Source organism: Sciurus carolinensis, chromosome 1, assembly GCF_902686445.1.
Source record: "Sciurus carolinensis chromosome 1, mSciCar1.2, whole genome shotgun sequence".
NCBI lineage: Eukaryota > Metazoa > Chordata > Mammalia > Rodentia > Sciuridae > Sciurus > Sciurus carolinensis.
Genome location: NC_062213.1, coordinates 93,068,403 through 93,139,275, shown reverse-complemented (window position 1 = coordinate 93,139,275; position 70,873 = coordinate 93,068,403). Strand labels below are relative to the sequence as shown.

General features: G+C 46.1%; 2 protein-coding genes and 1 pseudogene across 5 annotated transcripts in view; 2 read left to right on the top strand and 1 right to left on the bottom strand.

The window, feature by feature from the left end:
- Positions 1-18,832: 18,832 nt before the first annotated feature.
- On the bottom strand, positions 18,833-34,036 carry Etv3 (ETS variant transcription factor 3). 4 transcript variants are annotated; one of them, XM_047515908.1, is made up of 5 exons: positions 33,856-34,031; positions 31,870-31,925; positions 31,027-31,264; positions 29,673-29,788; positions 18,833-23,621 (listed from the first exon to the last, which is right to left on the bottom strand). In XM_047515908.1, the coding sequence occupies exons 2-5, from the start codon at positions 31,913-31,915 to the stop codon at positions 22,483-22,485; spliced, it is 1,539 nt and encodes a 512-aa protein (XP_047371864.1). In that variant the 5' UTR covers positions 31,916-31,925; positions 33,856-34,031; the 3' UTR covers positions 18,833-22,482. The 4 variants fall into 4 exon arrangements, with proteins under 4 accessions (XP_047371864.1, XP_047371853.1, XP_047371879.1 ...); XM_047515897.1 differs by having other exon boundaries at positions 31,870-31,928; positions 33,856-34,030; XM_047515923.1 differs by lacking the exon at positions 18,833-23,621 and adding an exon at positions 23,642-23,858 and having other exon boundaries at positions 31,870-31,928; positions 33,856-34,033.
- A 31,677-nt stretch (positions 34,037-65,713) lies between these two features.
- Positions 65,714-66,754, top strand: LOC124987856 (uracil-DNA glycosylase-like; annotated as a pseudogene).
- A 2,383-nt stretch (positions 66,755-69,137) lies between these two features.
- LOC124977219 (CD48 antigen-like) overlaps positions 69,138-70,873 on the top strand; it is a 24,041-nt gene continuing 22,305 nt past the window's right edge. The window contains exon 1 of the mRNA XM_047540672.1: positions 69,138-69,259. The gene's annotated coding sequence lies outside the window, so the exon portion shown is untranslated. The remainder of the gene's footprint in view (positions 69,260-70,873) is intronic.

Sequence of the window (70,873 nt, the reverse complement as noted above, 5' to 3'; positions counted from 1 at the left end):
TGTGATACTGGGGATTGAACCACCCAGGGGAGCTCTAACACTGAGTTACTTCCCAGCCCTTTAATTAATTAATTTATTTGTTCATTTATTTATTTTAAATTTTGAGACAGGGTCTCCTTAAGTTGCTGAGGCTGGCCTCAAACTTGTGAGCCTTCTGAATCAACCTCCTTGGTCTCTGGGATTACAAGTGTGTGCTACTGCATCCAGTCCTTTAATTTACTCCCAAAGGCTGGGGAGGTGGTCCCATTCTGTCCCCTCCTCCTGGTCCTTTAGGCCCTTGGCCTCCTTCCCCCTTGTGCTGTGGGTTAATCACACAAAGCTTGGTGATCCTTTGACCACTAACTCTGCACAGCTTCTTCAGTCCCTGTAACCCCCACGGCAAGATCACTGCAATGCCTGAGAGGAGGACGAGTATTAAGAACTATAAATCAAAAAGGACCATAACCCAATCTTGAATGACCAATGTGGTTTGTCTAAAGCACTTTGTGTTCCTGGAAGGGTTATAGAAGCAAGCAATTATTGTCATATCATCGTCATCATCATCATCATCATCATCATTCTGATTACTAACAATAAGGTTAATAATCCTCTTGGCTAATATAAATGTTCATTACAACACAAGTAAGTTTTAGGTCATTATTTAATAAAAACAATATAAATAATGAAGATAACATTGGAGACTAAGTCTTAAGTTTAGAGCAAAAGGAAACATCCAAAGCAGATTTTACCTTTTCCAGATTGTCATTAATATGAATTGGGCCTCTATCATGCACTTAGCTTTGCTTTGGGCTTGACCTTTTTTTTTCATATGTAACTTCATTGATTCTTCACAATAACCCTTGGAGGTGGATATTAGCTACATTTTGCAAGCTGAGGAAATTAAGGCTCAAAAAGATTAAAAGACTTGCATAAGATCCTGGCTAAGTGGTGGAGCTGGATGGGAACAGGTCTGTCTGACTCTGAGCTGAGCTGTAATCAGTCAATCAAGGCTGAAAAGTTGAGCATGAAACTTTGGGAGCAGAGAGGCGAGGTTGGCAGGAGGCCCTGGGCCCCTAAGGAGGCACTCCAGTCTAAACCTAAGACGTAAGTTTACAAAATCAAAGTGGTGTGAGTAGGTGAAGTGGAATCTCCCCATTTCCTGAATGCTGATTCTTTTTTCCTTGCCTGAAAAATATTTCACAGAGGTCCGAAGAAGTCAGAGAACAGCCAACCAGGTGAATGGAGAGTAATACAGAGAAGACAGGAACACACACAAATACATATGTCTAAAAAGCCAGAGTGTTTAAGTCCAATGCTACACGTATGCAAAATAAAAACTTGCATGGAAAGTCATTTTGTGGTAGGGGCCTTCTAAGCAGCTGGAGTGAATCGACTGGATAATCTGATCGATTGGACAAAACCAAGTCTTTCCAGGGACTGCTTGATTGATTCAGTGGGAAAATGGAACTGTTTATAAATACAAAGGCAGGCTGTGAGAATCAGTGAGAAGGACAGTGAATCAGAGAGGAGACAAATAGTGATACAGAAATCAAAGTCCTGGCACAGATGAGGTCGAGTCTGGCCCGGATGGTGGGCGGGTGGGTGAAAGATCAGAGTGGAAAGCCAGCCCCGGGGAGCAACAGCGGGAGAGAAACCCCTCAGAGACAGCGATGGCAGTCTCCAGGGGATATTTTATGCTTGTTAGCTTTGAACAAACTGCACAACCCCCTCCCGTCCACCAAATCCCCAATCTGATTAGGAGCCTCTGGTCTCTCCCCTTGATCTCAGCCCCAAGTGGAGGGTGGTTAGTCCTGAGACCTGCTTAATGCTATTAAGTAAAGCTGCTTAGGTAGGAGAGCAAGAAGGAACGGGGGCTGGGGAAGGGCAAAGCCAGCCACCTTTTCTCTTGGGGAGTTTAGGGAAGGAGCAGGTTAGATGCCCTTCTTTTTGTCACCTCTCAGTCTCCTTTCCCTTTTCCCCTGACCACAGGACATGCAGGCAGAGACCCCATCTTGAATCTCTCTGCCTAGGGTGATGCTCTGGATGCCGATGTTGGGAACCCAGCTCACTCCTGCAGCCTCAGCTCCTCCTTTCCCTTCCCAGCCCTGAGCCACCTCCAGCCCTGCAGCCCCTTGCCTAGACTCAGATCTCCGTGCAGTCCCTCCTCCCAACCTGTCCCTTGCTGCTCTTGTCCCTGGTGTCCCTGGGGACGGTGAGATTTAAAAGGTTTGTGTAACACCCGGGAAGAGAAATCCAAACCCAGATGCCCCCCACCCCGAGCCTAACCTTCAGAGCAGTCGCACTGAAGTGGTCTTCGACTTCAGAGTGGTCGAAGGTCAGGGGAGTGTCACTGCCATCACGCACACCATAAGGGACCTCGGGTTTGGGGGAGCGGGACATGGGGTTTCCAGCAACAGCCTTCCAGGTTGGGTGGGACACATCCCTCTGTCTCACCCTGCCCGTCTCTGTTTCACTCTGGTCTTTTGTCTTCTGTTCATTTGCTCCCACATGACTCCTCGCTCTTCTTCCTTCTATTTCCCATCCTCCAGCCTTCCTTGGTCTTTCTCCCCTGCTACCATTCATTTTGTGGCATGTTCCCTCCTCCCAGTACTGGTGATCGAACCAGAGACACTCCCACTGAGCTACATCCCCAGCCCTTTTTATTTTTTTATTTTGGGACAGGGTCTTGCTAAGTTGCTGAGGCTGGCCTCAAACTTACAATCCTCCTGCCTCAGCCTCCCAGAAAATCACTGGGATTGGAGTCTGCCACTATAACTGGCATGCTGCCCCTTTCCCCCTCTTTTCTCTCTTCCCTGTGGTCTTTTTTCTCTCTTCCTTGGTTGCCTTCTCAGTCTGACCTCCCCTGGGATGACTGTTTCCCTCTTCTCCAGTGTGATCTCTGTTGTACCACGTCTTAGTCTCACTCAGCCCTGCTTCCCTGCCTGTGTCATGGCCTCTCACTTTCTGTTTTCTCACCTCTCTGTCTTTCCTCTCCTGCCCCCTGACTCTCACCCAGGCTTCAGAACTAGAAGCTGAAGTGTAGGCCCCCAGCTTGTGGGCCCTTGACTCCTACAGCCTCACCTCCCCACTTCCCTCCTTCCTCCCCAAATCCCTCCAGGGTCCCATCCCTTCCCCAGGGGCACCTAGGCATGGGTTCCCTTCATAGCTTTCCTGTCAGCCTGCCTGGGGGAGCCCCCTGGATAAACCCTCCCTCTAGTCGCCCCACCCAAGGACAAGAAATCCCCTGCAGCAGGAGTTGAGGTGGCAAGGAACCAGGCCAGAAGGAGAGGAAGTGAAAGTGCCTAGCAAATAGGGGCTGGGTGAGCTGGCCCACTGGCCTGGGGCTGAGAGTCAGGGACCAGGAAAACAGGGCAGCAATGTCAGCAGTGGGCAGCAGAGGTGGCCTGGCTAGCTGGGAGCCTCTGACACCTCTGACTCAATCCCTAATCCTCAACCCCCAGACTCTCCCCACACGCCAGGCCTAACCATGGCTCCATCCACATTCCTGGTCCCTGTGCCCTCTGGTGCCCCACTGCCCGTGGGCAGGGCCAGAAAAGGGAGCGGCAGTGGCACCCACAGTCTTGCCAGCCATCACCCTCTCGTTTCTGTTGGGAAACGGGTGGGGAGATGGCAGGACTTCCCTCTGCCATCACAGCATCCTCTCCCAGGGCCTCCCCAGCCTGCCTCTGCGCTCGCCACCTCAGGAGCTCTTGGGACAAGGGAGGACTCACGCTCTCAGACTTCAGGCTTCTTGGTCCTAGTTCTTGGGGAAGAATCCAGGAGTCTGAGGAAGGGAGGGAGGCAGTGGAGGGGCAGCACCCCCTCACCCCATCTGAGGTTTTCACCTGATCTACCCCTGTCTGGCTCAGGAAGAAACATAACCCTAAAGCCCTCATCCTCGCAGCGCTCTGCCTATCCCTGCTTCTCAGGTCCCCACGTTGTGATGTCCACAGATTCACCTGCCTCCCTCTGTCCAGTAGAAACCACCAACTGATTGTCAGCCCTGTTCTTCAGACTCAGTCACTGGGGTAGCAGCGCTGCGTGCTGAGGCGCAGAGCCCCAGCACGCACAGACCAGAGCAGGGAGATGGCCAAGAGCATCATTCGTTCAGCCCCCAAGATCCAACTCGACCATTCGGACCAGGAGTGGATCTGTCCCAGAGAGCTGTGCCCCATCTGGGAAGAAGAGCCTGCTGGATCTGCTCTCCTAAAGATATTCTCCTGCAGGTGCCAAGGTGCTACCTGGCACTGTGGCTGTCCCGCACCTGGATGGGAAAATCCCTGCTTCCTCTCAGGGGGCTTCAACGTGACTCTAGACCTCCTGACGTTTCCCTTTCCCAGTGGCCCCACAACTGGCTCCACAGTGGGGGAGGAGGTGAGAGCAGGGAAGAGCCTGTCCCTCTGTGCCAGTCCCTTGCCGCAGACCTAACAGAGTCCCTTACCGAGGTGCAGCAGCCAAGTCCCCGCGCTCAGTCCAGCTCCTTCTGGCGCACTCCTCGCCCAGCGACGACCCTTCGCTCATCACAAGCGTTAGGGTTACTTAAAATGAGAGCGGGATCTCCAAGCTCCCAGGGGAGCTGCTGTGGTTTTCAGACAATAGCATTAACCCTTCGGGGGCCAGCGGCACCACAGTCCTGCGCCCCCTCCCACGTGCCCTCACCCCTGTGGGGGTGGGGTGGGAGGAGCCTCTTCCTCTGGATCCTTTGCATCCAGAGCAGTTGGCTCCTAAAATGTTTGACCAAGAGGAAGACTGGTAAGGGAGACACCTCTTCTTCAACTCTGTAGGATGCCGACCTACTGGGAAGTCCTTCCAGCTGTCTACCTTTCACTCTCTGTCAGCCCTTCTCTCATGGAGCTTTCTGTGGAGATAGAGGCCAGACCTGGAAAACAATTAGCCTTCACAACCTTTGACTTCAGCCCACCACATTCTTGTTTCTCCCTCTGAGTCCCACACCCTATGCTCTGTTCGCATACTGGTTCTGGATCTTTACAATTTATAACTTTTATTCTTGTTTTAAACAAAATAGTACCAACAGTTTACTCAATCTCTTTTTCTGAGGATTTTTTATGCACTTATTATGTCTATTCTCTTAGTGTTCTAGGAAATAATTTTCCTTTTTCTTTTTTTTTTTTTTTTTTCCTTAGTGGTACTGGGAATTGAAACCTGGGCCTTGCACATGCTAGGCAAGTCCTCCACTAAGCTACACACCAACCCTTTTTAAATTTTTATTTTGAGACAGGGTTTTGCTAAAATTGCTGGGGCTGGCTGGCCTCGAACTTGCCATCCTCCTGCCTCAGCCTGTTGAGTTGCTGGGATTACAGGTGTGTGTCACCACGCTGGGTATGCTTTCATTTTTCTTATTAATTCAACTTGAAGTTAGACAGCAGGAAGAACTTCCAACTAAGGGATAAGCCAGCTAGGAGAATGTGGCTACAGGGGCATCAGATAGTCTGCTAAAGAACAAGATAAGGGGTAGGATTCCGGGATATCCTGGACAGGGAATGGAGGACTTAAGTAACTGAACTCAGGACAGGTTTTTCAGGAGTAACTGGAGGAGGGTGGATGCCAAAGACAGAGCCTCTCTCTTTAAAGTCCTGGGGACGAAGTCACCCTGGAGCCTGCCAGGCCTCTGTCCAATCTTCCAGCCACTAGCAGGGAGGAGAAGATTGATGGATGTCATTGGGGGAATCAATATGATTTTCTTTTTTTTCCCCCTGACTCTGAGAGGCCAAGTTTCCCAGTGCTCCCCCCTCCTGCCTCATTACACAGCCCCTCCCAGCCCTGAGCTGATCGAGATGGGAATGGAGGGCCATGGAATTAAATTCTGGGGGTTGTTTTCTGGTTAAATCAACCGAAGCTAACATGATGGAAAGGTGAGAGAGAGGCTGATTGATGGAAGAGACAGAAGCTGGGGGCCATGGAGAGGGTCCTCGCGGCAGGGGGGTGTGGGGGCTGGGGCTCTGTGGGCAAAGAGGAAAGGGGCTGCAAATGGAGGGTTGGCATGGAACACAGTGCCAGGGAGCTGGATGCAGGGAGAGGGGATGTTAGCAAGGACTAGGCAAACCTGGTTTCCACAGAGGAAAGCCAAGTGCAGCAAGAGAATCCAAGATGAGAGGCCAGATTGCAGAATTCAGGTGCTTCTCTTAGGTGTCTTGGTATTTCCTCATCTGGGGAGCTTGTCCTGCCACTTGCTCACTGTCATCCTGTTCCATCTTGTTCATTTAAGAGTTTCAGAGCTGGTGCCAAGGTGCCCAGCCTCCCAGTGACTCGGGAAGCTAAGGCAGGAGGATTGCAGGTTCGAAGCCAGCCTCAGCAATTTAGCGAGGCTGTAAGCAACCTAGCGAGACCCTGCTTCTATATAAAAAAAATAAAAAGGGCTGGGGATGTGGCTCAGTAGTTAAGTGCCCCTGGGTTCAGTCCTTGGAACCAAAAAAAAAAAAAAAAAAAAAAGAGTTTCAGGACCATTGGGTTAGGAGCAGGAGGGTGCCAGGGTTAGGGAAGATTCAGGAAGAATTGTGCTCTCCTTGGTTGAGGGGGTCTATTGGCAGGAGGGGTCTGTAGGCCCTGGTCTCCCTGGGGTCCTCCAGAACACCTCCCACCTCCAGGCTTTCTTGGGAGCACCATATTCAGAAGACCTCCAGATAAGGAGGCTCTGGCTCTGCTGTCCCACCTCCTGCTACCCTCCTGGCTCCATGGAGTCCCTTGCGTGACTCCCTCTGAGTCCCGGCAGGAGGAGAGGAGCTGCTTCTGGCTAGAGCTTTCACCTTCTTTCTGGGGCTACACACGGTCCTGACCTACTTCCTCTTATCTTTCAGGGAAACCTGACAAAAGCTGTTAGTCTTCCCAGAGGCCCAACTCACACTTCAGTTTCTGGCGCTTGTTGACTAAGCTGGGTGTGAGATGAGGAAGTCAGACACTTGGCTCAGACATTGGGATGGCCAGCTAACCTTCTGTTTCTTCTATAAGATAAAAGCAAAATTGCCAGGCATGGTGGTTTGTGTCTATAATCCTAGCAACTCTGGAGGCTGAGAAAGGAGGATCACAAGTTCAAAGCTAGCCTCAGCAACTAAGTGAGGCCCTAAGCAACTTAGCGAGACCCTGTCTCAAAATAAAAAGTAAAAAGGGCTGGGGATGTGGCTTAGTGGTAAAGCCCCTCTAGGTTCAATTCTGGATACCAAAAACAAAACAAAATAAAAGGAAAAAGCTGTGGATGTGGCTCAGTGGTAAAGTACTTGACTATCATGCACAAAGTCCTGGGTTTGATCCCCAGCACTGCAAAAGACAATAAATAAATGAAGAATAAATAAATAAATAAAAAGCAAATGCCCTAGCACCCCTGGGGTGGGGGGGGGGATGGGATCTACAGACCCCTTCCAAATGAGGAGCAGCTCTGTGTGCATCCCCACCTTATAGGGTGCCCACCACCATCTCTAAGTAAGGAAACCAGAAGGTCCCCTAGCCTCAGACAGCTCCTATGCCCCAGCCAATTCAGCTCAGCATGGGCAGACTCAAACTGCCTTCAAAACCCCAGTGAAGCCGGCATGGTGGTTCATGCTATAATCCCAGCAACGTGGGAGGCAGAGGCAGGAGGATTGCAAGTTGGTACTGCAAAAACAGGACAAAACAAATGAACAAAACTTGACCTCATTCCCACTAGCTGCCCCAGTGAAGGTTCCTTAACTGCTCTAACACAGTAGCACAAGAATGGGATCAGGTCAAGAGAGGTGGCAATGGAGACCCCATTTTTGTCCGAGCAGCAGCCAGTCTTTACTACTTTGGGGATGTTTTCCAGCACCCACTTGGGTCAAGGAGGGACCAGAAGATTGGGAACAGCCTCTTCTTATCAGCTCTGCTATGGTCCCCAGGGCTTAGGAAACAAGAGGCCAAGGCAAGCAGAGGGCTTTTCACAGGAGAAACCAAAGCGTGCTCTATTTGAGCCTTGCTAGTATCCAGTTAGTGACTTTCCCCATACTTGAGGGAAGAGCAGGAGAGGCTAGTCAGAGCCTACTGGCTTTGCATCGAGGCCTCACCACCCTGAATGGGTCCTCTCAGGATTCACTTATAGTGGCCGACATTAAAATGGGCAGGGCCCGAAGGGCATGGGAGAAAACGCCTGTAATCCCAGAGACTCAGGAGGCTGAGGCAGGAAGAGGGCAAGTTCAAGGCCAGCCTCAGCAACTTAGTGAGACCCTGCCTGCCCCCCATGCAACTAAAAAACAAAACTGGACATTGAATCCTCTGTACACACACGGTAGGACTTGAAGTTTAGGGTGGACTCGGATCTTAGGGAGGGCTGCATGGGGGGAGGGTAGAGATGAGTGGTGATGCCATCTTTTCCCCTGAGGAATAGAATAGAAAGGAGCCAGGAAAACAAGGCTCATCTCTCCTTCTCTAGCTGGTCAGGGGTCATGGCAACCAGTTTTGGGGACCTGAGTGGTTCCAGGAAGGCCTGTCTGGCCAGTCCAATTGTGACAGAAGACCTGTTTGTTTATTTAATTTTTTTGCTGTACTGGGAATTGAACCCAGGGGCACTTTGCCACTGAGCTACATCCCCAACCCTTTTTATTTTTCATGTTGAGACAGGGCCTCACTAAGTTGATGAATCTGGCCTCAAACTTCTGATCCTCCTGCCTCAGCCTCCTGAATTACTGGGATTACAGCTATATACCACTGGGCCTGACCAAAAGACCACTCCTCACCAACTGCTAGACAAAAAGCGACCCTTGTATCCAAGACAGGATGGGACTTGATATAACGCTTCCCCTTTGGAGTGAGGAGGGGAGTGGAGATGGCCCTACTGGATTCAGAGGGACAGGCAGAAGGGGTGCTCCTGAATAGAGGAATAAGGTCTTTAGGTGGCCTGAGGGGGAAAATGGGAAGGAGGTGCCAGGCAAACATTGGGAGGAAGAGGAAATCTAACTTGAGACAAAGAACAGGGAGAAGGAGTTGAGGAGGCCACCCAGAGAGGAGGAGGATGGGGAGGATGCGCAGCCATGGCCAAGGCCGCCCTGGAATGCCGCCTCCGGAAGCAGGTCGGGGGTGGCTGGGGGAGGGGAGGCTATGTGCTTGTGGAGCCTGTGGCTGTGGTGTCGGTGGAGACTCTTCATGTCCCATTAGCGGCAATGGAAGGTGACATGCGGGGATCGATACCAATCGAGGCAACAGACTCCTAGTAATAAACCCATTTCGCTCACACTTCTCCACCCCCGCCCACCCGACCCACGACTGGGAGCGAGGGCCTCCCGCCCCGACCGCCTCTCCTGGGAGGCCGCTCTCAGGACAGTCCCAGGCACCGGCACCTGGGTAGTCGCCCCGTGTGTGGGAGGAGCAACCAGCAGGGTGGGTGGAGGGTCTCCCCTCTGGCTCTCTGAAGCCAGCGACCAGAGTCTGCTGCCTGTGGTCTGAGATCTTCAACCCTTTGTCCTCTCCCCAAACCCTAAGGGTGTTTCCAAGTCCCAAGTCGCAACAGGGAAAAGCCCTGGAGTTTTGATCAACTCACACCTGGGTGCGGGAGAAAGCATCTTTGTCCTCCTGATCTCTAGGATAACATTGTCTGTGTGGGTGTCTGAATGTGTGTCTGTCTCCGCTTGTAGGTGTGCATCTGATCGTCTCTGAGGATTCGTGAAGCCAGTGCACATTTTTCTGGGACTGTGTTTTTCTGTGTAGGAGTTTGTGTCAGTTTTTGTGTTTCCAGTGCGTGATGTTAGCGTACTGTGTGTGCCTATCTGTCCACGTGTACCTATCTCTGGGGACGTGGGTGTGTGAGCCTGGGTGTGAATGTGAGTGTGAGGGTCCACGTTTCTGTGGGTGTCTGCTCTGGGTGTGTGGGCTGTGCTTTTTTTGGGAGAGTGCTTGTGGGTGTGTCTGTGTGTGCGACTGTGCCTGACCTTGTCTCCCTCTTCACCTGAGAGAGCGCTGCTGGCTTCTTAATACAAACCCTGCCCAGACCTGGCCCCTGGGTGTCCTACCTCACAGGTACGGTGCTCCATGGTTCTGTTTGCTGGAACTGAGAGGTTCCCCAGATGCAGAATTTTCAGTACTAAAATTGGGACAGTCTCAGGAAAATGGGACAGTTGGACGTGCTGCTTCCTGGCCTGGACACAAGGGCCAAAGTGAACAGGCAGTCTAAGTGTCAGGGAAGAAATGATGGAGAAAGATGGGGAGGGGAGTTGAAGAAGAAGATGGAAAGGTCAAGGCATTTGAATGGAAGAGGACCTGGGGATCCTCCCTTGGTAAGACCAAGGGAGCAGCAGGAGGGATGCCAGTTAAATTAGAGGAGGAATTCACCTAGAGCACGGAGGGAGGACTCTGGAAGCTAATAAAGAAAGAAAAAGGAATGGGTTGTTCTCTGTTCTGGAAAATCCTAGAGACTTCTGCTGGGTCCTGTTTGGAACAAGGGTAGAGAGACATGATGCCTGCTTGCTCATGACTGATGGGTGCACACACATAGAGGACGCAGAGGGGGCTCTCACTCTCCTGCTCACCCTGTGCCTCCTTTCAGGATGGGGACTCCTTTAGTACCAACTGTGTGATGCTGGCTTTAAGTCCTTCCCTCTCTCACCTGGTAGACTCCATTCCTTAAGGGAGACAGGGCCAATCCTGGATGCTCCTGGGTAATGAGCATGGGGTTGGGGCAGGTCAGGAGGCGTTGGGAAGGGAGAGCTGGGTTATAATCTCCTGGAGTGTGCCTCCCCTAGAGGAGGCCAGGCTCAGTGGCCTGCATCTGTAATCCCAGCTACTTGGGAGGCTGAGGCAGGAGGATCACAAGTTTGAGGCCAGCCTAGGCAACTTCGTGTCTCAAAAACTAGACAGGACTGGGGAATGTGGCTCAGTGGTAAATCTTCACTGGGTTCAATCCCCAGTACAGGGGGAGTTGGGGAGAAAGAAAAGAAAATAGAGCTCCAATGCTAAAAATCTTTGCATCCTGGCCTACTCTTGACATTTGCAGATGCCGGGGCGAGAGTACAGACTGACAGCCACTCTTGTGGCCCAGCTTGGCAGGGATCCCTTTGTTTGGGCAGGGGATGATAGGGTACCAGGGACCCAGAGTGTGGGCTAGAAGGAAGGTCATGGCTCTTGGTGGGTATGTGCTCTTCACTCCCCCTGGGCTGGGCCCTGGTTATCCTGGTGTCAGGGTGGTTCTCTCTGGGAATTACCATTTCAGAATGTATCCTCTAGCCTTCAGAGCTATGGCCAGTGAGCTCTCCCAGGGCTGAGCTCTTGAAGATGAAAAGAGGATCTTGAAGATGTCCAGGATCCCTGCTGCTCACTTTCCCTTTGGGCTTGGGCTGTTTGTCTTTTGTTTGTCTGGGTACTGCAGATGGAACTTGAAGGTGCTTTACCCCAATGCTAGCCCTTTAAAAAAAAAAAATATTTTGAGACACAGTCTCACTAAGTTGCTGAGGCTGGCCTCAAACTTGCCATCTTCCTGCCTTAGCCTCCTGAGTAGCTGGGTTTATAAGCACACGCCACTGTGACTGGCATCTTTTTTTATCTTTTGTGTGAGGTTCTTGCCTGATCCTCAGATGGGTCTTTTCCCTCACACTGGGCGCTTCAGGGAGCCAGGAGCTATTACTTCTCAGATTAGGGGTTCCTTTGAACTGAGGGCTCTGTTGGGAGGGGCTGAGTCTCCTTCCTTAGTTCCCATTTCTCTACCTGGAGCCCAGGTGTGCTGCCTCAGCACCAGGGGTGGGAATTCAGCCACTAGGACTTGTGGGGAGTGGCAGGGAAGGGGGAACATGAGGAAGGTGGGCAGGAAGGACACACATACAAGGAGCTAGAGCGGGCCAACTGGCCTTGCACTGAAAAGAGCAGTAAGAGGGAGCATCGCAAGACTCTGAAGGCCTAAAAGAGGGACATCCAGGCCGGGAGCAGTGGTGTATGCCTGTAATCCCAGGGACTCAGGAGGATGAGGCAGGAGGATCTCAAAGCCAGTCTCAGCAATTTAGTGAGGCCCTGTCTCAAACAAAATATATATAAAGGGCTGGGGATGTGGTCAGTGGTTAAGTACTCCTGGATTTAATCTCTGGTAAGAAAGAGGGAAGGAAGGAAGGACGGAAGGAAGAGTGGAAAGGAAGGAGGAAAGGAGGGAGGAAGGAAAGAAAGAAAGGAAGAAAGAAAGAGAAAGAAAGAAGGAGGGAGGGAGGGAGGAAAAACAAAAATAAAAACCAAAACATAAAAAAAGGAGGGACATCCAGAGCCTGGTGTAGGAACTGGGGGACCCAAGGCTTGCAGCAGGAAGCAGGATGGGTGAGATGGTGCGCAGAGGCAGACTGAGGCAGAGGCTCTAGATCTCTGGAGTTTGGGGTCACCCAGAGGCTTTCGTACCCCTCCTTTTATTTATTTATTTTTTACCTTTGAGAATCTGGAATGGGCGGGCATTTCAACCACCTGGAGCCAGGAAGGATTTCTCAGAAGAGGAGAATTCAGAGGCTCTGAATTAAGGTTAGTGCCCCTCTCCCTCCATTCCACCCCTTCCTCTGCCCCAAACACCCAGGGCAGCCTAACCAAACTTTATATACAGATTCTGTGTTAAGGAGGCCTGTGTCGGGTTGACAGGAAAAAACAAGAGGGAGAGAGAAGGGGAAGCCAGAAGAATGCAGAGCTCAAATGAGAACCGAGATAAAGCAATTACCTGATCAATACGGGTGAAATTGAGTAATCTAGCAGATCAATACCATGGGCAGGAGGCTGGGGGGTGCTCCCTGCTCAGCCCTGCTCCCCTGCCACCCAGCTCCCCTTCCAACTGCTCACACCCCTCCCTTGGGGATACATCTCAGAGTCTGCCTCCCACCTCAGCCTGTGCACTCTGGCCCCGAAAAGTATCCCTCCTGTCCCTGCCAGGCCCCAACCTGTGCTTATGGGGCCACCCCACCCAGACTTCCTGTCTACCTCCTCTACCCCACTCACTCCCTCTCCTTCCTTCGAAGACTGATCCCACTCTCAACCACCCTTCTGGGTTGATGCCTCCGCCCCTTGAGTCCCCCATGTCCATCATACTAGGGGTAAAGCTCAACCCAGCTGGGTAGCAAGAACTAGGTTTGGGGGTCTAGTCTGCTCCTATCAGACAGGACTTACTGGAGGGGGAGCTGTACTCCACATGTCCCTCTCTAATTGATAATACAACAATTATTCCATTTATGGTGCACTGGTCAATGTGAGCACTGGCTAACCTGGGGTCTGAGGACAGGGAGGTGGGAGGAGGCTCCTGATTCCTGCTGATCCAGAGGTGGCCATGAGATGCTGGTGCCAGGGGTGAAGGGCATAGTCCATCTGGGCACTGCCTGCATGTTGGAGATGACCTGAGGGTTGTATTATTTTTAGAAGGGAGCAACTGAGGAGAACTTCCTCAGGTGTGTGGGAAACCCTGAGTTCCTGCAGGCCCAAGGCCCAAGTCAGCATTGACAGTTCTTTTCTGTACTGGGAATTGAACCCAAAGGCACTCTACCACTAAGCTACAGCCTCAGCCCTGTTTTTATTTTGAAATGGGACTTGCTGAACTGCCCAGGTCTCAAACTTGCCATCCCCCTGCCTTAACCTCCCTAGTCGCTGGGACTACAGATGTGTGCCACCACCTGGCTAACACTGAAAATTCTATGGCACCCTGAAAAGTTACAGCCTCCTTGAGGATAGAAAGAAGGAATGGCACTGTGGAAAGAGCACTGGGCCGGGTGAAATGGCGCACGCCTATAATCCCAGCGGCTGGGGAGCCACGCAGGAGGATCATGAGTTCAAAGCCAGCCTCAGCAATTTAGGAAGGCACTTAGCAACTCAGCGAGACCCTGTCTCTAGATAAGATATTAACAAAGGGCTGGGGAAGTGGCTCAGTGGTTAAGTGCCCCTGGGTTCAATCCCCAGGACAAAAAAAAAGAAGCACCGGACTGGGAGTCAGGAGTCAGAGCCTCCTGGTTTGCCCTGTCTGCTGTACTGGAAGTGCCTGACTAGTCAAGAATATTCATTTGACTTTGTAATTACAAGGCAGGGCCTGGTTGAATAAAAGTGCGGCTATTGTCACCTTGTATTTCAGTTCATTATGTCAGTTTGTTCCCCATAAAACTGAGCCCTTGAACAACAGGGTCTCCCAGCACATGGCCCACATCAGTCAATGTCTGTTTCATGACCAGCTGACTGAATGGATGACTGTTCTTCTCTGGCCCTGAGGTTGTTCCAAGGGAGCTCAAACTGGCAACGAACCCACAAGTTTCCCTTTGAGAAATCTGGGGTCTCTTTAAAAGCAACTGAATCTCCACCCTTCCTTTCCAGGCCATATGCGTCACCAGAGAGGCAGGGAGGTATTTGAGGAAAAACATGGACTTTGGAATCAGAAGCTCAGGGTGAGTTCTGACTGGGTTTCTCACTGTGTTGACCTTGGGCAATTCACTTAATTTCACTGACCTCTGTTTTCTTCATCTGCAAAATGGGGATAATAATAGCATCTTCTGCAGAGGATGACGTGTGAATCAAGGAAGTTAATGCAAATTATGTGAGAAGAAGCTACAAAAATTCTTTTTCTTTTTAGCATGGGGAGACTGGTCAGCAGAGGGGCAAATGAAGATTTCTTTCAGCTGGGCCACGAGTGGGAAAATATGAACAAGCTTCCTCTGTCTGTAATGTTCTGTAGCTAGATAGACAACTCCATACTTATTTCCCCCTCCCTTTCCTTGCCAAGTTGGTTACTAAGGAGGCAAAAGTAATACAAAGAAGATACGTAAATCTCAAAACACTTTCCGGATTGTGACTGGGCCCCCTCTCCCCTCACCTGTTTGTGCTTCTCTCCAGGATTCCTGGGAAAAAGCAGATGGTCTTTTTTTGCAGGTGGGGGTACCAGGGAATTCAACCAAGGAGCACTGTATCACTGAGCTACATCCCCAGAGCTTTTAATTTTTTGAGACAAGTTCTTGCTAAGTTGCTAACTTAGCAGTACTCCTGCCTCACCGCCCGAGTTACTGGGATTACAGGCATGTGCCACCACACCAGGTCAGAAGTCTTGATGACACACTGGAACAAAGGGTCCCTCTCCTGCAGCTAGAATCTGGCCAAGGTTTACCTCTTCCCCTGCAGAGTATCTATCCTCTTGCTCTCCCTTTCCTAGTGATGCCCTGCAGGACTCTAGGGGAGAGACTTCCTCCTTCATGGACCTTGCCCACTCTTCTAGACTAGTCTTTGGGGCTGAAGGTGGATGAGGGACAGAGACCTGTTACTGCTTAAGCCTCAGACCTTTGCGTCTCCTTATTGGGGCTGCATCCTCTGGAGTTATGGCTCCCTCTCCATTGTCTGCCAAACCTGATCCACAGATCCTGGATCTGGGAGGGAGATAACAGATAACAGGGTAGGGCTCCCCTCCCCCTCCCTTCGATCCTGCCCCCCACAGCCTCAGCCAGGGTGGGGTGGCTCGCCTGAGGGAAGCTCATCTGCTTTCTGGGAATGCTTTGATCTTTGATCTTTCTTTCTCATGCAGCCCAGCCTCTGGAGCCTGTCGGACCAGAGCTAAGGGCTCCCCCACAGGTGCTTGCTTCCCCCTTCTGCTTGGTTCTTGCCAAGGTCTCCATTGTGGCATGACACCTGGGAAAACACTTCAGGCTGGTCTCCCCTCAACCCCCATTTTGTATGTCTGATTCTTGGGTCCCAAGAGGAAAGCATGTCTTCGGTGAGGAAAATTTGCCATCTGGAGTCAGGAGGCCTTGGTTGGAATCTCTGGGTTGTCACCCTCTCTGGGCCTCGCTTTTGTAAAACAGCTCTAGTAGTATCTACTTCCTCTTGAGAGGGCAGTAAAAAATTGTGCAAGGCATGGACGGAGTCACGGAGAGGACAGGAACCATGATGATAGGGCAGGATCTCACATAAGCATCTTGGCCCCGTCCATTAAAGAAGGATTTGGAATACTGCTTTATGTGCATTCATTTAATCCTCACAACAACCCTATCAAATAGGGAAATTGAAGCACAGAGAAGTTCCTTAAACTGCCCAAGGTCTTGGAGTCAGTACACTGGCAGGGGTGGAACCTGGGAGTAATTATCTCCTGATCTTTCGCAGGGAGTCAACAGAAGGAGACTCTCAGAAGGGGAGGCAAACCAGAACCTGACAGGAGGGGCTTGTCTGAAATCATAGGCTTTCCTGGGGGCTCCTGCCCACTTTTTTTTTTTTTTTTTTTTTCAGGAGAAGTGGTAGAAGTGTGAAGCTGGAGCTAAGAGTCTGAATCCTAGAGGGGGCACAGGAAGGGAAAAGCTCTGGTGCGACTGTTCAGAACTAGAAGTGTCTTGGAAACTGGGAGGCAGGGAGCATCCCCAGGGCCAGAGCTTTCTATGATTTCAATTTCTATTTTTCTTGCCCATATTTTTCTTGAGTAAATAGAAACTCAACAAACATGTCCTGTGTATTGCTTGAGGAGAGGCAGGTTTGAAGGAGGTAGGGACTTCAGTTGCAAAGGGGAAGGAGAGTGCCTGGAGATGAGAAGTAATTGCAGGAGTAGGGGAAGGGTGGGAGAAGGCTGTGCTCAGCGAGACCCCTTCCTCCCCCACAAGGCTCAGCTTCTTTGGTAGGTGGCCCTACACTGGGGCCTGCAAGTTAGACCATCCCCATATCACTCTCCCCTTGTCCCTTTGCCTATCTTCATGTGCCAAACCTGTATTTTCCATCCCAGTATTTAGACATCCTTCCTATGTTTTCGTACATTTATCAAGCATCCTTCAACTCTAGGCAATGTGGTAGGCAGTGGAGAAAGGGATATGAACTGAGCCCTGTGCTGGCCCTTGGCTTTGTGACTGTTGGGTAAGAAGCCGGACCAGTAAGGAATGACACGAAGTGTGGAAAGGGCTGCAATAGGACACAGCGTGTCGCTGGTCCTGCCAGGAAAAGGACCTTGAAGGCGGTGACATGAGTTGAATTCTGGAGAAGATACAACTGATCAGAAGTAGAAGAGTGTTTAGCTAGAGTGGGACAGACCCCATCAGTGGTCCAGCATGGCTGAGGCTTTGTAGCGGTGTGGTTAGAAGCACAGATACTGGGCACCTGGGTCACACCAGTTCACTTTTCTTAGACTCAGGTTCCCCTCAATAGAGCAGGGATGATCAGCACCTACCTCAGAGGGTTGTCATTAGGACTGAGTTCATACAACTAAGCACACCTTAAAAACACTGGCACAGTGCTGGGGTTGTGGCTTAGTGGTAGAGCACTTGCCTAGCATGTGTGAGGCACTGGGTTCCATCCTCAGCACCACATATAAATAAGCGAATAAAATAAAGGTCTATCAACATCTAAGAAAAAACCCGAACAACAAAAAACACTGGCACATAGTAAGTGCTCTGAATGCCTTGGCCGTTATGGTTGTAGCTAAGGCTTTGGGTAGGGTAGAGAAGCATGGGCAGGCCTCTGTAGTGAAGGATGAGACTGCAAGGGCCAGGTTATGAGAGACCTTTCAAGTTATACGAGACTGCATCAGAAAAAGCTATTGGGAGCCATGGAAGGCTTTATTACCTACCAACTCACTACTAAGGGCTGGCAGGCTTCTTTCTCCCTCCTCCTTCTCAGTGCTCCCACTCTTGCCCCCTGACCCCAGTGTCCTCACCTCCTAGGCTCTGTCTCTTTCCTCACTCCCTCTTCTTTGTTAGAAATTCCAGTACTTACCCTCTAATTCTGAGCACTGAATGGTCAACTTAGGCTGCCCATTGCTTGGAATCCAGATTTCAAAACTGTGTTCAAGCATGTTCCTAAAACAAGCCTTTCTCTGCTTTCGACAATGACAGAGAGAAGCAAAAGGGACTTATCCAAACCCATTTCAGCTTCCTGACCTGTTACTGAAGGCAGTCCACCAGGGAGCCTGTCACTTTGTTCCCCACACCCTCACCTGTAATGGGCCCTGAATAGATTGTTAGTCTGAAGAGTAGTTTCTCAGAGTTACGGCCTTCCATGCACGCATGCTTCACTGGCCTGGCCCAAACTCTTGTAAAACAGAAAAAAGTGCAAACGTGTGGAACCTTTTCCTAAGATCCTTCCTGATCCATTTGCCTCTTCACCCACACACCTTACCATTTGATCACACCCTTCCTGAACTCCTATTCTTTAGTAGAAGTCCAGTCTAATACCTGGCATGTTGGGAACCACAAAGTCACTTTGCCTATCTCCTATGGGTAAAATGAGATTACTATTAGCACATTTTCCCTTGAAATGTGTTATATGATATTCAAAACCCACCAAGACTCCCTTCTTCTCCTCTGGACTCTTGTCCTCTATTGGGAAATACTAAGTTTCCCTGGTACAAGCATGTCATGTACTTAAAAACAAGAAAACCCAACCATCTTTATAGAGGTCCACATACCATAACATTCACCCTTTCAGAGTGATTTTAGCTCAGTGTTTTGTTACATTCAAATTATACAACTACCATTTCTATTTAAGTCCAGAGTGTTTTCAGTACCCCCCAAAAGAAAATGTGACCCTTTAGCAGTCACCCTGACCACAACTAATCCATTTGGTCCTTCTGGATTTGCCTCTCCTAGAAATTTCATATAAATGGCATCATGCAGCACGTGGCCTTTTGTACCTGCCTTTGCCACATACTCTGAATGAATCCTAAAAACAATCTCAAGATAGAAATTTCCCTCAGTGCCCCTGGCTTCAGTTTCCTTTATCAGGCAGCAGCCGCTCACTCAGGGAAAACGACAAGCTCCATAATGGTGAAGAGATCTCCTCCTCCTTATGTTGGTTCACATGCAATAGAATAAAAAAGTGTGGTATGCGCGAGCTGGCACAAACTTTGCAAATCCTCTGGCATGACCACAGAGTATGATGAACAACAAAATCAACACTCTGCAAACATTACTTAAAAGTACTTTTTTTTTTTTTATTTTACTTTAATTTCTGAGGTAAAATACTTTTTTCTTTCAACTTCCATAACAAAATACAGAGCTATCAGATACCCCTGGAAAAAAAATATGTATATTATACATATATTTCTATAACATTACATCATATATATATAATATATATGCAAAAATTTGAAGACTTTATAGAAAGCGGAACATCTAAAAGGCACTGCACAATGGAGTTAAGATTACTTACATTTTATGTACATATACACATTTTATTCTGCTTAAGCGGATAACTAGTGAAGTCATCTTTCACACGTGAATGTCTCATCCACAAATCCCTGCATCACAATTTTATAACTCAAAGAATGCCTAAATATTTCAAAACAAATTAACTGGTAACTTCTCCCCCACCCCCAAGAAGAAACTAAAAATGGAACAGTTCTTGAAAGACTGAATCAAGGTTTTCTTACAAAACACAGAAATATGTATGTTCCATTACTGCTTACGAAACAAAAAGCACAAATGTAATTATGGAATAAATAAACAACAAGAGATAAACAGCCTACTGATTCTAACCACTTGGTGAGAAGTGATGTACTTCAACTATTTTTTTAATGCTTCTGAAAGTTTCTTGGCCCATGGGTCACTAGGGTGCAATAATTCCCTATGTTAGTGAGCTGGGTTTAATGCAGCGCAGCTGGATAATTAGGGTGGAGGGACTTGGTGAATGGTTTATATTTCACCCCTACCCATTCTTCAGGTTAAAAAAGGTGAGCTCAGCAAGGCTGGATGCCCTTAAGAGATCTCTACTGTTTTCTATAGCTACAAAAGCAATTTGTTTACATGAGTAAGTTCTTAATGAAATTTCAATAGATTTATGTTTGCAGTTTTAAACATTTGGCACAGCAAAACTTGGAAAAAACAGGGGAGAGACGAAGTAGGTCTGGCTTTTGTCCCCCTTTCTTCCACCTGCTGTCGGACAGTGATGAGATAGATGCTCATGGAAGAGAAAGGCCTGGCTTTGTACCAGGCGTGTGACAGGTGCTGCTAGGAGTGGGCTGGGGAGAAGAAAAACTCTCACTCCTTTGCCCCAGGAAATATCAACAATCTCCACATTCCCTGGTCCACTTCCTGAGCAAGCCCAAGTTCGGCTCTATATAAGGACCCTCCCCCCACCCTCAACCCCAGTGTGCAGTGCAAATCAATCAACAGTTACTGGTGGAATGGCAATCAAAGAAAACAGTTAAACACCAAACAACTTCTTAAAGCCAAAAAACATTTTTCATGGAGTTGAACATTTTGAGTATGATTTTTCAAGTGTAAAAGCAGTGACTTTTTGTTCAAACAGAAGCAGCATCTAGGAATTAATTCTGGCACTTGGGTTCTAGGGGGTTACAGGTATGCATCATTGATTTTTTTCCTTCTCTTATTTTAAAGGCCTCGTGTTTCTATTCCTGAGTTCATACCGACACCTGCTGGCCCTCCCCTGTAGTGGACAGTGGGTGGCCAGTGCCTCCCTGGTTAGATCGGGCAATGCCAAGCAGAGAGCCCTCATCCACCTGCTTTCAGATTCAGAGGTAAGTCGAGGTGCAGAAAAGGAAGCTGACAAAAACACAACCACCAAAGGCAGCCTGACTGGGGAGCCCTTTGCAGCCTGACCAAAGCCTGAGTCGTTAGGGACCACTCTCTCACAGTTCCTTTCCTGGGCAAAGATGAGTCACTCATGGAATTTGGATCAAGTTCGGTTGCATGCCAAGAAATAGCACGCCAGACTCAAGTCATCCCAGGCCATCTCATGTCTCTCTCACCTGCTCTAACCTTTCCTGAGTCCCTGTCTTGTGCACACACTCCAGTTTTAAAAAGGGAAAACATCCCACTGTTAAAAGACAACTCTCAAGGTTCCCTAGTAAAGTCTCTCAGGCCAAGGGGAAGTCAGGATTTTCTCCAATTCCTAGACACCACTCCTTACCCTCAATAGACATGCCATTGATTCTCTCCCTCTGCTTGGCTGCTAGGTGGATCTGAGCCACAGCCAGGAGTTTATGTTCATGTACACTGAGGTACATGTGCACACACACAGAAGGTTGGTTGCTGTTACTTTCTCTCTGCCCCTAGTTTTTTCTTTTCTTATTATTTTGGTGCTGGGGATCAAACCCAGGGCCCCGTGCATGCTAGGCAAGTGCAGTACTAGAGAGTCACATCCCAGCCCTAGTCTTTTTGTTTCACATAAGATCAATACTTTCCCATTCCTTTGAAGTTGTTGGAAAAGGCTTTCCCACAGAGATAATTCCTGTCTATAAACTGGAGTCTCAGAAAGATAGTTGATCAGGAGACTCAGAATAATCTGGGTAAATGGGATGGCCAAGAATGGCACCATCACAGGACAGATGCCAACTTTCATTCACACCAGGCCTTGTGGCCTCTGGCTGTCTTCTGTCTTCTTTCTACCTTTTCCTTTGCTCTTAACAAACATCCGCTTGTTCCCCCTGCTACTTTCTGTGTTTCCAGGTACCATCTGCCCTTAGCTCCCACAATCCTGCCTTTAAGCTACCCATTCCAACAACATCAAGAGGGAATGACTAAATATCAGCTAGGAATTTAAGCATGTCTCAACATTCCTGGATTATCTGAAAAGCTGTCCATGCCCTTTACAGGTTTATGTTGACAGACCCGTATCTCTTGGAGTATGTTCATAGTTAAGGCTCGACTTCAGAAAATGATAAGAGGACCAGACACAATGGAAAGACATCATCAGCAATGTTGTCATGCCTTCTCAGTGAACTTGCTCACAGTCACACTTTGGTTTGGTTTCCCAAACCCACAATGGAAAAGAACAATGAGGATCATGTTTTTCATTGTTTTGTTTTTAAAGGCATTGGGTTACTTCCTCCTGCCCTCTTCTTTCTTCCCTGAACAAGAGTTTGCAACTCCTCATGGCTTCTTAATGGGTGAAGTAGGTAAAAAGTCCAAGGAGCTCGTAGCAAGGTTTCCTGCCTCCACCCTGCCCCTGAGAGGTGGCCAGCTCCTGCGCCTCAGCTCCACTCTAACTGGCAGTATACTCATGTGTCCTGAAAACAGTTTTATAAAAAGGAAAAGAGAAATGGCAAACAACAAGAAGAGAGAGAGAAGAAGGAAAAAAGACAGACTGATATCTGAACATCCCTCCCCACCCTTAAGACTGAAATTATCTTATTCCTCCCTTGAAATAATTATAAAGTAACATTTCAGACAAAATGCTTAGTATTAATGGTCTCTTACTGCACAACCTCCCAGCCATGACCTTTCCCTTTTAAGTATCTCTCTCAGAGCAAAATAAACTCATTAATGGCTTTTCATATATAAATACAATAGAAAAGAAAGAAGTCTGGAACCTGAACTACCACAGGACCAAAAAGTACCTGGGCCCTCTAGGAGTTTCCTTGTCAGGAAGCGTAAGCCTCAAACAGAAAACAGGCTCCTTCCCCTTTCAGTTCATATACCCTCTGTGTCCTACTACTCACCAGGAAAAAAAAGTGTGTTCACATCTGACCCAATTTACAACAGAAGACACCCATTCCATCCCCAACAGAAAAGTACGAGTCTATGCCCCAGAATGATCAAACCAGCCTAACTCCCGCCCCCCTCCCCCAGATCTTGCTACATAAATACATGTATGTATCTGATTATAATATAAACAGCTCCCGGCCCACTTGCAGTTCTACGCATCTGCAGCTGCTGTTGCCAAGCCCCGGGGTCCTGACCCGTTCCAGAGGAACTTGCCCTTCTTACTCAGCTCCCGGGCTTCAGGGTCATCATTCCAGCGCCGCTTTAACCGAAGTTTGGGGGGCATCAAGGCGTCTTCTTTCTTCTCAGGTGCACTGGGCTCTTTGCCAGACCTGTCCTCACTGTCTTCAGTCACCTCTAGGGGTTCTTCGCTCGTGGTGCCAGTGGGGCCAGGGGGCCAGGTGGGTGGGGCAGCAGGGCGAGCAAAGACGGCACCTTTCTCTTCTTCTGTGGTCCTGCCTGGCATAGTGCCCTCTTCTCGAGGGTGCTCCTCCTTCTCCCTGGCTGACTGCCTGAGGCTCTCGGGATCCTTCTCGGCTGTTGGCTCCACCTTAATTCGTGGGGGGATAGGAGCCATGGTGGGTGCAGCAACAGGCGTGGACTCCTCGCTGCTCTCTACCCTCTCCCGATTCTTCCGCCCAGCCGGTGGGGGCTGCAACTTGATAGAAAATGGAGTGGACTCCTCAGGATGCATTTGGCATTGCAGTGGTGGAACCATGAGCCCTGGGTAACGGGGAAAAGTCCGAGGGCTCAGATGGTAGTTGAATACGGAACAGGCTTGAGAATGAAGGTAGTGTTTCATTTCTTCTGGGTTGAAAGAGAAGCAACTACTGCTGGTGAAGGGGCTCAGACCCGGGGAGGGGCTATAGGAAAAGATGGTGGGAGTCAGGGAGAGGGCTGGTGAAATGGGGACATTGAGGACACCTCCGCGGCCAGGAATCGGAGAGACAGCGAAGGGACTGTGGGGGTCAGAGTACATCCCTGGCCTAGTGAACAGAGGAAGCATTATGTCAGGCTTGCGTTTCTGGTGGCCAATTCCTCCTCCACTGACAGCATTCCGGGAAGACATGAGATCCACACCCCGGCGCCAGTCAGCAGCTGAGCCATCCTCTAGCTCTGAAAGCTCCACCTTTCTATCAGTGCCATTACTTGACTCCTGGCCAGAAGCAGTTAGGGAGCTAGCAGAGAACCGCCCTGGCTGCACATCACCAGTTGGAGAATGGGTGTCCAGAGGTGAGAAATGGAAGCGGGAAGAGGCTGTTGGCACTGGAGGCGCACTCTGAGGAACCACACCTACGGCGATGGAAAAGACAGAAGGCTCTGTTGGAGGTCTGGTTGCTCACTGCTGCTACCACTTTTATTTGGGCTAACCAAGTACACAATGTTTAGTGGCAACAGGAAACAAACATTTCAACTGGACCAATTCTCACTTCCTTATCTTCCTGGTAACTTCTACTCAGTTTCTTCCATTCAATTTAGTTATCACCTTTCTCCAGTCCCTTTTGTTGTCTTCGCACTACTCCTTACTATCTGCAATATCATTTATTTGTTGATATTAATATTTTAAAACACAAATTCACCACGCAGGGATTTCCAATAGTTCACAACTGTATTCCCAGCAATTCAGGGCTTAACAATAAGTAGGTGCTCAATAAATATTAGGTGAATGAGGAATGGAGTACAACAGTCACATTCTCTGCAACTCTAAATATTGTGTATATGTTCCCTACCTCAATTTGTAGCTTTGCAAATAACCTTTTCTTGTTAGCATAATTCTGACTATATATATAAAGCAAGCAAACCTAACCAAACAAAACTGCAAATTATATATATATGGACATGAACAAGACCATATTTTAATGAAAACAGATTAACAAAAAAAGAATTTTTACCCCCCCTTTGGGGATTGAACTCAGGGGCCCTCAACCACTGAGCTACATCCTCAGTCCTGTTTTGTATTTTATATAGAGACAGGGTCTCACTGAGTTGCTTAGGACCTCGCTTTTGCTGAGGCAGGCTTTGAACTTGAGATCCTCTTGCCTCAGTCTCCTGAGCCACTGGGATTATAGGTTATGGTGCCCGGCTAAGAATTCTGTTTCTTAAGGTAAGTTCTTGTGGTGTTTATCACTTTTGATATAAAATCATTACCTCAGAGATTCAAGTATTTTTTAATCTCTACAAATCTATAAATTTATATATCTAATAAATTTTACAAAATGATCTTCATTCCTATTCTGCTTTCGAGCACTGAGGAAGCTGGAAGAAAATCCAGAAAATCTACTCCCTCTCCCAAGTTCAAGTGTTAAAATGTGAGGCTCTAAGTGGAAGCTAACACTATTAACCACATCAACTTGAGAGGCACGTAAGTTCTCAACTTCCCCCCAAAATTCCTCTAAGGCCTGAGAAAGAAATGCCACCTGAGGCCTCAGGGACCCTGAAGGTGCCAGTGGCTTCCATCATGATGATAGAAGATGTAATAAGGGTTCTTGATACTCTGAGGCAAACATGAGAGAAGAAAAAAGGAAGGAAAAAAAAATAAGAAAAATGAAGACTAGTACAAGTCTGTGGGTCTAGGAGAGAAAAGGGGACAAGATACAGTGTGGTTAGAACTATTCCCAATTAGCTCAAGTCTTCAATTCTTGCTATTACAAAATCATCCTCAGATATGACTCTGGAGTAGGCTGGTATGTGTAAGACGAGTTTTCTAGGTACATGTGACTAACACTGCCAGAGCAGCATTTCCAAAAGTGATATTTCACAGAAGACTGTTATGTAGGATTTTTTTTTTTTTTTTAAAGCCCTCTTAATCTTAATTTAGGAAACATAGATAGATGGCCCTGAATATGATTTGAATAGTGCCAAAAGAGTCCCAGGACATAAGTCTATCTTTTCTCAGTCCATCACAGTGACAAAATTCCAACCTTATTGAGTCTTTCAATTCTTGGTTTTTTATTAAGAGAACATTCAGTCAAAAGCAAAAACCCCACTTGTATATATTCTAAAGGAAAAAATAAATTATAATGTGAAGGGAAGGGGAAGTTCTGTTTCCTAAGCAATTTAGAAAATTGGTTAAATCAGGGCTGGGAATATAGCTCAGTGATGGGCTAGTGGTTTTTTTTTAAAATGGAGAATATCTCAGTCTTTACATATACTAAGGCATGTTGTAAATCTGTACGGAGAAGTAATACATAGCACTTTCCAAATGCTCGGGGGAGGGAAGGAGGAGGAAAGATCTAAAACTAGAGCCATGATGGGAAGGTAGAAATCTGGTTCCTTCCTTCTGATTAAGTGGAGTTGCCCTACTTTTATATAGTAAATGTTGAGCTATAAAATCCAAGATTTTGCTAGGGGAAAAAAGTTCATTGCAAAAAAAAAAAAAAAAAAAGTATGAATACTATTATTGCTCTGAAAGAAGACTGCCTTCATAAAATCACCACAAGATTCGAGTAGTATGGTTGGAAAACTGAGGTCTGAATCTCACTTCTGGTACCTTCTACCTTGTGGTCGGTACAAATAACAAACTGGAGATTTTGACTACCCTCTGGCAACAGGGGAAATAATAAGATCTTTGCCTATGTTCAAACCCTGGTTCTAGATGGACAATTCACCTCTTTGTGCCTCAGTTTCCTTACCTATAAAACAGGTAGCAATAGGACCAATCCTAATGCTATGAGAAATAAGAAAAGTTATTATCTGTAAAGCCCTTGGAATAGTGCTAGCACATAGCAAATTGCATGTAGTTATTAAAATAATTTTTTATTAGATAATAACAACTATTCAAAAATCAAAACTTAGAATTGCGTGTATCATTCAACTATGAACCATATGTTAGGTAACTATTAAAACACTGTTAAACTTCCTGGGTGTGGTAATGTTATTGTGGTTATGGAAAAGAATGTCCTTGTTCCTGGGAGATACATGCTGAAGTACATGGGGTGAAGTGCCATGATGTCTGCAATTTAATCTCAAAAGATTTAAAAAGTATATATAAATAGAAAGAGATAAAGCAAATGTGGCAACAATGTTAACCATTAGTGAATCTAGATAAAGGACATGTGGGTGTTTGCTGTTATTAATACAATTTTTCTGAGATTTGAAGTTTTCCAAAAATAAAAATAAAAAACTGGGGTGGGGGTGGGAACAGGGAGGATAGCCTGAACCATCGTAAATCTACCCCTGAACAAGTCTGTCCTGCCTTTATCCTCTGAGAGGTAACTATTTTTACTAGTATCTTTTCAATGTTTTCTTATTTTTATTTTTTGATACCAGTGATTGAACCCAGGGGTACTTAACCACTGAGCCACATCCCCAGCAGTCCCCCCCCCCCCTTTTTTTTTTTTTAAATTTTGAGGCAGGGACTCACTAAATTGCTGAGGCTGGCTTTGTATTTGTGATCCTCCTGCTTCAGCCTTCTGGGCTGCTGGGATTACAGGCATGTGCTACCACGCTCAGTTTCAATGTTTTTATGCAGGTATAAGTAAATACTAAAATACATTTAATAATTTATTTTATAGGATACTTCTTAAAGCACTTGTATTTCACATAGTATTAAACCTAGTATATCTTATTTTTCCCTGTTAAATTCTTAAGTTCTTGAAGGAAACAACTCTCTCATCTTTTTTTTTTTTTTTTTTTGTCTTTCGGGTTTAACACACTGTTAACAAATGAATAAGTCCCATTTGAGAGTTTGGAATGTATGATTTATTAAATAAGAGCTAGATTTCAACAGTGTGATCTCTTAGAAACTGTTTACTGAGAAACTGTTCAACAGATAACTACTCAATCTACTCTGCTCAATCTCTGACTTTGCTGTCCTCATCCTTAACTTTATCATTTATAGAATGTGAATACTGAAGCATACACTTTAATGGACTAGAAGGGTTAAATGAGATAATTTGCCAAACCACTAAACAAAAGTACCTCAATTAAGTAGATATTCAATAAAGATTATGTCCCTTTGTCTTCATATTAACTCATATTAACATTACTTAAACAACACTTGTGGGGTTGGGGATATAGCTCAGTTGGTTTAGAGTGCTTGCCTCATATGTACAAGGCCCTGGAGTTCGATCCCTAGCACCATAAAGCAAAACAAAACACACTTGGCCTATGTGGGCAAAAGTTCTCTAATAAAAAATCAATTCCAAAGCTGAGTGCTATGGTGCATGCCTATAATTCCAGTGACTCAGGAAGCTGAGGCAGGCAGGATGATCACAAATTCAAAGCCAGCTTCAGCAACTTACCAAGGCCTTAAGCAACTTAGTGAGACCCTGTTTCCCCTCCCCACAAAAGGCATGTGGCTTAGTGGTTAAGTGCCCATAAAAAAAAAAAAAAAAAAAAAAAGAAAGAAAGAAAACAACAACAACAAAAAAAAAAACAGCTCCAGTTCTTTGGAATTGTCTACATCTGAGGATGTGAGCAATGACAATGTATTCTTAAACGAAATGAATGCTGTTTTGCTTTCCCTGTGAATTTCTGATTAGGATCTTGAGGCTGTTAAGGGTCAACTTTGATTGCTTTCAGGCAGACCATGTGTGCCAGGCCACTACTGTTAAGATTTCCAGACCCGTCTTCACAGAGCAACAGTCTAGATTTCCTTGCCCTGTAAAAACCCGTATTTCTCCCAGGGTCCCAGGGGTTGATGGACAGACACACCATTTCAGTTTGTCCAAGTGCTGGTTGCCTGGGCTTTGAATTAAAAAAAAAAAAAAAAAAAAAAAATCAAAGAAGAAAAATACCAATGAAGCCTTCTGTGGGGGGTGGGACAGATGGGTATGAATACCAATACATTCTTAAAAATTACTGGTGAGCCCATCTAAAGTCCCAGTACCTCTAGGCTCATAGGGAAGGGGCAAGAGTGAGAAATAGAGGAAACAAGATTCCAGTGGCTGGAACAGGTCTGATTTCCTAATGCCGCTCCCTCAGGCACAAGGAAAGAAAACAGGTTGTAATTAGAGAGATGCATTCCAATACCACTTTTTTTTTTTTAAATGCATGCCCCAGGGACAGGAGGGAGTGGTTACAGAAAGAGAGATGAAACTGTAATGATAGCAGAGTGAAGCTAAAACTGCCCTAACTTGTTGTGTGTAGTAATTACATATCTGCAATGGATTTTAGCCTTATATTCTCAGCCACACCTCCACTCTAATTTTTCAGGTTTCTTCCAACTTTTCTCTGAGAAGTTGTATTACTACAGAATCAAGATCAGCTTTCTTTGTCTTGACATACAGGTAAGGACATAAAAGACAGAGCAATGATGAACTGGTTGAAAAAATAAATACAATCTATTTTCTTAAGTAGGGGGACAAATGGTATCTTTAAAAAACCCAACAACCAATTATAAACAACACTTTATAAGTGACTGCCTCTGGACCAAGACAGAGACAGATCTAAAGCCTCTGTGAGGAGCTGTGGTGGAAAGCTGTAACCTGGAGAGACTGAGGGGAAGCCCTGCTGCACTTAAAAGGAAAGAAGGCTAAGTAACCCCAGAGTCTTCTCTGAGGAGTTGCTGGTGCAGATCAAAGACACTGCTTTTCACTGCAAACATGTGAACCTCTCCTTCTCTGATCAAGGATGCTGTGGTTTTGATGATTATTCACATGATAAGGGAGCACTTGGTAGTTTCATAGAAAATCGGAAGTGTTTGTAGAAACAGGTTCTCATCTATGAAAGAATCATTGGGTAGGGTGTTAAAACTGAGTGTGTAAACTTTTTAAAAAAATCAATGCAAACTGATGAAGCATCATTCCCAAATAGGACACTATATCTAGGAGACTATAAATAATATGCATAAAAGGTAATCAAGTAAACAAACACATTTATCTTGGTATTGCCTATTACATGAACTGGGGTGCTGTACAAGGTCCTGGGTTTGATCCCCAGCACTACCACCAAAAAAAAAAAAAAAAAAAAAAAAAAAAAAAAAAAAAAAAAGGGATGAATGGGGAGACTTGAGGAAGAACACAGAGGTAATCCATCCTAGGGGTCACATTACTTTAGTATTTCTGAAATCCCCTTAAATGTGTCATGTCTCAGAACTGGTTTTCCTTTTTTTTTTTGTGGGGGGTGGGGAGGGTACTGGGACTTGAACCCAGGGAAACTTAACCAGTGAGCCACATCCCCAGCCCTTTTTTTTTTTAGATATATTTTTTTAGAGACAGGGTCTCATTGAATTGCTTAGGGCCTTGCTAAGTTGCTGAGGTTGACTTTGAATTTGTAATCCTTCTGCCTCAGCCTCCCAAACCTCTGGGATTATAGGTATGTGCCACCACACCCAGATTAGAACTGGTTTTCTAAAAATTTTAACCCAAAATTCACTCCCAACCAAAGGAGTCTGGATCTTACCACTTGATCGAATGTTGATGAAGGGGTAGTTGGGCATCACCAGTTTGTTGAAGTTAAATTTGTAAGTAAACCTTTTCCCTTTTGTTTTATGAAGGATCCTCTTGTTGTAATAGTATCTGTAAAAAACAGGAATACACGTCAATTTATCTTCTGCTATTGACGGCTTTTGATATACTTCAAATAATCACCAAGAACAATAATTTTTGCTCTAAGTATTACTTACAAACGTGGTCATCATTTTTTTGCAGCCTGGCTGCCAACTGGTTAGAGTTGGGAGACAGACCTAAGAGCTCACTTTTCTCATTCAGTTTTCAACTAGCTCTAATCTTTGGCTAGAGCTTTACATAGACATTTTCACTTTAGGATCTTAAACACTACCCTAGCTCTGATCACCTTTCTCCTCCATCTCTCTACAATTTCATTTTTATAGTCTACTTCCTTTCAGTTCCATTCTATATCACTAACTGCCTAGGTTCTCTCTGGCCCAGGTGGGGGGCAGACAGTCTCCTAGGAGATCTGATGCTCAAGGTACAAAGGAATGTAGAACTGTTTTATGGTGGCTAGTGAGACAATGGCATACACTGATCTGAAAAATAGCCAGCTTGGCCTGCTTCACCTTTAAAGACTCAAAGGGATGGGGGAGGCTCCAGAAAAGTGCTACACAGATTTTACGTTCAGGGTCACTAAGAATGAAGAAAGGCAGGGGAACTCTGACGTACATGAAACCTTTAGCCTGGCTTCTACTTAATAGCACAGGTCATAAATTGCCTTCTGCCCCCTTGAGGGCTGAAAGGTTATGAAATTTTAAGACTGACAAGGGGAAAAGAGAGCCTGAGAGAACTTATAGCGATCAATCTTTAGACACTTTGGAGCAACCTATGCACTGACAAATGAGCCCACAGGTTCAGTTCCTGAGTAGCTGGGTCAGCGCCATTCAGTGAGCCCTCCTCTTGTGCTAGCTTTACCCTTTCCTAGCTTCTCCTAGGGGAGCCAAAATAAGAGAAATTCTAATAAACTCCCAACAGGGAAATCTAAATGATTATAAATGAGCTCCAAACTATGTTTCACCATACACTCTCGCCCACTACAGAGCAGAAGCGGCTGTCTGTCAGGATCCAGTGCCAGCCGCATTGGAATTCCCTCCTACTTATAACCAAAGATGTGTCTTTTCTCCTTCTGTGCCTGTGCTACTAGGATTCAACAGCTCTTTGACTCCCACTTTAAAAGCTACACATTATTCACTGAGAGAGTGTTGTCTCTTATCACCTGATACCCTTTTTATCTAACATTCACCAAACTGCCTAGTCTCCTTCCAATCTGTTAACACTACAGATTTGAGAGTCCTTTCTTTTACCTGAGGGCCCGGCTCAGCTTGTCATAATTCATCTGTGGTTTGCATTTCCTGCGGCCCCAGAGGCGGGCCACTTCATCTGGATCCTTGATGACAAACTCCCCATACTCTCCCTGCTGCCAGGCGATGACATGGCGGAACTCTTCCTTCTGTAGTAGCTCCAGGATGAAGTGCCACAGCTGGATCTGCCGGGAGCCGGGGGACGACTCAGTTTTGTAGGCCCAGTCAGGAAACTGATATCCTTTAGTGTGAAAACAGCAAGATCAAAGTAGTCAGGAGCTAGGTGCCTACATACCAGCACCCCCAACTCCACATTCCACTGCTCAGAATCTCTAGAGTGCTTTGCAAACATGCCACACACACTCTTTAGTCATCTGGGGCTAACCGCAACAGAGGAGAGAAAAGGCCACAGAAATTACTTATCCTTGTGGCAATCACTGAATCTGATAGAGGCTGGCAGCAGAACTCAGGTGCCCTAATCATTTACCTTTCTAGACATTATTAAATCTCACACCTACTTTCCATGAAGGCATGAAAGTTCCCAAGGGAACAAATGGGAAAGATAAACTAACATTTTAGGAAAATACAGCTGAAAATTTCTTATCTGCAAGGTTGGAATTATGTTTCTAACAGGAAAGAGACTCTAAAACTTGGGATAAAGGTGTGCTGACCAGATGTGTAAAATACATATTCATAGGAAATAAGCCTACAACTGTCCTAGCAAGATCCACCCAGTCAGGAGGCTGTCAGTCATGGAGTTGCATTTGTGAACAAAACCCAAGTGCACAGAACAGGAACCAATGAGGGACATTCCAGGTGCATCAAAGATGATTAACTTCGGCTCACCTCCACCTCCTTCTGGCTTTTCCACGATGCTACAGCCTGCTTTCATTTTCGCCCTCCTGCTGAGAGATATAAGCCACAGGATTACTTTAAGATTCTACTTATTTATTATCCTCCTAAGTTTTTTTGGCACATTCTTTCCCCAAACTTCCTTTTCCCTGTCTTTCCTTCCTTATGCAACCCTGTCTTTCAAACATGTCACCTCCAAACTGCTAATCCGCAAGTCATCAAATGATGGTCCTCAGGTCATCAGCTTCAAAAGCCATAATTATCTCTCACCTGACTTAAACCACATAGTGTAAACACCGTCCTTAATATTTGCTTTCTTCCTCCTGACCAATCCTTCAAATGTAAAAAAATAAATAAATAAATAAATAAGGAAGGGTACAGTGAAATGGGTCCAAAAAGGCAGCCAAAACAAGTCAAACAGTTTGTCTTCTATTACTAGACAGGCTCAGATGCCAAGATACACAAGCCTGAGTTCACCCAGATGTACCAGTTTAAAAAAGGATAAAAAAAAAAAAAAAAAAAAAAAAAAAAAAAATCCAAATCCATCTGATTCCCTCTCAAGAATGAACATCTGATTTTGATTTATTTTACTGAATTATGTGAGATGGAAGAAGAAAAACTTCCCTTCAGAAACTGTCCCCTTCCCCTTGGAAAATACTCTGGATACAGGAAGTAAACACACCATATGTATATTCACTGTATATGAGAAACACACACACACACTCCCAAAGTTTTCTGAGAAAGAATTTATGTTATCCTTTAACAGGAAGGAAGGAGGGGGAAAAAAAGCAGGCATTTCTGGGGTCCTTCAGGTCAATGAGTGGAGGGATTCCTGCTCCAAAGATTTGAATTCATTCTGTCCAGATTTACAGTTCCTCAATAAATTTCCTGTTCCAAGCAGCAAGCAGCTTTGTGTCAGTCCCTTCAGCAAAAAGGAGGGAGGGGTGAAACTGCCAGAGGGAGATGGGGGCAGGAGAGGGCAGATTTACCCTCATTGTTCTCCTGGGTGGATGACAGGCCCTCAGCACCCATATTACAGGAGTCCAGAGGGAATGCAGGTGCCTCAGTGGCCCCAGGGTGGGGTGGGGACAAATTCCTAATCTTGGAAATTTCATCTAACTAGGATTCCTCTAGATCCTTTTAATTTTTTTCCTCACCATACACATGAAGGAAACCAGTTTCAGCACATGAACCTACCAGGGGCCAAGGAGGAGATAAATAACCCAAAGAAAGGAGAAAACACACAGACATACATACACACACACACACACACACACACACACACACACGATATACAATAACAAGGCACAAGGGCTGAGGCAGAAGCTTCCTCTCCCATTTCCGTGACAATGAGGGAGGAAAAACAGTAATTTCTCCACGGTTCCAGGGAAGCTGCCCTGGGTTGCTCTGTCGGATGGCTGGGCCTTTACGCTGCCCACAGGAATACCCTTGAACCGGCACGACTGTGGGGTCCAAACCCCGTTGCAACGATGACCTGATCTGGAAGTCCTTTCTTGATACTCCAGTTCTCTGATTTTGCCCATAAAGGCCCTCTTCCAACAGCCTGGAGGCGCCTCTGCAAGCTTTTCACAAATTGACTCCAAGACTGTCCAAGTAGGACCACTCGACTCAACTCCGAAGCTCGGCCCCCTGCCCTTCCTCAGATCGCGACCATTCTCCGAAGTGAGACACGCACAGTCTGGCCCTGCGGACCCCCGCGGCAATCCCCAGTCCCAGCTTCCGCAGTCCCCAGAGCCTCCGTGTCCCTCATCTCCCTGGCCGGGTGTTCGCGAACGCTGCCCGGGATCCGGGTCGCCTCTCAGACACGGGCCCCTTCCTCCCCCGCCCCCCGCGCTGGGTGAGGCCCGGCTAGGATGGTACGGCCCGGCGGGCGCCCGGGACTCCAGGGACGCTGTCCCTGTCGGGGTCCCAGGGGCTGGCCCCGAGGGGCCCGGCGGCGGCGGCGAGGCGGGGACTCACCTCTCTCCAGCACGGTCCGTCTTCGGTCCGGTCTCCTCCGCGGCGTCTCCAGCTCCTCCTCATCCACCCCAGCAGGAAGTGACCTCCTCGGCTGCTTTCGTCACTTCCATCTTCGGAGCGAAGGCGGGGGAGGAGGCGGTGCCCTCCCGCCGGCTCCCGGCCTCGCCGCGCCGCACCCAGCCGCGTCTCCCTTTCCTTTCTCCTTTCTGCAGACGCCGACTTCCGCCCGCACTCCGCCCCTGCGCGCTGCTCCCGCCGCGCGTCCCGCGCCTCCGCCCGGTGCGGTGCGTGCGTCACGTTGTCGGGGGCACGTTACGCACGCTCGCGGCGGGCACTCTCGCCCTACCTGGTCCCGACCGACGGCTGGAGCCGGTCGGCGGGAATCCGCGGGGCGGTGAGGGGCAGCGCGGGCGGCAGCCCGCTGGGCGCCGCGTCCCGGGGTCACCTGCGGGCACCTCGCGACCCCACAGGAAGGGCTTGGGCTACGGCGTAGGGCTTTAGGCACACCGAAGAGAGGTCCCTGTTTCCCCAGAAAAGGGCTCTGCGACCTCCCAGAGAGGAGCGCCCTCAAAATGGGAAGTAGGACCCGCAGACTCAGACGCGTTTCTGTACCCGGGCTAAGAAAGGGGCCGTTGACAGCACGTAGGAAACGAAGCCATGAAACCTCTGAAGCACTTCTTTAGCATTTCTTCCCTGTAAAGACGGGGGAGTGACCGCTGCCCTCCTTGTTCCCATCACTCTGCATTTAGTCTTTTTTTTTTTTTTTTTTTTTTTCCCCCCCCCGATCCAAGCAGCTTGCAAGTCTTTCCCCTATCATTTAAACACATCTCTTTCCTTTGCCTTTACTTTTTGTTCCTGCGCCAGCAATTACAAACATCTTGTCCAAAGCATATATATTTTTTCCTTTAAGAAGTTTAACGGGAAAAGATCTCAAGTAGTTCAACTTTAAAAATTTTTTTTAGTTTTAGATTAACACAATACCTTTACACAATCCCTTTATTTATTTTTATGCGTGCTGGGGATCCAACCCAGTGCCTCACATGTGCTAGGCAAGCACTTTACTACTGAGTTACAACCCCAACCCAAGGTAGTTCAACTTTATGTCTAACCCCTACCCTCATAAATTCAAATGGTGTCCAGTCCTTGTTTCACTCCAGGGACATAGAGTGGGGATCAGTGAAGGTTAAATACATTTAGAATAAAAAATTAGGATGTGGGAGAGGTGAAGATGAGAGATGGGGTTGAAGATCAATTTTGATTAAACATATCAAAACTTTGTTTTGTAGCATTGACCTAACAAGCCTTTCAAACCCATCTGCTACATGGAACATGGTGATATCAACATTAGTTGTTATAAAAACTGGTTCCCAGTTTTGACATGTCCCCAACCATTCCATAGGTGTGACTAAATTGATTAAAAAGTTGGTTCCCTCTGGCCTAAAGTTGCCATACAACAGAAGGGATAATAGCATTTCTAGTTAGGAAATCCTACATAGGTGAAGAAAAGGAACAAAATTTAAGTGCCACAGATATGATTGCCAATATCCGAAAGTAGCCCATGAGCTCTTTGAGTGTAGAAATAATCTATCCTCTATCTTCTGTATATTACCTAGAACAGTGTCTTACATGTAAATGTTAGACGTTTGGTGGAACAGACCAAACTATTGGGTTTTGCTAAATGATGAAAATTATATTTAGGACCTTATGTCTCCAACTACTAACTTTGTTACCTCAGTTAAGGTACTTAACTTCTCTGTGTCAGTTGCTCATCTGTATGAACATAATACGTATGGAGTCTACTTATGTGGACACCTGCAGGTGTATACAGGTATCTCATTGTAATATAGTAGATATTACAAGTATCTCATTGTATTAGATGTGTTAATACATGCAGTGTGTTCAGGATAGAGAATGGCCCCTTGTTAATACGGCAGATAAATAAATGTCGGCAAAAATAATCATAATCATTATCACAAGAATCCTCAAATTCTCATACCACCCACTTAAATCTTAGTAATTGTGTCAGTCAGGGTCATGAGCAACTTCTTCGGAAAGTTTGAAATTGCTAACCTTTTGGCTCATAACTCAAATAGTCATTGTTAGAGCCAGCATTATCAACTGCAAAGACCCTGTGTTCTGCTAAGGCCCTGGGACTAGAGTGTAAGAACTCTTTCTGCTTATGTTTTGACTTACCCTAGACTCCTAGTGGTTCTCTGATGCTGCTTCTCTGGCTAATTAGGGTCACAGAGGATGACTTGAGTAAACACAATTAACGGAGATAAACAGGTCTCTCTCTACTTGGCTGGAGTCTGAATTGAGATATTGAGAAATGTTTAGATCCCAGCAGAACTCAACAGAATTTTTACAAAAATAATCTAATTACTGGCCTAAACTCGAACAGGTGAATTTAGGTTTGGTAAAGCAAACTGGAACTTTCCTAACAATGAGTGGGTCTGGTTAAATGAGCTGTGTGCTGGGAAGCTCTCCTGTGGTGGTGAAATCTGGGGAGATTGGGATGGCTGGGGACTTCTTGCCTAGCATACACAAGGTCCCTATCCACTGTCTCCTTCACTGCAGGTTGTTGCCTTCTTCATCTGCTGCAAACAGGCTTTCACAACTTGGAGCGTCTCTGTGTTCCTGAACCAGGAAGAGCCTGTGCCTTCTGAAAGCATGGGAGTGAAAAAAAGCCTAAGAGTCAAGACAGGTTGTAATCTCTCTTGAATTTCCACTTGCTCAAAGCCCTCTTTGTCCAATGATCCTGCCTCCTATCCCTTCCCACCCAACTTTATAATTGTTCCATGTATTTAGGGTAAGTTTTTGTTCTAAAGCTTTCACACTCAATCTCACTGTCATTGCAACACATCTACCCAACTGCTTCTTAAATTGGAAAAAAAAAAAAAAAGCCATATTCAGTGGTTCATTCCTTTAATTCAACAACTCAGGAGTCTAAGAAAGAAGGATCACAAGTTTGAGGCCAGCCTCAGCAAATTAGCAAGTCCCTGCCTCAAAAACAAAATCCTGCAACTGATTTTCCAAAAATTCTTAGTGGGTTGGTGTGTGTGCGTGTGTGTGTGTGTGTGTGTATGTGTGTGTGTGTGTGTGTCTCTCTCTCTCTCTCTCTCTCTCTCCCTCCCTCCTTCCCTCCCTTACTCTTCCCTGACTTGTGCTTCTTTATTGTTCCCATTTTTATTTATGTGCTTATGTTCTCTACACCCCAAACCTAACTGGACATGTATATGTTATAAATGCTTTCCTGTCTACTCTTGTAGTCATTTACTGTTCTTCTTCTATCATCTGTATGTCATGTACATATTTGTTTCTCCCAGTGTGTTTGTCTTAAATTACAGGCCCTCAGAGGCTACTGCCTCAGTCCCCACAGTGCCCAGAGCAGTTCCATGCCACCTTTTGAAGTGCCTAATGATGATAATTTCCTTCTCTGCTATCACGTGTGCTGAGGGCTGACAGTGTCTTTGTCCCCCCTACCTCAATCTCCTCTAAGTATCCCAGTAAAAGGTAGGTTATGCTTTCCCTCCCAAATTTGTTCTCATTGAAGCAGGCTCAGAAGGCCCGAGTTTGAGTCCCCATTCTATCCTTTGATAACTCTGTTTTCTGACAAGTCACTAACCTTCTCTGAGTTGCAGTGTCCTCATATCTACAAGGGGACACTACTGATGTCCTTGATGAGGACAGAGTGTAATAGTGGCTGTGGAACGCTTGTAAACTATGAAACCCTTTACAAAGGTCAAGGATCATGATTACTCTTCCTGCCATTCCAGACTCCACTCTGTTCTTGTATGAAGAACTCAAATTTGACAGTTGTTACTGCATAATTTCAGAAACTTTGAATGGATTCAATGTTTCAAACCTGGGTAGGAATCTAACAAGAAAAGAATTTTGTCCTGAGACTCAGGGCTCTTGGATATCTCACCTAGGCAGTATTTTATGAGGTTAGTTTGAGGTGGTGTATTTTAATCACTCTGTCTCAGTTTCTTCATTTATAAAATGACCATGATAAGACTTTCCAGGAAGAAAGTGCTATAACATTAAAACATTATTGATTTTGATGAAGTCAAAGACTGAAGGGTATACATAAAATTGACTTATTTATACCCTTTTTGGTTTCTCTTTCAGTAAAGATGAAATTATAAAATAATAAACTTTGACTAAATATTTTTTGGATATTACCACACTGGACTTGAGTAGCTTGTAAAACCTTGTGTTTGGGTTTATTTTTCCCATCAACCTAAGTTTTTGTGTGGATAGAGGAATTAATGTCAGTAACATGATTGGGGATCCCCGGATTAAAGGTTAAGTGAGTCCAAAGCAGAAGTAACTTTGCCCAAAGTTGCAACTCCCAGAAGAAGCAGAGAGCAGGGCTGTTTGTTTAGCAGTGACTTGAGAACTCAAGGACTCTCCCGGATTCCACATCCATCACAGTCCACAAATACCCCTTCCTCTCATTTCCCTTTTTTGGGTCTTGGTTCCCCCGTCTCAGATCAGTACAGTGGAGAGGGTAAAGATCATGAAGGAACAGAATGGAAGACTAGGATTAACAGGAGGAAATGACCATTTCAGCTATTTTGGCTTTTTTTTTTTTTCCTGGCAGCCCGGGAGAAAGATTCCCCTAACCAAATGTTTGATTGCCAGAATCTATATAATTTTGAAGGCTCATTTCTTCCAGAAAGCCTGCTGAAATTAATTGGAGCAGAGGGTTAAGTTCTGGTCTTAATCTATTTTTTTTTTTTTTGGTCTTAATCTATTTAGGATGTGTTTTCCAAGGCCTGACATTTGTTCTATACTCTTATAATATCTGAAACCTTGACTTGCTTACCACATAAACCTTTTTACTTTCTTTTGTATTTATTCACTGTTCATATCCGGCTCTCACTGTGTTCTCTTTATGACTGTCCATATCATTTGTCATCCTAAGAGGGCAGTGACTGTGTCTATCTGCTTCTCATTATATAATTACCAATAAAAGTGGTAATCACTATAATAGAGACATGGGGATCATAGTCTTAACAAATGCCAGTAATGGTTGTGGTGAGGAATGGATCAAGGACTCACATCAAGTTAATTGAAAGGACATTGCCTTAAGAACACTTTGGAAGAGCTTTGCTATATTAACTGCCATGTATTTTCAGACTTGTAGAATCTTAGAGATAGAATGAACATCAGAGGCCATCTATCCACCTTCTCATCCAGTGCTATAATCTCTCCTTGAGTCCTCACAATGATGAGGAGTTCACAATTTTGCCTGACAACACAATCAATGCTTCTTCCTAGTAAAGTATATCATACTTACAAATGTAAATGTGTATGAGTCAGTTGAAGAACACTAATAAAACACTCAAGTACCTATCACCAGGCAAAAATTAGAAATTACCATACCCCAGAAGTCTTTTTTTGTCTCTCCTAGAGGTCTTCAACCTCGGTGTTCAGATTCTCCTGATTGTAGAAAATTCTTCCTTATATAAAGCTGAAATGAGTTCTGTGAATACTTCTAGCCATGACTCCTAGTTTCTGGATGCTGAGGCTGTGATATTAGTGTTTCTTCCATATGATATCCACCAGTTATTTGAAGGCAGAAATTATATTACAGTTACCAAAAGAAACATCCTTATTTCCTTTCCTTTTCAAATGTGGCATCCGTAACCAAACACAGTCCTACACAGACCTGGCCTAACTAATTAGGCATAGAGTGAAACTGTTCCTTCCTTGATTGGGACACTCTTTGTTTCTTTCTCTTTTTCTTTTCCCTTTCCTTTTCCTTTTCCTTTTCTTTTCTTTTTTGTAGTAGGAATTGAACCCAGAGATGCATTACCACTGAACTATATCCCCAGCCCTTTATATATTTTTTTTTTATTTTGAGATAGGGTCTTGGTGAGTTGCCCAGGCTGGCCTTGAACTTGCAATCCTTCTGCTTTAACCTCCCCAGTCATTGGGATTACAGGAAAGTGCTATCTTTTCTTCAAAGATGGCTCTAGATAAGATGGACAGTTTCAGAGGTTGTTGCACACTGCTGAGTTGATAGTCAAAATCCCTATGACTTTCTTATAGGGGTTGTTAACTCAGATCTTTTCTGTTAAGTACTTTTTAAACCTAAGTGCCAGACTTTATGTCAATTACATTCATTCCTGTCAATTTATTTTCTTTGATTTTAGTCTTTTATTCCATATTATTGGCATCATCTTTATTTATTAGAATGTATTATTGTTTAATTTATTGATTGACAGACTCTACTTGGGGCAAACATAGAAACAACTTCTACAGAATACATTGTTAAATGTTAAACTATACTAAACACCATCACATATTTACTACATGGCTCAGACATCACTGCAGGATCCTGCAGTGTCTCATCAGTCACTCTACCTTTGATCTGTGGAATGCCAGTTAGTAGCACTGCAGGTAATGGGATTGCAAATAGCAAAGTACTTAGTGCATGAGACTCTGCCAAAGAGTTAAAGCCACTGTAGAAAGCAGAGAACATCAAAGCAAACCTAGTCATTATGTTGGCAGCAGGGGGAGGGGGTCATGTACAGTTAGTTGGACATCATAAGGAACTAGGAATCTTTTGTACTTTGGCATCAATTCAGAAGGTGGAACTTCTAGGTACTTGTGTTGCCCAGAATATTTCTCTCAACAATAGATTATTGTAATGGGCTTGTCTGATATGCTTGCAATAATGTGTTAAAACCAGGTTCATTGGAACAATTAAAAAAAAATCACCATCATTATAGTTACAGGTTTTGATTTTAAAGTAAAAATCTGGGCTGCCAATATTTTAAAGAAAGAAGAAAAAAATCAGGACTTGCAAGGAAAATAGCCTAGTATGCAACTCTTTCTCCTGGCTGTTAGGAAAGCACCCGAGGCACAGAGAGCAGGCGCTGCAGATGCACAAACACACACAAGTGCCATCTTGTCCAGCTTCTCTATTATGCAGATGTTGGTTGCAGACCAAGTCCTCTCCTGCCCCTGCATGCCAATCTGGTCCAGAACAGTGCTGGTTTCTCTTAAGTTTCTCGTAGAAAATATTTTGCCCTGAAACTGCCCTTGAAGCCTAAAACACTAATTGAACCTGAACATTTTAATTGAACCTCATTACTTGAACCATGTGAGGGAGGCAGAAGTCCCTTGGGTCTGAAATAGGGCGAGAGGAGACTTAACTCTCAGTTACAGTTTGTCTCATGGTGCCAAAATACACTGCCTCTGGGAACCCAGTTACTTGTGGCAACTTTGATTTTGTGCTTCCACTGTTCCTCATTTACTTCATGTATTTTGTACCTCACTTACCTGGGTCCTCTCACCTTGATGCAGAGGAAGAGGTAGGAATTTGATGGAAATCATGGGGAGAGTGGCCTGAATTCAGGGAATCACCACTAAATCGTCACTTACAGCCACAACCATTGCTGCTCATTATTTAGGCTCTTGGTTCTTCCCTATTCTGTAGAACATAGAGGGTCAGATGTATGGGGTTTTTGTGTGTAAAAGTGCTAGAATCCAGCAGTACTTTGTGTGGATTGTGACATGCATCCTGCATCTCCACAGAACCAAAATCAGATACCACTTCAAATAGCTCAATCTTTTTTTTTTTTTTGGGTGCTGGGGATTGAACCCAGGGCCTTGTGCTTACAAGGCAAGCACTCTACCAACTGAGCTATCTCCCCAGCCCCCAAATAGCTCAATTTTATAGTTATTAGTTTATCTTTACTTATTGGTTGAAATTGCTCTTAGCATAACAGAGCATTATGGATCTGAAAATGAAAATGAAAAAAATTCATCTGAAAATTTTTTTTTTTTTGTACAGGGTATTGAGCCCAGGGGCCTTCTACAATTGAACTCATTATTTTAATTTTTATTTTGAGATAGGGTCTCTCTAAGTTTCCCAGGCTGGTCTTGAACTGTGATGTTCCTACTTCAGACTCCTGAGTAGCTGGGATTATCGACATGTGCTATTGCACCTGGCTAGGATCACTATTTATCAGAATAGAAATGACCCGGTAATATACTTGCTTATATACCATCTTTGCAGGTACTAGCAGAACAGAATACATGCTCAGTTTTGGAAGACATTTTCCTAGAAAACATAATAATTCCTTGGAGCTGTATAAACATTTTTCAACATATGTATTTTTGACATTTTAATGATTCATTATTCCATTATTCATTCCACAAAAATTCAAGTAGCACCTACTATATGCATTCTGCCAGACTTGGGGGAGATAAAACTTACAGAGCTTGGTCTCCTTTGATTGTAATAACAGTTCCATTAGCAATATTCTCTACAATTATTTACAGGTGTGAACCATAGACAGTGCAAGCCAAACATATGAACAAAGTTTAAATGTTGTAATCAACTGTAACACCAACAGGTTCATCTAGTTCATTAAATTCTATTAATCTATTAATACACCTAGTATCAATCAGGTACTAGGGGTACACAGATTATTGACACACTGATATTTGCTTCAAAAAATTACCAGGAGAGGTATACATAAACAGATAACTGTGATACAGTGTGGCAGCAGGTCTGATATATGGTTTGGTAACCTACACAGTAGTTATTCTCACCCCCTTTTTCTGGTTTCCAGAACTCTCTTTCCATTATAAAAGTGAAAATGTTTTCCCAACCTCCCTTATAACCAGGATAGGGGCAGGTTAGCAAATCCCAGTCTGTAAGTCTACTGGAAGGATTCCAGGAATGATTTTTCACCTGTAAAGAGTGATTCCCAGAGTGGATCTCCTACACCACAATCTTCTGCTATGATTAGAATTGTCTACCCCCCAAATTCATATGTTCAAGTCCTAACTAATGTGACTATTTGGAGATAGGATGTCTAAAGAGGTTATTAGGTTAAAATGAAGTCTTAAGGGTAGTCCCTAATCCAATATGATTGGTGTTTTCATAAAAAGAGGCTATTTACCCCAGCATGGTGACACATGTCTATAATCCCAGTGACTTTGGAGACTGAGGCAGGAGGACTGCAAGTTGGAGGCCAGCCAATGACTGAGGCTATTTAGCAAGGTCCTAAGCAACTTAGCAAGACTCAAATAAAGCAACTTAGCAAGTCTCAAAATAAAAAAATAAGAAGGGTGGGGATGTAGTTTAGTGGTAGAGTACCCCTGGGTTCAATTCCCAGTACCACACACACAAAACAACAAAAAGAAGAAGAAAAGGACATTTAGATACAGCACATGCAGAGGAAAGAAGATGTGAAGACATAGGGAGACATAGGGGAGACATAGGGAGAGGATGGTCATTTGTATGTCAAAGAGAGATGCCTCAGAACCAACACTGCAAACACCTTGATATTAAACTTCTAACCTCCAGAATTGTGAGAAAATAAACTTCCTATTGCTTAAGTAACCCAGTCTTCAGTACTTAGCAAGCTTAGCCTATCTTTAGTCTACCTTCCCTGGTTTTGAATGTTGTCATATGAGTTTGGAGCTGCTACAGCCATCTAGCAGAAGGGCCAAGAAAATCCTGGCAAGGCTAACTTAGAACCCTGACATCACTAAGCCAACCCTGGAACCATTTACCTCTAGACTTCTTGTGAAGGGACAATAAACCCTTATTGTTTCAGCTGCTTTAGGTGTGGGAGTTCTGTTACAACCACAGACATCTTAATTGATACATGCAAGGACAGAGGCATTGTGAGACCACAGAGGCACCAAGAAGAGGTGACAAGATGACAACTAAGCTTGGGTCTTTAAAGAGGTGCAGAAATTAATCAAAGGACTGAACAAAGGGTGTTTCAGGCAGAGAGAATAATAAGAGCAGGCGCTTCAGATATGTGGGAGAAACTTAGTAGTTAAAAGGCTTTGGCATTGTAGGAATCCAAGCATGGAGCCTGAAGTGTCAAGACACAAGAGAGTACGGGGTGGCAGGAGCTGGATGGTGGAGTGAGGTTCTTTTTTTTTTTTTTATGGTGACAGGTATTGAACCCAGAGCTGCTTAACCACTGAGCCATATCCCCAGCCCTTTTATTTTTTTGAGACAAGGTCTCACTGTTAGGGCGGCCTGAGGTGGCTGGTTGGGGGCAGGGCAAAAAGAACAACCAATTAGATGCCAACAGATAAAACCTAGTGGCGTCTTACAACCACCCCCGCAATCAATGGAGTCCCCAGCCAATCCCAGAGGGCACAAGTCCCTGCAGGATCTTCAGTCAACTCCAGGAGGACACTAAACCCTCAAGCCTTTCCCCACCTATCCTGGACTACAAAAATGCGACTTCCCCAGCCCTTAACCTTGGTGGACCGGTGAATCTTGCTCAAGAGCTGATCCCAATAAAGCTTTGTTTAGTTGCTTTTGGTCTGATCCCTTTTTGGCCAGCATCCAATCTTACACTCACTAAGTTGCTGAGGGCCTCACTAAGTTGCTGAGGCTGGCCTCCAACTTGTGATCCTCCTGCCTTAGCCTCCCTGGTTGCTGGGATTACAGACATGTACCACCATGCCAAGCTAGAGTGAGGACTTGATTGCTGCAAAGGAACTGTGACTTTTTTACTTGTTGACTTGGTTAGAATAATCTGAGTGGAGGATAAATTTATGGGATCAAAACGAGGTAGAAATCCCAATTAGGAATTTTATGAGCATTTAGGAGGGGGGGAGAGGAGAGAGAGAGAGAAAAGAACAGAATTAAGGTAGTAAAATAAAGATGGAGAGGAATGACGGATGCCAGAAAATTCAAGAGGAACACTTGGATGGTGCTGTACATCAGCATTACTGTCCCATGTTGCAATTAGGCATAAAAAGAAAATGTTTGTAATTTATAAATTAGCTTATACCAGAAAGCTGAACTTTATCCTGAAACCAAACTTTGTCTATTTTTACATTTTTCATGAAAAAAAAATTTTAAAATACTACCTACTTCCCTGTTTTCTTCAACAGAGTTTACTATACACAAACTAACCTTTTCTTGATGACTCACGGTCACCATTATGAGATAGGGAGATGTCACGTTATAGAGGAAAGGGCCAAGTCATGGTATGCAGGAAAGTGTCCTGTGTTGGATGGCAAAGGTCAGGTTTATTCCCAGCTCCATCACTCACTAATCTGTATGGTCATGGAAAAGTCACGAAGCCTCTCTGAGTATTTGTTTTCTCCTTGGCTGCCCATTTCCCAGGCTTCCTGTGGAGGTGTAATGATGTAATGTGCGTGTGAGGGTTTGGTAAAGCATTAGGTAGCAGACAATAAAGCATTATAATCCTTTTTTTAAAGTCAAGTGGCATACAACACTACCTGCATACCTTTGAGTCATATTATCCTTGCTGCTAGGTTTTTGGCTGTCCCTCTGTCCCCAAGTGCTTCCCTCTCTTGGAGGACTTTCACCTACACCCCATCTTGCTCTTTGAGGGCCATGGACTGGGAAGCCAGAGGTCAAAATTCTTAAATATTTTGTCCAGTGTAACCCATTAAGGCTCCTTGTGGAAGCCAAAGGACCTGGCTTTGGTTCAATTCGTGTCAGCTATTTTTGGTGTTTAAAGGCCATTTTCACTTCCAGATTTGGTGCTGCATTCCACAGAATTGAGGTTGCTAGAGTCTAACTTCCAGTTAAATGAGGTGTCACTACGGTGCTATTATGCTGTCATACAAGCTGTTCAGTGTTCATGCTTCCTGCTTAGTTCTGTTTTTTATCTCTCTGTAACCAGTCTTCAGTGATATCATATGCTGATTGATCCTCACTGTCAACCCTGTGACATAAATGAAGACAGAAACCTTGCCTGTAACTTTTCAACAGAGGAGATTTCTTGCATTCCCTTCTAAGGATTTATGGTCCCTGAATTTCCTCCTCCTCTTGCCTACTCTCTAAAGGGGCCCTTAACAGCATGTTGAGGGACTTCCCGTTCCCTACACAGACTATGGGATCCTAGACCCAGGCATAAGATTAAGAGTAACCCATTTAAGTAGTAGAAAATTCTGTGAGTTGTATAGCATAGGGCATAGGGCCTTTGAGTTGGACCACTTGAGCTTGGGTGTGTTGTTTAATTCCCCTGAGCCTCTGTTTCCTCATCTGTAAGATAAGAATATTTCCTTGTAAGGGGTCAATGTAGTAATACATATAAGGCACTTAGCACAGACCCTTGTACAAAGTAAGTGATTAAGTGACCATTAAATGGAAGGTGACCTTGTTGTTAGAGAAGCCAGTCCTGGGAGATAATAAGGTTAAAGGGAGAAGGGTCTGAGTCCCTCAGGACCAGAGAAGACAGGAATCGTTAGAAGGGTAATAGAGAATGCTAGAAGAGGGTTAGGTATTGGGTAGAGTGGGTTCAAGACCACAGGTTGTATTTTGAATTATCCAGTGAAAGCTACTCCTGTGATCTAACCAAGCCAAGCTGGGTTTAGGGTATAGAGTAGGGAGATCTGGGGGGATGAGGTGTTTAATACCTTCAGGAAGCTCAGCTAAGTCTGAAACTTCAGTCTTCATATTGAGAAGCTCTTCCTAGATTTCTTCATTTGAGGGATTCCTCTTCCTGTCTCAAACATATCTCCTTTTGAGTCCCCATCAGGTTACCCTGTGTGATAGATCAATGAAGGCATGAATTCTTTGATATGGTTCCCTTCAGATGTGGGATCTCCTACTCAATTTGAATTTGGCTAGCCTTTGGTTGCTTTGACCAAGAGAGTCCAGCAGAAGGGACACTGTGAGGCCTGGACCCAGATTTAAGAGGTTTTGCGGCTTCCACCTTGCTTTCTTATAACTCTGAGCTGACATCTAAGAAATCCAGTTCCCTACTAGGCAAAGCACATGCAAAGACCCTGAGACTGCATGGGAAGGGAAAGGTACAAAGCTGAGTTCAAGTTCAGGCTTTCTGCTGATTCAGGCAAGGTGCAAACCTTTGTGAATAAAGTCATCTCAGGCTGTCCAGTCAGCTGAGCCACCAGCCAAAGCTCCAGTCACTGCTGCGTGGAGCAGTAGAATCATCTAACTGAGCCCAATCAGATCTCCTAGCTTTTTTCTCTTCTGCTCATCCTCTCCTTCTTTCCCTCTCCTTCCCCCTTCTTCTCCTTTGCCTCCTCATCCTTTTTTTTTCTTCAGTGCTGGGGATTAAACCCAGAACCTTGCATATACTAGGCCAGTGCTCTGCCACTGAGCTACATTGCTCTTCCAATCCCAATTCTTGACTTATAAAATCGTGATTTATAACAAACTCTTGTTTTAGGCAGCAACATTTTGGGGTGTCTCATAAAGCAATAGGTAACAGAACAAAATAAAGACAAAATAAGGTTTAATTACAGTAATTTTGGATAAACACAAGAGAGCTTCAGGGACAAAGAGGGCTCCTCATAATCTCTAACAAAATACTCTCAGGTCAGGCTCTGTGGTGCACACCTGTAATCCCAGCAACTCGAGGCTGAGGCAGGAGGATCTGGAGTTTGAAACCAGCCTCAGCAACTTAGTGAGGTCCTAAGCAACTCAATGAGACCCTGTCTCTAAATAACATATAAAAAAGGGCTAGGGATGTGACTCAGTGGTTAAGCGTCCACTGGGTTCAATCCCTGGTACCAAAATGAACAAAATCCTAAGCAAACCCCCCCCCCTCAAAAAAAAGCCCTCTCAGACATGGTTATTAGAATAAGGAATATAGTCAGTTGCTTCATTGCTACTGATTAAAGGCCCAAAGTTCAACTGACCTGGGAAAGGCAATTCATTGACCAAAACTCACCTAATTCCTGCCAGAGTAGACTCTATATTCAAATTAATTTATGTTTATATGAAAAAAAATGTGGGGAAATATTTGGGAAGGGAGATCCTACCCTCTTCTGCTGAATATTGGAAGAGGGTGGAAGGGACCTGGGTTGAAAGACCCGGAAAGAGGACTACAAAATATTTTCCAGAACTTGACAGTTTTGTTTAGAGCCAGCTCCATATTCCTTAATCATATGTAGAAAAATAATAAGCTCTGCCCAACGTAGCTTAGTGGGGCAGTCATATACCCAACCTGGGATGCACTGACACTATCTCCAGTGCTCAGAACCCAAATCAGGGAAACTGAGTCATGGAGAAGTTCCTTGCTCAGATCACCTACCATGTCAGCAGGGGTCTGGAATTCAGATGCGAACTTTCCTGGCTCTTTTTCTAAGGCAAAGTTGTTTCCTTCACCCATGGTGCATAGCATGGAGCACATTTCAGTAATAATTATCTTGTAATTCTCTTGAACCCTAATTTCTGAAGTTTCCCCCGCCTTTTCTGAGTGGTTACTAGCCATCACTCCAACAGGGTGAGAAGGGGCAGGCATGTTCTTTCACAAAGATGGAAATGAGCTCAGAGAAGTGCGTTTGCAAAGGCTCACAGCTGAGAAAGAGGTATTTTGATGTACTGGAGAGAATTTCAAAAGGGTCAGGTGTCTGACCTCAGGCATTTACATTCAAGATAGGGATACGGCATCTGCTTCCTCTAAGTGGGTGGGGGAAGTCAGGAAGCCATGACTAAGCAAATTCCGAGCATTTACAATATAAGGCTGCTTCAGAACCAAGGAGAGGTGGAATAGAGAAGGCTCTGGTCAAAAAGGCCTCCTAGTTAGGGGAGGTGATAGGCATGAGCCAGGAAAGAGAAGTGAAAGCAAACATTCTAGGAGGAAATGTTTTGTGAAAAGTTTCAGAAGCAGAGACAAGCAATGTTCATGTTTAAGACATGATAAGAAACTTGCCTGAGATAGAGCACAGTCTCTCCCTGAAGAGGCAGGGGAGGTGTGGTTAGGACCGTGGAGCGAAAGACAGGGTAATTAATAATGGAGGGAGACGGCACTCTTAGGGTGTTTCCCTCTCTGAATCTCTGGACTTTCCCCTTCCTGTGGACGGACTTGTCCTCTGGTCTCTGGCATCTCCCAGTTCCATCTACATTTATAACTCTCATCTGTACGTCTTGCCTCAGCAATAATCACAATTACCAGTATTTGTTGAGTGCTTACAATGTGCCAAACACTGCATGAAACTTTTTTTTTTTTGGTACTGGGGTTGAACTCAGGGGCACTCAACCACTGAGCCACATCCTCAGCCCTTGTTTATATTTTATGTAGAGACAGGGTCTTGCTGAGTTGCTTTAGGGCCTTGCTAATTTGCTGAGGCTGGCTTTAAATTCGTGATCCTCCTGCCTCAGCCTCTGGAGCCACTGGGATTCAGGCACTTGTGACTGCACCAGGTTGTGGGGAAACTCTTTACGTATGTTTTCTGTTTTGATGCCCACTGGAAACACTAAGACAGAGTCTATACTTTAGAGATGAGAGAACTGCGAAACTGTGAGACAGCTGGGAGTGTGTTAAGAGAGATTTGATAACTTGCTCCATGAGTCCCTTATCACTCACCAATGGTACAGCCAGGAAGGAGCCCAGACTATTGGATACCAGGCTACCTTTTCACCCTCTTCTGTAGGGGATTTGGGATTGTGGAAAGGATTATATGCAGGACCGGCTACATAATTTGTGGAGCCCAGTGCAAAATGAAAACATGGGTCCTTTGCTCAGAAACTGTTAAGAGTTTCCATATGGTGACAGCCAAGTGTGAGATCTGAGTGCACAAATATATGGGTTGCTGGCCCAAGAACTGGGCCTGATTGTGTGGGCCATCGCAGACACACAGGAAGTTCAGACACACTAGGCTTAAGTCCTGCCAGCAGCCCCTGGGTGCCATGCCTGACCCTCTCCTCCCTGTCAGTAGATCCCTCAGCATTCTCATTGAGAGAGGATGAGAAGGGGTGGGGGTAAAGCCACGGAGTTGACTGTGTCAGTGTGGAAGGGACAGTAAAGCTGGTCGATCTGTCCCTGAAGATCCAGCTCCCAGAAGCCCAGGCAAGAACTGCCTTCAGATGAAGTTTATACTGTATTCAGAGTAACATATTGTACAGATATGCATTCGTGTGATAAGATATGAACAAGCATTAATAACCTGGGACTTCCTGGCTCACCAAAGCTCTTTACATCTCTATTCAATTAATGATGTGCTGGAGAGAATTTCAAAGGGGTTAGGTGTCTGTATGCTAGCAATCTGCTAAAGGATGGGGGGAGGGGGCAGAATAAGCAAAGGGAAAGTCAAGATTCTTACCCTTGAGGAATTTTGCACCCTGGATGGGGGAATAAAATATTTCTGAATATTAAATCATTAGAAGACAAAGCCCCAAATCATACATGATTTTTTTTTGCCAATTAAATATGATCAAGTGTTAAAATAGATGTTATCAATGTTACTTGCTAAGTGCTGTCAGCAGAAGCAGCCAGAGTTGATTGGAGTTAGCACACAGGGCTTTGCAAGAAGTGGCACTTTAGTGGGGCACTGAATGGTGGGTAGGAATTGGGAAAGGGGAGGGGGCAATTCAGAGGTGGTGAGCAGGGTGGTTGGGGATTTTAACAAAGCAAGGAGGGAGAACAAGCATGGTATTGTGTGAGCCTGGGAGGTGACCAGAAAGCCCGAGCCGAGCCGAGCCGTGGGAGGCAGAAGAGAGAACTCTGGTGTCAGACAGAATCAGGTTTAAGTCTGGCTCTGCGGGGAACTAGCTGCCTGACCTTGGGCTTGACTGAACCTTTCAGAGCTTCCATTTCAAGCTAATATAGTAGTAACTATCATTCAGAGTTGTCCTAAGGCTTAAATGCAAGTAAAGTAATATTAACATAGAGGGTCTAGCAGATAGTACTAAAAAAAGTTTGCTGTTGTTACATTATTTTGAAGATAAAGTTGCCTGAGTGAGTAGGATCAAGTTATGAAAGACAGTCTTACGTCAAATCCTGGCTTCAAACCTTATTCAATATGCTTAACCTCCCCAAGCCTCAGTTTCTTCATCTGAAATTGGGCTGAGGATGTCACCTCCCTTATAGGGGGTTTGCAAGGATTAAATTATATAGTACATATAAAGCACTTAGGACAGGGCTTGGTACATAATAAGAGCTAATAAATGTTAGCTATTATTACAGCTAATCTTCCCAAACCCTGCAAGGGTTTTTATCATTCTTGTCTTCTTGTTGAGGAAACAAAGGCTCATGGGTTGAGGAACTTGTCTGAAGCCACCCAGCAGGTAACCAAGAGCCAGAGTTTCATTCCTTCCGTGAAGGAAACAGCCCAGCCGGCCTTTCTCAGCCCCCAAGCAGAAGTCTATCCCTCTGGTTTGCAAAGTCCTGTGTGCTTCCAGTACAATACTTATTACAGTCTGACTTATGCTGTGGTGGCTCCCTCAGGGCAAGGCTGGTGACTTACTCATCCTGTGTTAACCAGCACCTGACATCGGGTAGCCCCTAGAAGGTGCTCGGGAATGTTCGGTGACTTGTAACGTGATGGGGTCAGAGACAACTAAGGAGGGCTTACTGTGAGCCTGTATCTGGGGTATCACAGATGTCTCTGAGGTCTCAAGTCTGGGTGCCCAGGAGAATGGTGGAAGGGTGGGCAGAGAACAGGAAGCTGGGAGAGGCTGGGGTTTGAGAAGACAGTGGGGGAAGGGAGGATGTGAAGATCAGGTTCAGACAGGCTTCAATGCATATGGGGCCATTTAATTAGAATTCCATGCTGTGAACAGGGCCCGGGATATAACTCACTGTTAGAGTCATGCACAGGGTTCTGGGTTCACTCCCCTGCACTGGAAAACAAAACAAAACAAAAATCTGCACTATGAAAATCCATCTGGCTGGACACGTTGGTGTACACCTGTAATCTCAGCGATCAGGGAGGATCACCGGTTCAAAACCAGCCTCAGCAACTAAGTGAGGTCCTAAGCAACTCAGTGAGACCCTGTCTCAAAATAAAAAGGACTAGGGATGTGGCTCAGTGGTTAAGAACCCTTGGTACCAAAAAAAAAAAAAAAAAAAAAAAAAAGGAGAAAAAGAAAGAAAATTCATCTGGCAGTGTCCACCCCTCAGTCCTCTCCCTTTCCCAATGAACTTACTGTGACCTGACATTGAGGTCCCTGCCCTGGTCTAGCTCCTAATGGGAGAGCCCTGGGACACACCCAGAAACCACAGTGCTTAGAATATTTGCACAGGCCATGAGAGATGGAGGAGAGGATGAGGAGACCTGGAGTGGGTGACGTGGGGAGGGGTCAGGCTGGGGAGTTTCTTGGAGGAGGAGGAGGAGGGCCATGTCAACACCTAGCTTTGGTCAGGAGGGAGCAGTTATCTGCAAAGGAGGGAAGAGAATGGGGCAGGGGCTGCGTACTGCAGGAAGACGAGGCTTGCTGTCCTTGCCCAGGATTCTGGGCACCCAGCAATAATCTGCGGGAGTGGGGAGCGCGGGAGGAAGAGCCGATCACAGCTGTTGTGAGGGACCAGAATGAGATCTCTAGGGCAACGAGGACAAGAATAACCATTCTAATGCCCAGCACCGTTCAGTAGCTCAGCTGCCTTCCTCTCTGCCTGCGGGGGCTTTGCTTTCTGCCATGTGGACGCCCCCCACTCCCCTCCTCATTCCTCCATTCCCCAGCAGGCAGTGGGGAGGAGAGGACCACCCCCTCCCTGAGTGAGAGGAGAGTGGGCTTGGCCACCTGTCTCCTCCCTGGCCTCAGCCCCATCACGACTCTTCCTGGGTAGGCAGGGCCCCCACTCTGCTCCTGCCAGACACCTCAGCACCCCTCCTGTCTTCTGCCCACCTCCCTCCCTCCACTCCCACCCCAACATGGCTCCCCTGAGCTGATCGACAGTGCTGAAACCCTGACATTCAGAAAGAAGTGAAGGGATGAACAAGACCACCTTTCTATCTTCCTCTTGGACCTCCCTGCCCTGTCCCCTGGGATCCTCTCAGACCCTCCCACACCTCTCAGTGACTCCTCCCAGGATACCACAGGTCCAACCCTTCCTCTGAAAGCCCCTTAGCTCTGCCCTCCATCCTTAGTCCCCACTGACTTCAGGAGGGCACAGCTGCATTCCCTGCCCTGGCCTGGGCTGCCTTAAGTCCCTGGGGGCAGGGGCAGTTCAGCTTCTGGGATTTCCCCAGTCTTCAGCCAGCAGGAAGTCTGACTTGGAGAGGGGAAACCTTATTCTTGGCCACTGTCCAGCTGCTAAAGTAAGACCAAAGTTCAGAGGAGGAGCCTGTTTCCCTGGTCAGCTGGGGACTCCCGCTGCCCTTGCTTCATCAGGATTTGGAGGTTTGAATCTCTGAGCCTGGAGAGCAAGGTCAAGTTCAGGGGAATAAGGGGAGAAGCGTGGGGGCTAGAGGGCAGTGGGGGTGAGAGACACTAGGCTGCTACCCCTGCCTGCATCACCAGCCTGGCTTTTGCTGTCCCTGAGCTCCTGAACTGTCTCTGCCCTCCTGAGCTTGTGTGCTAGGAGGGTGTGGGTTGGGCACATAGTGTCTGCATCCTGGGGGCTGATAAGGGGACTGCAGCCGCCCAGCCCTCCCCGCCTCACAGGATCCCCAACTGTGACCCTAGAGGAGAGCAGCTTGTGGGCACAGTCCACACAAGGTCACATTCTGAGATATCAGACAGGAAGGAGGGCACCCAGAGGCTGGTACTTTCCCCTGGTGCCTCAGCTTCCCCTTCGCGGGGTTTTGTTGCTATTGCAAGGGATAAACCCTGTGAAAAGGCTGGGAAGAACAGACTCCTTTTCCAAGGCTCCATTTCTGGGAGATAAAGTCCTCCCAGTCAACACCAGCTCCTCTCTCTCTTTTGAGTCTCTCCTCTGCTCTTACCCGAGTTGCCCAGTTCCCCGGCTCCAAATGAGCCCCTGGGGACCCTCAGCAGTAAACACAACAGAGAAAGAGCAAAAGTCAGCCCTGGGGAGGACAGGGCAGACAACACTGGTGACTGTGCACATTCTACACCAGCCCCACCTGGCCTGGCTATCCTTTCCCCTCACTCTCCCTCCCCTGTCCCTCAAAACAGGCTGGGGACCCTTTTTTCAGGGTTTTTCTTGGGGACTTGGCTCTCCTGTCCCTACTAATCCATGGGAGAGGGAAAGAGAAACTGAGGTAAAGGGAGTGAGTATGGGTGAGATGGAGAAACTGAGTTAGCTGGGGTTAGGATGAGAGACGGGTGAAGGGGACGTCTCCAGTGCCAGAAGCATGAAGCATCTGGGATGGAAGAAGGTGCGTGGGCCACCATCGCCCCCTGGTGGGTTGTAGTGCAGCAGCAGCCATAGGAACTGGTCCTTGGCCCTGCTGTTATGGTCGTGCTGCCCACCTCTCTTGGACACTCCATGGTGGTGATGGTGGTGGAGGAGGAGAAGGAGAAGGGGGTGAAATGGCGGAGGTAATGGCGTTTGTGGAGGTAGTGGTGGAGGTGATAGTGATGGACATGGGAGTGGAGTCCTGAGGAGGAAAAAGAGCACAGTCCTACCCTGAGTCCTGAAAGGTCCTCTCTAGCATAAGTGGCATCGAGAAGGACTGTCCAGGATGCAAGCTTTATTCTAGCATCCCTTGGTGAAGTGCCCCTACCCTTCCCACCTAGTTTGCTTGTCTGTCCAGCAGGTGGTGGATTATCGCACTCTCTCCAAAGCCTCTCCTGGCTCTGACATCTGAGCTTCTAGATCAGGATGGAGATGGTCTGGCTCCCATTTCCTCTCTGATCTCAGAATTTCCTTCCCTCTTTCTGTGCTCACTCTGCTCCAGCCACACTGGCCTGTGTTCCTGGAACACACATGGCATATCCCAACTGAGGGCCATCACCTGGGCTGGTACCTTTGCCTGAAAAGCCATTCCCAAGACATCACTCACCTCCTTCCCTCTTTTCTGCGAGGTTTCATTCTTGATGGAGCCTGTTGTAAAACTGGAGCCCTATGCCCTGGGTCCTGATTTTCTCCTCCCGCTCCCCTCCCTTGTCACCTTTAATATGCCATACCATTCCTTCTTTGCTATGTTGACTCTAATGTGCCTTTCTCCATCTGATAGAATGAAGAGGGCAGGGGCTTCCTTTGTGGGTGTGTCCAGGCACCTGGAATAGTGGCTGGCATCTAGTAGGAGTTCATTAACTATTTAGGGACGATTGATCAGAGTCTGGGCTGGGGTCAAACAGGTTCACCCTAGTAGCTCATATTTACTGTGGAGATGTGGCTGAGCCTTTGTGACTGACATAGGGCTTCATTGAGAGTGGCATTTCTTCAGATGACCTATCATAGGTGGGCAGATGCAAGGAAGTTGAGGGCACATAAAGCAGTCGTAGCTTAGCTTTTGTCACTCACTCTATTATCAAACACCTAATCAGAACCTACTTCAGAAACTCTTGGCATGATTCAAGGAATATCAATTCTGAGACATACTTCTTGAAAAAAGGAGGACGGGGGAAAGTTTGGCTACATCTGGGAAATGCTCCCGACCAGATTCCCTCTGAGCTATTCCGAGTCCCTCAGCCAGCAGGAACACCAGCTTGAATTCTGCGCTCTGGTATTTCACAACCCATGACCATGAGACTCCATGCCCCTTCTCCCTTTTTACCCAAGAGCTGCACTGAGGTCCTGCTAAATTAGTGTTCTGAATCAGCACAGATCTGGGAAACGCCGACTTTGAAGATAAGGCTTACCTCCTGGTTGTCCAAGACCTCTGTGGTCCCCTGCAGTCCCTGCGGGCTAGTGTCAGACCTGCCTGTGTTTCATCGTCCCATGCAATTCCCGTCTGCTCACGTTTCCTTCAGCTCCCCCCCTCGCCCCGCTTCTCCTAACCTCCCTCCTGCTCCAGCTGAAGTGCCCCTTCCCCAGCCCAGCCTGTGTGCCCTGTCTGCACGTCACTGTGCTTCCTGTACTCACCCTGTGTCTGCAGCAGCCGGGACCAGCTCCCCACAGCAGGGCTGAGGTCGGCTCACTGCCTATCCAGGGCCGGCCCTTCCTGCTGCTGCAGCACACGCGGGCCGGTGAATGGAGGCCGGCAGAGAAGACTGGCACAGCTCTGGGGCTGCAGAGAGGGAAGGGACGCTAGCTGGTCAAATCGTGGTTTCCTGAAGGGGCACCTGGCTGCTTCCTTCTCTTACCCCTGGCCCTCCTTGGGTTTGTTTGGATTTTGTTTTGTGGTTTTTTTTTTTTGTTTTTGTTTTGTTTGCTTTTTGGTACTGAGGATTGAACCCAGGGGCACTTAACTGCTGAGCCACATCCCCAGCCCTTTTTATATTTTATTTACAGATAGGGTCTCACTAAGTTGCTTAGAGCCTTACTAAGTTGCTGAGGCTGACCTCCAACTTGCTATCCTCCTGCCTCAGCCTCCCTGGTCACTTACTACACCCAGCCCTCCTCGGTATCTTTAAAATCTTCTTTTCCATGGCTCTTTCTGCTCCCTGAAAACACTGAGGAGGCACCCTATTGACATGACTGGGTTTCCCCAGTGGATATTCAATATGTCTAGATAATAAACAGAATAGAAACTACAACCAACTAACAAACATTTGGGGAACTATTCTAACTTACTAGTAGTTATTGAAATGCAAATTAAACAGTACTTATAATGTGTATCAAGAACTGTAAAAATATTATATGCTTAAATCTATGAATAAATCTTAAGGACAAAAATAAAAATCTTGGAAACACATTCAAAAATTATCCACAGTATTTTTGCAGGACTTTTTTTTTATTGTGAAAAAGAGCACATAGTAAAGTACATAAAAATGGATGTACAGATTAATAAATTTTTTTGTGTTGGTGCTGGGGATCAAACCCAGAGACTTATGCACATTAGGCCAGTACACTACCACTGAGCTACATCCCCACTCCAGCTTCATGAAATATTATAAAGCAAACCCAGTCATCCAAAATCACCACAGTGTCATAAAACAGAACACTTCCATCTCCCCAGGACTCTGTGTGTCCCTAGCAAATAAGAGCCTCCCTACCCCACGGAGATAACATTTCCTCGCTTTTTCCAGTTTGACCCCTCAGCATGCATCCGTGAGCACGAAGGCTTAGGTTTTTCTGAGTCTGGGATTCACACATGTGTGATCACAGATTTGGGTGTGTTTTATTTTATTGTGTTTTGTGGTGCTGGGCATTGAACCCAGGGCCTTGAGCTTGCTGGGCACATGTTCTACCACTGAGCTGCAGCCCTAGTCCCAGATTTGTGTTCCTGTTTCTGGCTTTTTTTTTTTTTTTTAGTTGTTGATGGACCTTTATGTTATTTAGATGTGGTGCTGAGAATCAAACCCAGAGCCTCACACGTGCTAGGCTCTTCCACGGAGCCCCAGCCCCAGCCCCTGTCTCTGGTTCTTTCATTCGACATCACAGCAGCCTTTCCCAAGGGTGCCGGCACAGGTGCTTCCCTGTGGCTGAGGTAGTTGGGGGTAGAGTGGCTGAGTCACAGGGATCACATAAGACGCCCAGCATAAGCCCTGGCACTGGGCACAGCCCCAGGTGGGACCGGTCAGGTTTCATTCTTCCCCTCCCTGTGGATGTGGACCCGGCTGCACTCCTGGAGCAGGACTCTCCGCGCTCCCTTCCCAGCGCCGACCAGCTGCCCTCCCTGCTCCAGTGCTTCTTGCCACCAGCATGGACGAGGGATTCTCCATGTCCTGGGCCACTGAGGACAGAGTGCAGGCTCCGAGTTTCATCCTCTCTCCTGTCCACATGGCTGGCCCTGCTCCTGTGAGGGCTCCTTGGAGTTTTCTTCCAAGAACTGAAAAGCTGTCCCAGGCTGAGCCCCTCTACCGCGCCCCCAGCCTTCAAGGAGTCCTCACCGCAAAGACAATGCGCACTCATTAGGTGTATCTCAATCTGTAGTAAACACTCAGACTTTTGTGGGCGTTTTTTCAGAGAAGTTGGGGTGAGAGAACGGAATCTGGAAAGTGGAGCCCAGGTGAGAGGTCCAGGGCCAGGAGGTGCTGGGGGAGGGGCTGGGAAGCTGCCTGGTAGGGGCAAGGGAGAGGTGGACAGGGGGGGCCTGGAGAAACAGCCTGGGCGACTTAATCCCCTCTTCTGTCCCTGCAAAAATCACCTTTGTGTCCCCAGTCCTCAGTTCCACTGTTTTGCACCATTTTGGAAGGTGGGTCTTTTGGGATGGTAATCATTGTGACCCAGGTCACAATATGTTCTAAACATTCATATGGGATTGGGAGCAGGCTTTAGTAGGGAAACTTACCAGGAGATTTTGGCAAGAAGAGAAGAGGATTGTGACCAAGTCCTCTCATCACCCCACGGACAGGCAGGGCTGGGCTTGTGTGATTTACTGGACACACAGAGTGGACTGCGGGAGGACCAGACCCTCATATCAATGGGGACATGTCCAGGGAACCTAGAATGAGCTCCAGAGCCATCTGGGTCCAGTTCTGCTCCTGGCCCCTAGGGAGGCCTGGGAGACGGTGGAGCATGCTCACTGAGTTTTGGATGAGTCTGTGGCCTCAGGTTTGAGAGAAACCCATGGCACATTGGCCAGCAGCCCCTGTCCAGTAATAAGCCTGGACTCGTTTCTTGGTCTGGGCGTGTTGGGACAGGGGTCAGACCAGGTCCTGGGCTGGTGGGAGGAGCCTCCTCTGTAAGGCTCAGGCTGAGCAGAAGTTGGGGCCTCTGTGAGCCGGGTGGCTGGAATACAGAGGAGCAAATGTTCCAAGTGGACAAGAGCCTCTGAGCATGGACTGGAGTGCGGAATCTTTTCAGAAGAGTCAACCCAGGGTCTCGGGCCCTCCATCTGCAGTGACGGCCTGCTGGAGGGATTCCCTGCCCATCCGAGGGGCTGTGGTCCCTCTCGGGAGCTTGTTCTCTAGAGGACATTCGTCTCACTTCACATCCTCCCACCCAAAGGCGTTCAGGGGCCGAATCGTCCCCACAGCCTGCATAAGTGTATTTGGCACCCACCCCCTGAAGCACCTGCGGGAAGCCTCGGCCTCAGGGGTCTGTTTCCTGTGCAGGTCACAGACCCCTCCAGCCTGGCCTGAACCAGAGTGCTCGGGAAGGGAGGGTTGGTCGGGGCTCTTGTTTTCATCACACTGACCTGGCTTGTGACACTGGGCTTCCATTCCATCTTGCGTCCGCTGGCCTTCACTCCAGTCTGTTGGCTGTGATTCTGTGCCCTGAGGCCTGGGCTCTCCTCCCTCTTGCACACCCTCCTCCTAGCTGTGTGTCTGCTCCGGGTGGACGCTGCTGCTTCCATCAGGCCTTGCTGCAAACCCCATCCCCTTAGCACCTGGGATGAGGTCCCTCATCCCTTCCCAGTCCCATCAGCCCTCTGGATGCTGAATCCCACACCTGGAGGGGCTATGGAGGGAGACAGTTGTCCCCTCAACATTCCTGCTTCTTTCCCTCCCCTGTGCTGAGACCCCAACCTTGTGTGACTCCCTGGAGTTGTATGAAGATGGACCTGTGACATCCCAAGTGGGCCTTGGGCTCAGTGACTTCCTCTTTGTCCTCCCCATCAGGCAGTCATGCAAATTTTTTAAAGCAAAATGGAGCTCATATTTGCCATTTTTCTCTTTATCAATTTCAAGGTCATTGTCCTGGCCAGCCTCCCCCCTCTCTCAGGATGCTCAGGTTCAGTGGTGGGCTCAGCCTCCTCCAGTCTGCATTTGCTAGTCTCCATCAGGGGCAGAGGCCTGGCCTCAGGGCTCCCAGCTACATCCCTTCCCTTCACTCCTGGTGGTCTGTGGCTTTGCCTGCCATCTGCAGCTCCCTTGTCTCCTCCTCCAGGACTCCCTCCTGTTTTATTTAGGTTTTTGTGGACCCTCTCCCTATGAAGATGAACGCTTCCTGCAGAGTAGTCCTCACACCATGCTCTTATGGGATTTCTGCTTCTTTCCCACTAGCCCGGGGCTTCTCGAGGACAATGAGTTTGCTGCTGTCTTTGTGCTTCGGAGGTGCTGGCACACCTCATTACAGGTTTGTTCCATGGTGGTGACCTGAGGGTGGACCGCCTCCTGTCAAGGAAATTTCCACCTGCAGTTCGGCCATCAGCCACGAGGTGGCGCCACAGGGGTTTGAGCGAGACTTAGGCAGAGGTTGCAGGTGATTCTGGTGGAGTTGTGGAGTTTCTTCGTTTCTCTCCCAGAGTATCCACAGGGCAGGTAGGAGGTACTGCCAGAGAAACCGGGAGGGGATGGCAGATCGATAGCTGGGACCGAGGTTCAAATGTAAGAATGTGTGATTCAGTGATTGGGAGTGCCTGGTGAGAACTCAGGGATGGTCAAGATGTGGGAGGGGTCAAGGCTTGGTTCCTTAAATTCAAGTCTCTGATTAGGCCCAGTGAGAATTATTTGGGTTGGGATTGGGGATCCTTGAGGATTCATTGTATCTGATCTTAGCTCTTGATTCAGGTAAGAGATTTCTGAACTGAAACTGCTTTAAGGAGAGGAGATGGGGAGCTTCCTCCCAGTCACCCTTGGGATAGACTCTGAGAAATGGAGGGGAGATGGAGACAGGTATTTTCCTGGGACAGGAGGTTCATTCAGGGGGGAACATTCAGCCCTGAAGAGGTTTTTCAGTCCCTGGAAGTGGAGCCTGCTGTGAAGGACTAACAACGGTCAGCTGGGTCTGTTTCTCCTTTCCACCTTCACATCCTTACCCTTCTGAGCTGGTCTACTCTTCTGTAAAGTGGGATGCTCACCCATGCCTCTCAGGTCAGATTAGAAACAGCCTGAACGGATGGACCAGCAGTGCTTTGGAACCTGGAGGTCACTTCCCAACGGATCCTCATCTCCAGCATTCATAGCTGGGCACCTGCCTGCTGGGAATGGAAGCCTGGTTTCCCGTCCCTTCTGTGTGACCTTGGGCAAAGCACCCAGTCTCTTTGTGTCTCCAGTGAGGACATTACTGGCACATGCCTCATCAAACTATTATAAAAATTAAGCGATCCAGGTGTGTGGCACATACTACCTGTAGACTCACCCCTCAGGAGGCTGAGATGGGAGGATTGTTTGAGCCCAGGAGTTTGAGACCAGCCTGGCAACATAGTGAGACCCTGTCTAAAAGAGAGAGAGAGAGAGAGAGAGAGAGAGAGAGAGAGAGACAGGCTGGGTGTGGTGGCACACACCTGTAATCCTAGCAGCTTGGGAGGCTGAGGCAGGAGGACCGCAAGTTCAAAGTCAGCTTCAACAATTTAGAGAGGCCCTAAGTAACTTAGTGAGACCTTGTCTCTAAGTAACATATAAAAAGGGGGCTGGGGATGTGGCTCAGTGGTCAAGCACCCCTGGGTTCATGTCCCGGTAAAAAAAAGAGTAGGGGTGGCAGGGCTGGAGAGAGAAAGAGAAATGAAATAGACTAGGACTCACTGTCTAGTGCAAGCACTTAAATAATGCCCATTTAAACCCTGAAGCTGGGGTTGTGGCTCAGTGGTAGACTCATCTAGTGGTGTGAGGCCCTGGGTTCGATCCTCAGCACCACATAAAAATAAATAAATAAAAATAAAGGCATACACCTACAACTAAAAAAAAATCTACATTTATTAGTTTGATTTCCGAAATAGTCACGACACAAGGAAAACAAAGTGTGCCATGTGCTCTTTGGCTGATGATTCCTGATGACAAAAATCGTGTAAGAGACATATGATTTAAAAATTGGAACACATGTTCATTGCAATACAAAAAATGATTCTTTCCAACCTTGTCTCTCAGTGCCCTTGTCTCTTATTATCTTACAATTGATGCTGACCATCACAAGTTATAAAACCTAGTGCATATCCCTGGTATGATGGGATAAAAATGGCACATAAGCCCGGCACAGTGGCACACGCCTGTCATCCAATGACTCATTGACATTGGGTCAACAATCGTAGCACATATACCCTGATCATAATGTAAGATGATACTCATTGAGAAAACTTTTTTTCCCTGTAAATCTAAAACCGTCCCAGAAAATAAAGTCTATTAGAAATTCTTGAAAGATTTAAGGTGTAAAGTTAAAAAATGCTTCACAACCTGTAATCCCAGTGACTTTGGAAGCTGAGGCAGGAGGATGACAAGTTCAAGGCCAGTCTGGGCAACTTAGTGAGACCCTGTCTCAAAATAAAAAGGGCCGGGATGTGGCTCAGTGGTAAAGTGCCCCTGGGTTCAATCCCTAGTACTGGGGGTGGGGGTGGGGAAAGGGGGTTTCCTAGGATGAGCTATAAAGAAAAAGAAAAAGAACCTGATCCAGAGGTCTGCCAGTGAGATACTGGGCTTCATGGTCTTGGCTTGTCCTGGCTGGGCACAGGCAGTGCTGGAAGGAGCTGGCCTGCAGAATGAACTGTCACACAGTCCCTAGGTATGTTCAGCCTGGGTGGGGCTTAAAGAAACCCAGGGGAGATATTTGCAGAGTGAAAACAACTTCCTTCAGGTCTCCCTTCTTGTCCCCTCACCTCTCCCTCCCTGACCTGGTTAGACCCTCTACCATACTATTTCCTATAAGTGGCAGCCTTTAATATACTAGTTGAAGATTCAGGTTGTCACAATATTTGTCCTGCCTGGATGGAAGCCCCAGGAGGTCACTGATAACAGAGTTATGAAGGAATCCAGTGTCTCCACAGACCAGAAATAGTTTTATCCCTAGGAAAAGTGGCAGATCCCTTTGAAGTGGCCCCTGAGGATGGCCTTCATAGACTGTTTTCATTTCAGAGTTTTCCTCTTGTTCTTCTGGGATATTGGAATATCACAGGGGTGAGTAGGTGGGGATGCCGATCGGCATCATCTCTGTGACCTTGGGAAATTACCTTTGAAACCAGTCTCCCAGAAGGCATAATTATATGTCCTACACAGGGCCATGGGACATGTCCAGCCTCATGGGAAACACCAGCTGACTGGTCTGGAGTTAGCCTTAGGGGACTCTGAAGTTTGCTAGATGGAGGCCTCCCATGTTGTCTAGATTTCACTTGTCCTCATTGATTTCTTCAGGATGGTGACCATAATTTCCAAGTCATTAGAGTCAAGGCTCCTTCCTTTGGCATGATGCCACCAGACAGTGGCCTGGAGGAGTTAGCCTGGAAATTGATTAGCATCACTGAAACACCCTTGGCAACAAATATTCAGATTCCCTAAAAGATAACATGAAAAACTTGTCTCCAGAAACTAAGAAGAGAAGAGCCGCAGCTGGAGTTGGGCTCTTCCTGGAGCCCCAGAGTGTGAGGTTAGCTCGGTGCACAGGAGTTCAGCTATGGCTTGGGGTGTTCCTCGGGGAGCACATGTAAAAGGCTAGTCTTGTTTTGAGATAAAAAAGTGCCACTACAGGACTCTTTCCACCTCTGCTGTGGTACCTGTCCTTCATCGTGACTTTGGTGGACTGGGATCCCGGAAGGACTCACCAGAGTTTCTTCAGATTCTGGGGTCAATGGGACCCATGGCTGCCTCCATACCTATTGTTCTGTCTTGGGACAGCCCCAGTTCTTCATAGAGCATCCTGGTTTCTTTCTGACAGCGCTTCCTCCTCTACAGGCCATTCTAACCCTTCGGGTTGCATAGTTGCCGGGTCAGGGACTGCCTCGGTGTTCAGCCTACAGGGAGACCTCCATCTGGGGAAGCCCTGATGCTGGTCTCGGCTGCACAGGAGTTGGAGGCTCCTGTCAGCTGTGCAACAAGTGCTCTGCATACCAGGTTGAGATGCCGCAAAAGACGGTCTTCTCCAAGCAGTGACATATCCCTCCCCTGGCAGTCAGCAGACTCCCTGCCTTAGCTCTGCAGACTCCCTCATCATCAGACATTGCCTTCCTCATGCAGAATGTGGCTTCTCACCATCATGGCTCCCCCTCATACTTCTCCATATAACTGAGCACCAGGGAAACTATAGGGATCTGCTAGTTCCTGGGGTGTTTAAGACTGGAATGCTTTCCCACCTGAAGAAGTATCCTTCCCACAGATCCTGATCACCTGTCCCTGCCCTAGAGCCATTCAAAGCCCCTGATGGGGATGGGGAGAGGCTAAATGCAGTAAAAGGACATACTAGAGAAATGTGTTCCTGACATATAGGGCAGACAAATAGCTGATTGCCATAATATACCAAGAACTCTTACAAATAAATAAGAAAAGACTGACAGTATGATAGAAAAATGGGGAAACATGATACAGAGTGAGGAGAAAAAATACAAATGGCCATTTAATAGTTGGAATAATTAGAAAACTTTTTCATTGCTATAGATCATTTGTTTTCTCCCAACATTCATATGTTGAAACCTAATGTCCCATCTAGTGGTTATTTGGAGATGAGTCCTTTGGAAGTTGATTATGTCATAATGAGGTGGAGCCTTTATGGGTCAGTGCCCTTATAAAAGAGGTGCCAGATAGCTCTCTGGCTCCTTCAGGCATGTGAAGACACAGTGAAAGGTGTGGCCTATGAACCAGAAAGCAAGCCTTTTCCAGACACTGAGTGTACTTTGATATTAAACTTCCCAGCTTCCAGAAGTGTGAGAATAAGTTTTTGTTTTTTTTAGAAAACATCCCGTGTAAACAATCAAGAACATGAAGAGAGAGCCTACAGAATGGGAGAAAATCTTTGCCACCTGCACATCAGATAGAGCATTAATCTCCAGGATATATAAAGAACTCAAACAATTTAATACCAAAAAAATATAAGCCAATCAATAAATGGGCAAAGGAATTGGACAGGCACTTCACAGAAGAAGAAATACAAATGGTCAACAAATACATGAAAAAATGTCGAACATCTCTAGCAATTAGAGAAATGCAAATTAAAACTACACTGAGATTCCATCTCACTCCAGTCAGATGGCAATTATCAAGAATACAAACAACAATAAATGTTGGCAAGGATGTGGGGAAAAGGTACACGCATAAATTGCTTGTGGGACTGCAAATTGGTAGAACCACACTGGAAAGGAGTATGGAGATTCTTTAGAAAACTTGGAATGGAACCACCATTTGACCCAATTATCCTACTCCTTGACATATACCCAAAGGACTTAAATTCAGCATACTATAGTGACATAGCCAATCAATGATAGCAGCTCAATTCACAATAGCTAAGCTACAGAACCAACATAGGTGCCCTTCAATAGATGAATGGATAAGAAAATGTGGTACATATACACAATAGAATATTATCCAGCCATGAAGAAGAATGAAATTATGGCATTTGTTGGTAAATGGATGGAACTGGAGACTATCATGTTAAGTGAAATAAGTCAATCCCCAAAAACCAAGGCCAAATATTTTCTCTGATATGCAGATGCTAACACACAATAAGGGCTCGGGGAGGGAAAAATAGAAGTTCATTGGATTAGACAAAGGGGAATGAAGGGAAGGGTGGGATGGGAATAGGAAAGACAGTAGAATGAATCGGACATAACTTTCCTATGTTCATATATGAATATATGACCAGTGTAATTCCACATCATGTTCAAACACAAGAATGGGATCCTAATTAGAGTAAGTAAAACTCCTTGTATGAATAATGTTAAAATATATTCCACTGTCATGTGTATCTAAAAAGGACAAATAAAAAAATGTTAAAAAAAAAAGACATCCTGTATATGGTAGTCTTGTAGAACAGCCCCAATGGACTAGGACACTAATATGTAAAGGCATGCAAATTACAGCAGAGTTATTTTTACATAGATTGTCAAGGTTAAAGACATTAATACTGCTGGGTGTGATGGCACACACCTGTAATCCCAGCTACTCAGGAGGCTGAGGCAAGAGGATTGAGTTTCAGGTCAGCCTCAGCAACTTAGTGAGACCTTGTCTCAAAACCAAAAATATAAAGGACTAGAGATGTTGCTCAGTGTCAGAGTATCCCTGGGTTCAATCCTCAGTACTGAAAAACAAAATCAAAACAAAACAAAACAACAACAACCTCCCCAAAGGTCAAAGGTCATTAGGGAATAGGAAAACTGGCACTCTCATACAATGTTTTCAAGTTTTAATTGATACACATTTGAGTGCCTTTAAAAGTCACCTAGAGACTGTAACCCCAGGGCAGAGAGTTACTCAGCTCCCCTGGATTGATTCTGGGGCGTGTGTGAAATCATTGCCTTTCCTGTTTTGTGATCTTTTGGCCACATTTATATAATTCACTCAGTTTATCCTCTTCCTAAGGTTTAATGACATTTCTGATAAGAAATGTATTCACGGCTTGGCGCCAATTTCTGTCCGGCCGCAGCCAGCCCAAGTGTCCTGGGTCGCCCGGAGGCGCTGGTTCGCTCCCTCAGCTCCGAAGACTGTACTCCTCCTTCTCCCGAGCCGGGCCAGGGAGCCACGTGCCTGCATCCCCGAGCCGGCGACCAGGGACTGCGTAGCAGACTAGCTGAGGAGAATGGCGGCGATGCATGGGCAACCCCACCGAGAAGGCCCGGGAGGGGCAGGAGGAGCCCCCACGCCACCCTCCTCGCCCTGAGCCAAAGCCGTGGGTCCGCATCCAGAAAAACACGGTGGCGGCCCGCAAGGGTGGGCTTGGGTGAGAGTTGTAAGAAGCGCTTCAGCAGAGAGTTTGGGAAACCCTATTTTATAAAGCTAATGGGGCTTGTTGCAGAAGAAAGAAAACATCATACTGTTTATCCACATCCACACCAAGTCTTCACGTAGACTCAAACACGTGACATAAGAGATGTGAAGTTTGTCGTCCTGGGACAAGATCCTTATCATGGGCCCAGTCAAGTGCATAGGCTCTGCTTTAGCGTCCAAAGACCTGTTCTGCTTCTGCCCAGTTTGGAAAACATTTATAAAAAGCTGTCTACAGACATAGGTGGTTTTGTTTTGTTCACTCTGTCTATGGAGATTTATCAGGAAGGGTCAAACAAGGTGTCCTCCTGCTCAGCGCTGTGCTCACCATCCGGGCCCATCAAGTCAATTTGCATAAGGAGAGGGGTTGGCAACGGTTCACCGATGCAGTCGTGTCCTGGCTTAATAAGAACGTGAAGGGTCTTGTCTTCTTGCTCTGGGGCTCTTAGGCTCTGAAGAAGGTCAGTACCATTGATAGAAAGCGGCAGCATGTACTGCACACTGCTCCTCCCTGGCCACTGTCTGTGTATAGAGGGTTCTTTGGGTTTAGACGTTTTTCTAAAGCTAATGAGCTGCTGCCAGAAATCTGGCAAAAAGCCCATCGACTGGAAGGAGGAGTCGGGGGTCTCTTGTACAGGGTTGGTTTTGAAAAGCTGCTTTTGAACTATTTGTCAGTTATGAAGTCACTGGAAATTTCCTTATTAAGTGCCTTATGTAAGGGGAGAGAGCTTCCATAAAGCAGCAGAGAACCAGTCTGCCCAGCTAGGGACAGCAGAGATATACATTGACCATTTTTGCATTTCAACCCTCCAGTCACAATAAGATGAGGGCCCAAGGAAGACAAAGTGGCTCAGCCTAAAATAAGCACACTTCTCACAAGACAAATTAGGTCAAATACTGGATTCTCCCAATCTAGGTGCCCTTAAACAGATGAATGGATAAAGCAAATGTGGTATATTTACACAATGGAATGTAACTCAGCCTTAAAGAAGAGTGAAATTACAGCATTTGCAGGTAAATGGATGGAGCTGGAGACTATTAAGCTAAGCAAAATAAGTCAAAGTTCGAAAGTTTTCTCTGATATGTGGATGCTAATTCACAATAAGTGGGGGGGCAGGTTGGGGAAGAATAGAGTTACTGTGGATTAGACAGGGGAGTGAAGGGAGGGGTGGGGGTATGAGGGTAGGAAGGATAGAATAAATCAGACATTATTACCTTATGTGCATATATGATTACATGACCTGTGTAACTCTACACCATGTACAATCAGAAGAATGAGAAGTTATACCCCATTAATGTATGAGGTGTCAAAATGCATTCTACTGTCAAGTATAACTCATTAGAACAAATTAAAAAAGAAAAAATACTGGGCTATCTCCAGTCTCTTATCTTTGTGGTCCAGGAGGGGAGAGACATACCTTTTTGGTACAGCCAATCTAGCATTTTTAGTTGATAGGTTAGACTTTAAATTACAAGGTGTTTGATGGTTTGGCTTAGAAAAGTCCCCTTGATCTTTGAAGGAGCCTTCAGGTCATTTCCTGGAAGAAGCTGTAGGACCTTTTGCAAGTTTCTAGGAATCTGGCCCAGAAACTAAGGATCAGTTTCTTGATTGTAGTAAAGGCAAGGATCACTGAGGAGTGACGCCCTCCCAGTGTGAGTCCAGTGTGAACCTCACACACTGGGTAAAGAAGCAGTGGGCTCTTTTTTTTGTGGTGTTTCCTGGAGTGAAAGTAAAGTTGAACAAAGAGGTTCTATTTTTTCTTTACATGCTGGGTGGGGGATTTTCTCCTAGGGTTATCAGTTGAAGTGTTTTAAGGAGGGACAGATTGCCAGATTCTACTTTTATGGACTGGTATCACTTGGGATTTTTTTTTCCTGCAACACTGGAGAATTTCAAGTTTTTGTAAAATATGCAGATACTTTTTTTTTTTTTTTTTTTTTTTTTTTTAAAGGACAATCTCTACAGGTCTGGATTTCCATGGAGATTCGTTTTTTTGCTGTTAGCTGGGTTAAAGAGTTAACCCTGGGACTGGGATTGTGGCTCAGTGGTAGAGCACTTGCCTAGTGCACCTGAGGCACTGGGTTTGATCCTCAGCACCACATAAAAATAAAGGCATTGTGTCCACCTACAACTAAAATTATATATATTAAAAAAAGTTAATCCTGCTTAGGTTTGGTAATAAAAGATCATTGATATTTTGCAAAATAAAAAAAGCCCTATGCAAATAGAAAAGTACATTAAGATACACATTTGTGTTTTATTCTTTTATTATAAATGGGTTACAGTGGCTGTAGAGTTAGCTGAAGGAACAGTGATATCTATCAGGTGTTTCCTATTCCTAGTTTTCTTTTGTCAAGAGAATTAGGAAAATGCAGTTCCACCAGGGGGCGCCGCTGGCATTCTGATCTAGTAGCAAAGCAGCCAGAATTTTTAATTTTTTCTTTCTTTTTTCTCTTTTCTTTCTTTTTTCTTTTTTCTTTTCTCTCTCTCTTTCTCCCTTTCTTACTTTCTTTCTCTCTCTCTCCTTCCTTCCTTCCTTTCTTTCTTTCTCTCTCTCTCTCTCTCTCTCTCTCTCTCTCTTTCTTTCTTTCTTTCTTTCCTTTTCTTTTCTTTTCTTTCTTGTACCAGGGGCTCTGAGCTACTGAGCCACATCCCCATATCCCCACACCCCCAACCCTTTTTATTTTTCATTTTAAGACAGGGCCTCGTTAAACTGCTGAGGCTTGAATATGGCAGTCCTCCTGCCTCAGCCTCCCGAACTGCTGGGATTACAGACACGCGCCATCATGCCTGACAGGAGCCAGCAATTTTGTAACCGAAGTGGATTCCAGTTTAAAGAAGAGCATTTGTTGAGCATCTGCCAGCGATCTCACTGAGCATGCGTAGAGGGTCTCTGTTACTAAACCCAGAGGCACGTGAGCTTGACTACTGTAGTGGTGAGCTCATAGGTAAGTTGTCCAGGGTCACTCACAAAATCGTTGATAGATTACATGCAGACGCTCTTCTGCCTAGTGCTAGACGCAGTCTTTCCCAGGACAGCCAGCTGCGGCACCGGCATCCAGGGAGGGTTTTCTTGCCTGAAAGGCACTGGGCAGCACAGAAGCACTGCTGATCAGCAAGAGTCCAGTCCCAGGATCAGAGTCGTGAGCAAGCCGCCCTGAAGACAGGTATTTTCAGTTGTGTCAACGAGTTTCGGGGTGTTCCTGAATGTGCAGAAATAGTCCCAGCACCCTTGTGTCTCAGGGTCTATGTCCAACTATTCTCTTTGCTGCTGGGAGAAGATCCCATTGTGGGAAGACAGAATCTTGGTTTGCAGGTCCAGTACTGTCCCCTGAGAAGGATACTCTCTTAGGAATTATATGATGTTACAATATGTAATAATATATTAATATTTTATACATTATAAAAATATAAAGTTATATAAAATATGAACTATATAAAATGTCAATATAATAAGTCTTTTATCATAGGCTTGGGATTCTATTTTTTTTTAATCTAATTCTTGACTTTGCCAAGATTAACAGCAGGAGTCTGTTGTTAAATATTGTAAAAACCTGGAGGTTTGGACTTAAAGTATGGATGATAGATTTTTGAGAATCTCCTTTTCAGATATGAAGGGTCTTGGGGGAAATTAGGAAGCATTCCTGAAAAGAGGGCTGAGAAGATGTGGCCATGCAGGTACTACTGAGGAGTGCAGAAGTTAGAAAAGTGAGATTTATTTATTTTTCTTTCACAATTCATCTTTTTTTTTTTTTTTTTTTTTAAATTAGAGCTTTGTGGTTATACATAGTAGTTGGGTTCATCCTGACAAACTCTTACATGGATGGAAATTGATTTCAGTTCAAGGTTTCCCTCTTTTCCTTCCCCTCCTCCCTTACCTCTCCCATTCTCCTTCCTCTACTCTACTAGACTTCCTTTCGCTCATCTATTAATTCATATTTGATTGGTTCTGTATGTTATCCTATTATTCCTTCCCCTTCCCTTTATTTTATTCTAACTTCCACATATGTGAGAAAACATTTGACCTTTGGGTCACTTAGCACGATGTTCTCCATTTCCACTCATTTGCCAGAAAATATCATAATTTCATTTTTTTTTTTTTTTTTTGGTCCTGGGGATTGAACCCAGGGGCATTTTACTACTGAGCCACATTCCTAGTCCTTTTTATTTTTAAGTTTGAGATGGGGTCTCGCTAAGTTGCTTAGGGCCTTGCTAAATTGCTGAGACTGGCTTTGAACTGGCATACCTCCTGCCTCCACCTCCTAAACTGCTGGGATTACAGGCATGCGCCACCATACCCAGGCAACTTCATTATTTTTAATGGCTTAGTAGAACTCCTGTGTGTGTGTGTGTATCTCACAATCTGTTAATCCATTCATCTTTTGATGGGCATCTGGGTTGGTGCTAGAAATTAGCTGTTGTGAATTGTGCTGCTATAAACATTGATGTGATTGTGTTGCTGTAGTATGCTGATTTTAGATCTTTTCAGATATTACCCAGGAGTGGGATAGCTGGGTCATATGGTGGTTCCATCCCTAGTTTTTTGAGGAATTGCCAAACTACTTTCCAGAATGATTATACTGGTTCCACCACCAATGTACAAGTGTAGCTTTCTCCCCATCACGTTGCCAGCATTTATTGTTGTTTGTATTCTTAATCATTGCCATTCTGACTGGAGTGAGATGAAGTCTGAAGTGTAGTTTCGATTTGCATTTCCCTGATTGCTAGAGATGTTGAACACTTTTTCATATATTTATCGGTCTTTTGTGCTGCTTCTATTG

What these genes read in the sequence shown, in the direction of transcription:
- Etv3 (XM_047515908.1), bottom strand. Translation starts at nt 31,915, where the DNA reads ATGAAAGCAGGCTGTAGCATCGTGGAAAAGCCAGAAGGAGGTGGAG. An exon ending in AAAGCCAGAAGGAGGTGGAG is followed by an intron (nt 31,265 to 31,869) that starts GTGAGCCGAAGT and finishes TTCACACTAAAG; the next exon opens with GATATCAGTTTCCTGACTGG. An exon ending in CATCAACATTCGATCAAGTG is followed by an intron (nt 23,622 to 29,672) that starts GTAAGATCCAGA and finishes CCATCGCCGTAG; the next exon opens with GTGTGGTTCCTCAGAGTGCG.